At 44.9% G+C, this 62,521-nt stretch overlaps 1 protein-coding gene and 1 long non-coding RNA gene across 2 annotated transcripts; both read left to right on the top strand.

Moving 5' to 3' along the window:
- Positions 1–4,827: 4,827 nt before the first annotated feature.
- On the top strand, positions 4,828–12,781 carry RRAD (RRAD, Ras related glycolysis inhibitor and calcium channel regulator). Its single transcript, XM_044419799.1, has 5 exons — positions 4,828–4,960; positions 5,603–5,993; positions 9,525–9,598; positions 10,634–10,838; positions 11,887–12,781. The coding sequence occupies exons 1-5, from the start codon at positions 4,829–4,831 to the stop codon at positions 12,162–12,164; spliced, it is 1,080 nt and encodes a 359-aa protein (XP_044275734.1). The 5' UTR covers position 4,828; the 3' UTR covers positions 12,165–12,781.
- Positions 12,782–42,639: 29,858 nt separating this feature from the next.
- Positions 42,640–62,232, top strand: LOC123018086. The gene is made up of 3 exons (XR_006413713.1): positions 42,640–42,724; positions 61,757–61,909; positions 62,002–62,232. It is a non-coding gene; the product is annotated as an uncharacterized LOC123018086 (long non-coding RNA).
- Positions 62,233–62,521: the final 289 nt, after the last annotated feature.

Below are 62,521 nucleotides of genomic sequence, written 5' to 3'. Positions count from 1 at the left end.
GCTTTCTGGAATAAAGCGCACCAGGAATGAGTCAACAGCTCCGGCAACTGCAGGCAATTATCAGTTTGTCAGAAGATGGTGACATGGCAGGTTAACTCTCCAGGGAAGCAGGAAGCTGTTCCAAGAAAATCTTTCAAGGTAAATGATTTCATCATACAGGGTGACAGTCAAGGCTCAGTGTTATCTACTCCAAAGGAAGCATGTTTGGGTGTATGTTTTTTCAAGTATGGCTCATTACAAAATCTAAACCCTAGAAAAGCCCCTGCAGTGAAACTGTGTTAAGAAATATAAGCACAGCCTCCCCCAGTCTTCACTGCACTTAACTGCAGCACACAGCACCTTCTCTCCTAAAACGATTGGATTAGTTTAATATGGAAGTCTCACCACATTTGGAACAACCAGTCCCTTCCTCTATTGTTGTGATGAGCAGAGGAGCCCTGCTTTACCAAATGGCTTGCCCACTGCAACTTCTTCCTTACTGTCAAATATTAGCCACATGTGATGGTGCTTGGGAGCCTGGCTGGCATGGTGACTAACATGCTTTTATTTTTTTTCTTCTTAACCGTAAGAGCTAGAGACTTGCTTCGTTTTTAAAATGAACATTGCAAATTGAATTGCACTGGGACAAACCCATTTACCTTACGGGTTGTATTCCATAGTGCGCAAATGACACAGCTGTGGCCATATTGTTTTTGAGACAAAGGGTAGTTCCACAGAAAGACTTTTACTATAGAGTCACCATGACTTGTTGTCTGTGCTTTCACGCAAGGGTCACATAGCAGTGTCAGGCACTTGTAAACAACCCACATTTTCCTAGTACTCATGCCTTCTTTTTTCTTAACAGGGGAAATCTATTTTAAGGACAGCTTGCAACAGTTCTGTGTTCCACAGGTGCACGGAGTTGATCCTTTTCATGTGTCTACATTTTGGGAAGGGAACCTTGAACACAAGGCCTTCCTCTTGCCTTTGTTCTATCGCCAGCACAGTTTTGTCCTCAAGTTTCACTCCCATGGTGGCAACATCGGATGAAGGAGTCTCCCAAATTAGCACAATGGCAGAATAGTTTTCTGGGGAAACACTGGATTGCCTTGCTATTGTCAATAAGAGGTCAGAAGCTAAAACACAGGGCCATCAAGGCAGCAGTCACTGTAGTATTGACTCCTTTGAAAGTAACAGGAATAGATGCCTTGGAGCGCATGGGCTAGCAGGGGAAGGACAGATACCTGTCAATACCTGTCAATACCTGTCAATGGGGCAGGTATTTCTTTGTCAATTGGGAGGGAGAGTGGACTTTTGCCCTTGCACAAGACTGCCTCCCCCCCGCATTCAAGGTATATTTAAATGGGAAAATTGGCTTGGAATCTTTGGATACATGCCTGCAGCCATTATATGTGTGGATACAAGGATTGTGGCACCCCACGCCTGACCCAGTAAAATGGTGCAGGCTTGGCTTTGCCTTTTGGGAGAGAGAGTGGACTTTTGCACTTGACCCCAGGTGCTCCCCCTACACCAAGACTCCATTTATCTCGGTGTGCATGTGGTCTTATGACGGCTCCCGCAGCCACAGGCATCCTGGCGGCAGGCATCCTGGAACTGACCGGGAAGGACTCGGGAAGGAGCGCCAGGCGGCAAACTCCGCCCAAGTGTTGTTCAATGGGCCCCGCAGGCATGCCCAGAGAGGTCTGGGCAGAGGCGATGGACAACGGCGACTTGAATGGGGAGCTGAAAACTGGCAAGGGCCATCATGCTCCAGACACCAGCAAAATCAGCACAGGAATACTAGTGTGAATAGCCCACCACACCCTTCTTGTTCCTTTCCTGCCAGAGATCGCATACCGTCCTGGCTACACTGTCTTGAGAATGATGATCCTGAGGCCATTCGCCTGGCCTGGCTGGAGTCCACCAGGAGAAGAACCTCCTGTTTGGTGGCCTCATTTGGTGCCATTCCCTGTCTCTGGAAGCCAGGCAGGCACCCTTATTGTGCTGTTTTCGGTGCCTGCTGAAGACATCCTAATTCCAGGAAGGCCTTCTTGCTGACCAGGCATGTCAGTTAGTTAGAATTTTTGTATGCCATCCCATTCTCATGAGCCTCGGGACAGAATACATACTTGGTTATTAATGTTACTTTGTTTCTAATGTACTTTGTTTTCATTATTTTATCTCTTTTAGCTTTGTATAGTTCACTGCTCCAGAATCTGCTTTGATACAGAGCAGTATTTTTAAATACTGTAAGTAAATAAATAAACATGGCATCTCCAAATTATAATCTTGTTTTGGCCCCAGCCAAGAATTTCTTCCTTTTCCTATGTTCTTTTCCCATTTGTTTTCCTCTATATAATCAGCTGTGACAGTTTCTATTTTTCATTTCATCATAAACCTGCATGCAGATTGCTCTAGTAGGGTATGATAAAAGCCTTGTTTGGAATCGTCCTTCCTGCATACAGTGTAAACTGAGTTAGAAGATAAAAAAAACATTTTATATATAGATACACAGATATAGGAAAACTGGAAAAAGAACAAGGATATATATAAAGGGCCAAGCACACCCAGCTATTACAGTTAAGCAAACTATTATGGATTGCACAGAAACTATGGGAGAAAAGATAATTAATATACTTCAGCACATATATTCAGTTTCTTGTATTAGCAAAGGCATTGGCATTAAAACTGCAATTCTATGCAAACAGAAAAAAGACTACAATTCCCTAGCCAGCATGGATGGTTGGGGCATGAAAGAAGCTGCAATCTCTCTTTTTTCCCGTCGTGGTTTAGGTTTGTGCTAAAAGACAAACCCCGGGATGATCCGTTACCCTAACTTAAGACCCATTTATTTTAATGGGTCTGCTCTTGGTAAGAGTAACATGTTTTTCTTTTATGTTCAGAACAATTTTCCTCATCACCGACATTCTCCATGTAGGAGGAGAAATACAAATTCATTGAGGATTTTATTATTGCATTGGATCTGGAAAATTCAGGAAACAAGTATCTGTCCAGATTACTAATGGTTAAACATCGAAAAGGTATAGATTTAATCAACATTGTTTATTGGTATAATAAAATGTGGAACTTAGCCATTAATGACAAATTAACATGTGATTTGAAAATTAAGAGAGGGGAAAGGAAAATAAATGTGGAATGTTTTTTACTATATGTATTAGAGAAACATAAAGGGAAATATCCAATGAAAGATGCTCTGCATTTTTGGAGAGACATGGGGTATATCGGAGATCTTTTGTAAGCTTTACTCCCAAGGGTGATGGGAGCACTATGTTGTTATGTATAGCTTTTAGTCTATGTATTATGTAATTTATGTTATTTGTATAATTTTGTTATGAAGTTTTTGTAAATAAAAGAAAAAACAGAGGGGAAAAAGGAGACAATATCATATACATTCAAGAGGAGTGAGACTTGGATTTTACCCTTCAAAGTAGCCTAAATCTCATTTTGAATAAATTAAATAATAATATTGTTCAAAAACAAGTGTGCACGTTCTGAGATTCATGGAACTTAAGTCAGAAGATTGATGTACTATTCATTTTACACAAGGCTAAGCTGGTTATGGCTATGTTTCCAAAAGTGTCATTTTCAAGTCCATAAGTGGCAGTAGAGGAGAGTGGACAGATCATATATCTCAAACTGGAAGAGCTGCATCCAGCACTGCCAAAGCCTTCTTATATCTTCTTGGTTGATGACCTCTGACCCTCCATTAGCACAGAAATAATAGTTCCAGTCAATTCAAAGGCACTGGATGATGCTTAATAAATAAGTGTGAGGCTCAAATCATGCCCTGTATTGACTCTCATTTGGGAAAAAGCACTCTGTATGTGCTCAGAAGCAGTTCCTCCCCATTTTGGTGTTAAACTGCAGTAGTCCTTGTTCAAATTAAGGCCAAATTAAAACAAATTAATTTGTCACCCTGGGTGATGCATTTTATACTCTATAAAGATGTTGTAATTGATCAATCTATAGCAACTAAAAACACAGAGTCACTTTATAAATAAAAGCTACCCTTAAAATTAAGTATTTTCTAAACTCTTTCTCAGCAATTTGTTGTGATTCCAATGAATTTAAATCAGTATCTGAATATTTTTTCTGACCAGATCATAATGTTTGGGATGTGGTGGTTTGGTCATTTACAGCAGAATAATCGTAAAACTTAGGACATTTTAACCCAATCTTAGATTCCGTACTTTGGATGGTGTGTTTTAAATCCATTTAAAAATAAACGAGATGGTTTTTAAAATCGGTTTACCTCTTAACCTGAGAGCAACTGTGAAGCAGTGGTTAAGAGTGGGATCCAGGCGATCTGGTTTCAAGTCCCCACTCAGCCATGGAGCGCACAGGATGCCTCTGGACCAGCCACAGACTCTCAGCCCAACCTACTTCACAGAATTGCTCTTGTGAGAATAAGATTGAGAGAAGAATTATGTAAAACCCCTTCGCTTCCTTGAAAGGGAAAAAGGCGAGATATAAACAAACAAACAAACACTTCCCATCAACGATCTTTTCTGTTCTGCGTAATCCCAGAAGCGTGCATATTACTTCTTTCACACGAGCCAGGTGTCCTTGTGATTTACCTGGCTACGCTTAATAGCTGGGAATCGGGTTTCCTCCGATCCATTTTTAAACGAGCCCCGCTCGGGTCTTCCGCTGGGCGCAGGGGCGGCGGTGACTAAACGCGCTCCCGCCGGGCGCCTTTCCCGCTCCTTCCCAGGAAGTGGGCGCGCGGGGAGGGGGCGCCGAGGCGGGTGAGCGCAGAGCCTGGTTGGGCGGCTGCTCCTCGGGACGTCACTCGGGAGGCAGGGCCGGCCTGCCGGGGGCTGTATAAATGCAAGCGAAAAGCGCCGCTCGGAGAAGTTGGAGCGGGTTCTTCGCAGGGGCCTTTAGGCGGAGCTTACGGGAAAAGAGGATCGCGGGTCTTCTGCAAAGTCTCCCCTCTCCTGGAAGCGGACTTTCCGAGGTGAGCTTGCTTTTGCACGCGTCGTTCTTCACATCGGTGGGTTGGGGACGTTGGGAATCGGGAGAGAGGATGCGCTTGTTCCGACGGTTTGCCCCGCTGCATTTGGGAAGAGGGACGGAGCATCGGATGTCTTTCGTACGCTGTTCTCTCCCAGATTTTTGGAGGGGGCCGAGAGAGGGCTTCGGGGTAGGATCCGTGCCTTTGTGTTTTAAAGCGCGTGCAGTTGGGGAAGTTCAAAGGGGCGTATTTCTTCCCCTTTCTCTCATTGTGTGGATCGGAAACCCTGATCCGGATTAGTGATTTAATGTGGACACCATTCCGCGGGGAGGGCCCGCTGTGCATCAGCGGAGCAGTGCGATTTTGTGTCCGCAGCTCCTTCGCCCTCTAGTTCTCCAGAGGAGAGTGAAGGGCGCTCGCTCCTCTTCTTTCCATGCAAGGATGGCTTGGCGCATTTCTTAGTTGCGGGGGCTGAGCCACTTAAGTGGGGTGGGGCGGCTACTTTGGAGTAAGTTAGCAGCCGAGGAGCCTTGCAGTTATGCACGCCGCCTCCTCCTTCCTTTGCATTAGTAGCCAAGTCAGAAGTGCGTGCCTGAATGTGTCGTGGGAGCGCTCTGAGAGCTCTCTGTCGCTTGGCTCCTCCAGGTCGGCCCCATGACCCTGAACCGCGGCGACAAGCTGAGGTACCTGGACCGGCGGCGCGGCAGCATGCCCTTTGCGGCGCACCAGCAGCAGCAGCACCTGCACCGGCGCAGCATGCCCGTGGACGAGCGGGACCTGCAGGCGTCGCTGCCGCCGTCGCCGCGCGGCGAGCTCTCCGGCCTGGTGCGCTGCACCTCGTACAGCCCGGGCGAGGACGAGGCGCACCGCCAGGGCTGGGCGTCGGACGGCTCCACCGACTCGGTCATCTCCTCCGGCAGCGACTCGGACAGCAACCTCTACAAAGTCATCCTGCTGGGCGAGCACGGCGTGGGCAAGACCAGCCTGGCCAGGATCTTCGGCGGCGTCGAGGACTGCCCCGAGGCCGACGAGGCCGGTGAGCGAGCGAGCGCGCGAGAGAGCGCGCGGGGCCGGGGCGACGCAGCCCCCGCGCGCCCCCCGCAGCGCGAGGGCAAAAGGGCCGCGCCCGCGGGGCCGGGGACAGGGTGGGGGGGACTGTCGCCGTCCTTCTGGGGCTGATGGGGACTGTAGTCCAAGAGCAGTGGCTGCTACTTTTGGTCATTTAGAGCCAGCGAGAAATAAGCGTTTCCCTTGGTGGGGCTCCTCTTGTGACAGGAAGTGCAGTGAATCCGGTAGGGGTGCCCTCGGTTTATTCATTATCAGATTTTTATCCTGCCCTTTCCTCGTTTGGAAGGAACCCAAGGCAGCCTCCTAGTTGACCTGCTCTCCCAGTGCAAGTCCTTGGGTTAGGCTAGGTCGAGAACCAGTGATAGGCATACAGGCAGTGAGCTTGGCAGCCATGTGGGAGGCTAGATCCCGGATCTCCCATCCAATTCCAGTTCCTATCATCCCTTTCCATCAGACTTGGTGGCTCTGGCAAACAGGAGTGGTGTTGCAAGAATATCAGCTGCTTTGAATGCCATTTTTGATCAAAAGTAAGGTGCAAATAGTGCGAATGCACTACTGGGGGGTGCTAACACCCCATTCTTGCCTGAAGAAGGAGACTTTGCAGATTGGCCCAAAGGCCCGTGTCCTCCAGCATCCTCCTTCCCACAGTGACCAACGAAATCGTGGCTCTGGACGGCTCACTAGCTGAGCCTGAAGGCTCCATGCTCTCCTGCAGTTGTTTTTCAGCTATTGTAATTGGTAGCCCTTGCCAGCCTTATTCTCCAGGAATTGCTTGCTTCTCTTTCAAGGCAGCTTTCTTAGTGGTAGTTGCCAACATTGGTGGCAAATATAGAAGTCATTATGGACCACTTCCTTTCAGCCTCTCCAGAATACCTTACTCTGCATAACCTGTTTCATGAGATAAAGAATGTTTGTTTCAAGAAAAGAAGTTGGATTTTGTCCCTTATGTATCTATTAAATTTAGAGACAATTGAGATTTGGCACTTTCTTCCAAAAACTGGCTCTTAAGGTGGTTAACAGAAACAAATCCCATTTTTCCATATTCTGCATGTGGCCATTCTCTGTAATGTTGTCAGGGTGCCTGGTGACCTTTCCTCTTTGCAGGGACCTTAGATTAATGGTCGAGAGCACATGCGGAAGGTCTGAGGTTCAGCCTCTGGCCGTGCACAGCAGGGTAGGCAAAACATTGATCCACTAGCTTGCAGGCAATGCAATGCGTATAATACAGTGCCCCAGACAAGCAAGCAATATGACCCTGAGTAGTGCATGCAGTTTATAGATTCTTATATAATTAAACTTTTAAAAATTATATTTAAAAGATCCATAGACTGATACAATTTTAATTTCAATCCCTGATTTTACTTTTTTAAATTGAAATTTAAATTAAAAATATAAACTCAGTGATGCTAAAAAAGTAGATCTTTCAATGTTTTGGATTTGCATTCCCATCATTCCTGACAATTGACTGTGCTGACAACGGCATCTGGAATTTGAAGTCAAGAACTGCAGATTTGCTTTTTGCCCATGCTTGCTATAAACACTCCTGAGTTAGAGGGATCCACAGTCTGAACACTTATGAAGCAGTTCGTGTTCCCCTTGGATGTGCTGTGGTAGAATGTCTTGGATCTGGTCCTGTTGCTGGACCAGAATCTTTGACCTGCCTCTGAGGGCTTAGAGTTCTTGCAGAAAATAAGACCCTCTGAATGAGCATTAAGACCAGGCTTAATTTGAGACTGGGCACAATAGGACCATCTGCTCAGCAGTGGAGCATTATGAGCGTCGCTGCTCGTTGCTGAAAACACTGCTAACCCCCTGTCCTGACTTCCAAGGTAGCTCAAAATAGAATTACTACCTGCAATATAGAAAACATTCAGCTATGCACAGATATATGCTTTACACATAGGAAATTCTCACGCTGTTCTTAGATTGCTGCTGCCATTCAGAATAGATGGACCAACAGCATGATATGACAGGGACAAGAACTTGCACCTTAAGCAAATGAGGACTTTGAGCACAGGTAGTAGAAAACATCTGGGGTCCCCAGGCTGCTTACCCCCATTGTTCCCACACGAGAAGGACACTGTGTGTATTGCTGATGTATTATTTTCCTTGCCTGGTTGCAAAACGCTGTTTTGAGGAAACCAATGATGAAATGTAAAACTCCTATAACTAAGAATCCCACTGTGCAACTGGTCTAATGTCACACTAAAATTTCTCAGCCTAGCTTATTTTGCCGATAAGATGGAGAGCTTCTGGAAAAGGGAGGAAGGATGTAGAAATGTGACACAGGCTGAAATTTCTCACCTCCCAGAGTAAAATAACCAATAGAAAATGTGCACTTCTAGTGCAAAACATCTTTTCTCCTGCAGACAAATATCCATGGAAAAGCTGCAGTGACAAGTTCATGTATTTCAGTTTAGTGGCACAATATGTAGTTTTTACCTAGAACTCTTAAAATATCTTCAGGGGTGTTTGTGGCATTTTTTAAAAACAATGCTGAAAAACTTCTGGACATTTATAATTACCCAGAAAGTTGGAACATTTTGTGCTAAAGTGATCATTTATCTAATCTCATCTACTGAAGATGCAAAATTGTACTCTTTTTGCCTTAATGAGGAGGAGGAAATAGACTGAAGGAACTGCACATTTTATTTGCTTAATCAAAGTATAAAAAAACAAGGCAATACATATTTTAGCAACATCCATGCTATTTTGGAGCACACAGTTGAAAATATGCACTCTAATTCAAACTTAAGTAGATTTAAAAATGCAGCTTTTACATTCCTTCTATGTCTGCATGGGAACTATTTATGCAGCAGGAAATTTGGGAAGGGAAAATGCTTAGAAGCAGGACGGGTGACAGCTGCTTCTTTGTTCATAAACCAGATTAGACGTTCCATCCCCATCGTTTGCTTGCTCAGATGGGGTTCACTTACATTGTTATATTTCAATTGACTTGGCACCTCACCCTGAGACTCATTTGCTTTGACACGAGTCCCAGGATTTTGAAACAGAACTAGCTTCTCTAAGGCTGCAGTCCTGTGTCCGATTACATGCTGAGTAGTCTTGCTTCTGAGTCAGCATGGTTAAGATTGCACTGCCTGTACCTGTATTTAAGACGATGGTGTGACTGAGTCATCTCAGGCTGGGGGGTTGCTGGGGAAGTTCGAGTCCGACATAGGATCTCACTGTTCAATAACTTAAAGGGCTGTCACACAGAGGAATGCCTGGGTCTCTCCTTGATCAGGACAGGGAATCACGGGCTCAAGGCAGAGGAAGCCAGGTTCCAGCTGAACATCAGGAAAAACTTCCTGATTTGTTGGAGCGATGCAGCCCGTGGCCTAGGGAGTCTGTGGGCTCTCCCACCCTGGAGGCATTCAAGATGTGACTGGACACAGCCTACTCTTCTATGGTTCGATGTTTCTTTGCATAGCTTATGATAAAGATCATAGAGTTAGGAAAAAGTGTTCTAATATACCTTTAAACGTTTCTCCTACAGGTAACACTTATGACAGATCTATTGTTGTAGATGGCGAAGAAGCCTCTCTTGTGGTGTTTGACATATGGGAGCAGGTAAGGGCTAGTTTCTTCAATATCTTATGTACACTTGTATTCATTTTATGGCCAAAACATTTTCCTTTGTTGGTGGTTACTTTACTGGTATCCAGGGGTAATATAGTCACTGTTTCCTGGCACTTGCTGCAGTTGATTCACTGACATCCTGTGTAAATTGCATGGTGATAAATGTGCTATGCAGCCTGATCTCAGGTGTGTTTACCCAGAAATAAGCCCCTCTGTGTTCATGGGGCTTACTTATTAATGTTCTTAGGAGTACAGCCTACAGCCACTCATTCTGGCGTTTGCAGGAAATTGTACCATAGAAATAAACCAATCTAAATCCATTACAGCCAAAATGCTAAACATATTGGTATATTTGGAATATAGTGTTTAGATGGATTGTTCCAGAGCTTAGTAGTATGGTCCTTTGTGTAACCTCTTGGAAATAAGCCCTACTGTGTTAAATGGGCTTATTATATTTATATCCCACCTTTTTTCTGGCAAGAAATCCAAGAGAGCTTAGAAAATCATCCTTATTTTATCTTCACAGCAACAACCCTTTGAATTAGTGGAGTTAAGGTGTAGAAACTTTGAACCTACTACGATGTGGGCAAATACTGCTGGTCTTTGGGACCAGTGGCTTGCTCATTAAGCAAGAATAAAATGTTGACATCGTTTAGTTCATGTCATAGTTTGAAGGGCAAAAACTCGACTCACGATGCATCTCCGAGCACTGGTACTGCGCTCCCTGCTTTTTCTGGGCCTCTTTCATAATTTGCATTTGTTTGCTTATGCCTAGATCACACCCACATCCACGTGCACCTAGAGTTTTCACATTACATCTTTCTCTAGAAAACTGCCCAGCAACACCCAGTGGCTCCAAGCATTCTGACCGGCTGGGGCATGCTAGAAGCTGTGTCTGTTTTTTCTGCCCAGATATCCATAGGATTGTGCCCTTGTGTACTTTTTAAAAAGTTGGCCTAAAAGTCAAGATCTAATCGGGTGTTGTTTGCTCCTGCATAAAATGCTATTTCTTATTTTTAACTTTAGGATGATAGTCAATGGCTTCAGAATCACTGCATGAAAATGGGAGATGCTTACATTATTGTGTACTCTGTGACGGACAAAGTGAGCTTTGAGAAAGCTTCTGAGTTGAGAATTCAACTACGAAGGGCGAGGCAAACAGAAGACATTCCTATTATTCTTGTAGGAAACAAAAGTGACCTGGTCCGATCACGCGAAGTCTCGGTAGATGGTAAGAGACATTAGTTATCCTACCATAAATTAAGTATTGACCAAAATTGTATTGGAATTGAGGGTGTTTTGTGGTTCCTAAATTGGTGTGCTAAATTGTGAAGTGAGCGAAGCAGAGCAAAGGTTCCATCAGCTGCTCTGACAGGGCGTGTTTTGGTGGCCTGGTTCCCAAATGCATGGTTTGCTGTAGGGCTGGGCAGTTTAGATGGCTTGTATGCTCACTGGCCAGCTCCATGCGGAGAGCAGGGATGATGTTCATGCATCAAGGTTTTGGCAACCCCCTAGATGAGATAAAGGGCTGGCTCCCAGTGTAGGCACGTGTGCCCGGACTGGCGGAAGTGGCCAGATGGGGCGCTTTGGTTCCATTCCAGTTTGTTCATGCCATCTCTGGCAGCATCTCAGCACCATGAACCACCATCCAGTATCCGCTTGGCCTGGTGGACCTGCCTCTTTCCCAGTCAGTTTCACCACGAAGTGGGACCAGCCTTGTTAGCCATTACAGCAGTGCTTGCAGGGAAGCCATGCTTGGGTTCACTCCCTTGTGGCTGTTGCTGCCAATTCTTCATCTTCTCTGCCAATAAGGAAATGCCAGACTTGGAAGAAAAGGCTTTAGGAGGCTGTCCTCCCCCGAGTCATTCGTCTAGCTTTGATTTGCTGGCATTGGGGTTGCCTAACCACTGGCATCATGGCTTTTTGAAAGTCGTATGAGGGAAGCATCATGTTCTAGCAGAATTAGTGCTTTGGGAGCCTGCTTGGCCAGGTGTTCTTTCTTTTGCATTGTTTCGTGTGTGTGTTCAGGCCCTGGCATCTCCAGGTAGGGCTAGAGCAGGGCTAGCAGCTGCTGCTGCAGTCCGTGTCAGTCATTCTGAGCTATCTGGAGCAGGGTAGGGGTCTGATCTATTAGAAAGCAGCTTCTTGTGTTCTTGTGGTCTCCTGTCCTGTGGCTTTTGACTCATGCAACCTGCTTCCATCTGCCTTGAGAGCAGAGGCAGGGTTGCACTTTGCCTCCGTAGTTCTGGCTAACATGGTGTCTTCCTTCTGCTATCCAGAGGGGCGAGCCTGTGCCGTTGTCTTTGACTGTAAGTTCATCGAGACCTCAGCAGCTCTGCATCACAACGTCAAGGACCTATTTGAGGGGATCGTGCGGCAAATCCGGCTCCGCAAAGACAGCAAAGAAGACAATGCCAGGCGAATGGCCAACACCAAGAGAAGAGAGAGTATAAGCAAAAAGGCAAAGAGATTCCTTGGCCGGATTGTGGCAAAGAACAATAAGAAAATGGCATTTAAGGCAAAGTCCAAGTCCTGCCACGACTTGTCAGTGCTTTAAAAATGGGTTTCTGCGAGACCAGATGCTTTGTGTGCGTGTGTGGGATGTGAATGTTTCTTTGACTGTTAAGAGTGAGGGGAAAAAAGACTGAACACGACACCACACAGTGGGAAAAGCGTTCTCCTTCATGCCTTATGGTTCCTGAGAGAGACTTGGAAGTAAGATGACTGTGTGTCTTCATTTTTTAAAAAGATTTATAGGTTTCAGTCTGTGCAAGCAACTGAATGATTTCAGATTCAGTGGCTTTGTATACCTGCATCTCATTGTGTATATTTGCTGGCTGTTCTATGAATTTCCAGGATATGAAGGTAAGAATGGATGATACAGGAGAGGGGAAATGAGAGAGTATATTGCCATAAACTCATCCCCATCACAGAGCAAAACTTGAATACATGTACGCAGGCTCGTACACTCTCTTCTCTTTGGGATATATATAAATAGAGATATATATTAAAAAGCAATGATCTTTTGAAAAATGTGGGCTGGAGAGGTGCCATTCAAAGTGCATTTGAAAGAAAAATAGATTTAAATATAATTTTGAAGTTAATTTGCACTTTCATTAACTGTTGTTTTGTTTACATGCAGATTTTATAATAAAGTATTTCTGGTTATTACAAGAGGCCATTAGGTTTTCTCTCCCTTTCCCTGTATCTCCTACTATGTGCCCAGAGTGATGGATTAATTTTTAAAATACTTGCTGAGGATGACAGACCAAGCTAATAGAAATCTATCTGTTTGTTTATGCTTTTTATACCATTTGGTAGCAGCAAGTTCTCTTGCTATGTAAGCATTAGCAGTTCTGCAACAAACTTTAATATATATATATATATATGTATATATATTAATTTATATTTAACAGAAAGCAGCCTCAAGAAGCTTCAGGTTTGAGGAACCGTATGTGTGCAGGGAGTGTACTTCCTGGGCTGGTTCGCTTCCTACCCAATTATTTCTCTGCTGGAGCTCTTTTTCCACAGACAGGGTTCAGATTTGCACAGGTCAGGCTCCTGCACAGCTGCAGGTCCAGGTCCAGCTCAAGGGCATGGAGATCCTGTCCCTGCTGGCCACTTGCCTTCTTGAGGCCTGACAGCAGCCCATAGGCGCTTCTCCTGCTTCTGGGTATGCGTCTGGGACCCTGCATGCTTTGCCCAGTTGTGTGCGCGCATGTGTATGTGTTGGGGAAGCAGGTGAACAACGTTTCTGGATGGAGAAACGAGCTGGCAGAGCACATTACATCTCTTTCCTCCTCCAACTTCTAGTAGTTCTTGCCGGCTGAGCCAAGAGGGTTTGTGGGACTAGCTGTAGTCCAGCGACCTTTGGAGAGCCATAATCTCCCTATTCCCGCTCTGTAAACTAGAATAGATCTCTACCCCCTGTGTTCAAGAAGACTCTTGTTGGTTTGCTCCTTGGATAAATGCAGTGGGCCTTGCGCAGTGTATGTTTATCACAACAGTGAGAGTGTGTTTAATTGTTGAACCACTGTAATACTATGTGTTTTTGTGTGCACACAAGCAGACATGCACATGCCTGTGCATCCTGTGCTTTAAGTCACTGCTGATTGTGTCGTAATATGGAAGGTCTAGAACCTGTCGTCACATGATGTCATAAGCTGATGTTTCACGGTTTTGAACCTGCGTGTATGAATCAGCCTGTAAAGTAAAGAAGGGAAAGGCCTTAGTGTGTTCCCAGAGAGTTGATGTGTTTATTTCGAGGGCAGCAAGGCCAGGATCAGGGTACCAATGCCCTGACCACGATTTTCATGATATGACACCAGGGTGGCCACATATGCTCCTTAAGGAGAACTGTTCCCTCTGTGAAGGGCTGCTCAGTTCAAGGCCGGTTTTTAGCCAAAAAGTAATAAGGCGACAGAGCAGCAGGACCTTGGTGTTGCCTCTCCGCAGTTGGCCATCTGGGCAGCAGATGGAGCAAGAATGCATGTCCGTCTTCCCCATGCTCATGAGGTGTATTATCTTTCTATTTAAAGTGCAGCCATTATTTCTGCAAACGTTATGCAAACCTGCTTCTTTTGTCTTACTTTTTGGTGATGCCGCATTGCCTTTTCTTTGGTGATGCATTGGTTGATGCTGGTGTTGGTGACGATGCTGGTGCTGAAGCAAGATGTATCTGCTGCTATGATCTGTAGAACAAAACAAGAATCAAGTGTTCCTTTTGTTCGCAATTTTCAAATTGTCCACCCCCAAATATTTTGAAAGCACCAGTCAGAACATGCATTTGGGAAGTTGCTTTAATATATTTTCAAAATTATTAATACTGCATCTCATACCTGCCTACTCTGAGATAAGTCTCAGGGTCTCAGCGGAGTTTTTCTCCCAGGTAAGCTGCAGTCTTACTCATACAAAACATGGAATAAAGGCCAAATGCTTCTCGCTTCTCATGGGCGTCTTTTGCGCTCATTGGCTGGAACACCAGCCGGTGGAAGCAAGCTTATTCCTCCCTGCAAGCTTTTCTGTGTATCTCCAGAGGGTAGCGGATGGGAGGCAGCCTCCGCACCCTAGGGCTGCGGCCCTGGTCCGACTCCCTTGCTTCAGGGTGTTACATCATAAGACTGGCCCTGCCCATGGCAGGAATGAGCATCACCACCACTATAATGTCCTCGGACTGAAAAGGTGAATGGAAGCAAAGCCTTCTGAACGGACCTGATGTGGTCCTTGATGCTGCTTGCTCGGGTTAAGGGCCCCCAGCCTTTTGGTTGAGTTTTGAGAGTGTCCACTCGCTGGGCGTTCTCACCAAAAGGTTGCCCAGTGAGGGGGGCAGGGGGGCTTGCCCAGTCATAAAATGGTTGCTACAGTGGGGTACAGCCAGGCTCTGAACACTCATTTCGCAGCATACGAACCGGTAAGGCTGAAAGAAAAGTAACTTGGCCCGAAACCCTGACACAAGGCAGAGGTGGGGCTGAGCTCGATAGCATCGCACCCACTCCTTGGAAGCCAAACAGGTGGGGCTCCAGAGCACCACTTTGCTTTGCAGCAGGATTTCCCTGCAGCGCCAGAAACAAGTTTGTTCGGGTGCTGTTCAGGGGGTATTCCCTGACCCTCTGAACTCAGACCATGATGGAAATCCAAGCATGGGGGAGCACAGAAAGAAGGGTGGCCTCTGTGATTCTCCTGCCCGGTCAAAGCCATCGATGGCCAGTGCTGGCTGCCCGTGTCTTTTGTCCCTGCTCACAAGTGGGAAGCACTGAGCCGCTACCGGGGTGCCTTGTACCCCAGCAGAGCCTCACTGCTTCTCACTGGTCCCTGGACACCACCAGCCAGCCAGCCAGCCAGGTCAGGGGTCACACATTGACTTTGGGGCTGCGGCCAGCATCGAAGGAGCCGCCCTGAGGGTGAGGAAGGGTCCTCTGAAGTCCGAGGCCAGCCCTGACCTTGGGATGCATTTTCAGGGTCAGAGCTGAGCCATCGACCTCCCCCGTGGCCGTCTCAATAGCATCTCCTGGCCATACAATTCTGTCTTCTTCCAACCCTAAGAAATAAAAATTGTGGGGTGGGGGTGGGGGTGGGCAGGAAGGAACCAGGTGGTTGCCAAGACAATTACGTGCGGGCATCGTGGGAGGGATCCACATCTCAGGTTTGTCTGAATACAGGCTGACTAACCAGGTAGGCCTGTCTTGCAGAATGCCGCAATTCCGGGCTTCGGTTGAATTCTGCCTGCCACTGGTGGGAACGCCTGCGCAGCCCTAGCTAAAGAAAACCGGAGGCAGTGAAGGGCAAGTCCGTGTCCAGGCAGGTCGTGTTCAGTCAGAGGAAAGATGCATTGCAAGGCTCTTGCTAGATTTCCGACCCAGGGATGAGGATGATAGGACTGCCATGTCTGTGCCTCCTCCTAGCTGACCTTCTCTGAGCAATGCACAATTCAGCATGAGTACCATAATAAAAATACAGATGCGTAAAAATACAGGCACAGTAAAATTCCAATATACAAAATTTAAAATGGATTAAACTTCAAAGCAGGTGCACTTCTGATGTTTACTGGACATTCACTCTTCTTGGAGAGGCATGATTTCAGCCCACTCTCACTGTTCAGCTACTGGCAGATGAAAAGATAACTTCTTGGCTGTCATTAAACCGAACTCTGCTTTTGCACTCTAGTTCAGCTTTTGGGGGAGCTTTGCAAAGCTGAGAGATTTTCTGTATTTTGCTTGGAGACAGCCAGTTCCAGCCGTTCCCCCCTCCCCACCCCCTGCCCCTGAGTGCTGAGCTGAAACTGCCTTTTAAAAATAAGTATATGGATGCATATGCTGTACAGTCACTATTTAAAGCTATGCTGTTCTCAGAGCACAATATATTATGATGTGTCAGTCGTAATAAGGTGGCAGAGTGAATGTGAGCGAGCGACCGCCCGGGAGCTGCTCAAGGACACAGCGAACAGTTACGCTCATGAATACACTGCATTGTAAATTGGGCCTGGCTTTCGTGCGTCGGACTCTGGAGCAGCCCTCCTGATCGACAAGAGATTTCTCAGGAACAGAGACGGTCTGCAACGCGCTCCAAAGGATAAGAAACATTGCCACTTGATATTCAGGTGGTGTATTTCTGGCCTTTCAAGTGCTTTTGCAACTCTCTCTGTCAATCATCCTCACAGCAGCCCTGAAAGGTAGGCCAGTATCCTCATCTTGCAGGCAGAGGTCAAGAGGCTTGCCCAAGGTCACCAAAGAGTTTGTGGCTACACTCAGGTACAGATCGAGCAGATTCATATCTTCCCAGCTGGATCAGGATTACCCATGTTGCTATTCCAGTGCAGCCTCCTCCCACCCGAGTTCAGATGCCAGTGCTTTCTGGATCAGCTTGTTAATTAAACTTTCTGTTATTCATTCAGGGCCATCAGGACACCTGACACTTTGCAGAAAGGGTCACCCTCTCAGCCCACAAAAGGGCCTTCTGCCCTAAGACACATAATAGCAACAGCACCGTGTGGCATTTTTTACATGCGTTTGTTTACTGACTCACACTTTTTGCTATTGCTATCACACTCAGCAGTGCACAGCATTTTAAAATGTAAACAAATCAGTAATTTAAGTCCTGGAACCTGAGTGAGGATTTTAGCCTGACAGATGACTGGGCCCCCTGCACCCTGTTCCACCACTCCTCCTCCCTTGATCCCCCTGTGGTGCCCCAGCGGATGCGATGGAAGAGCTCATCTAGTCTGCCCTCCCCGCAGTTGTGAGCCATTTGCACTTGCAGCCTCCCACCCCCTTTTCACACAGTCCCCCCACCCCAGGCTCAGGTATCACGATTTCCAAGCTGACAGCCAGTGACAGCCACTTCCACGTCCCCCAGTGGCATATTGGAAGGGCTGTGACTGGTTTGTGGCAGGACAGGTTTTGTGCATGAATTTTGCAGATTTTTCATACTTAAAATACTTTTAATTGGACTCACACAGCTGAATACGTGAGAGGTGAAGAAATGATAGGCCTGTGTCTTGGGGGGGGGGGGTGTCTGTTGCCATTTTCACTGGGCTGCCTACCACAACCACGGGGTCTCTTCCTTGGTCACTTTATACTTGCTTATCCTGGACCACATTTGCCATTGTGATACACATTGTCCCAGTTTTGAAAGATCGTTTTGTCGCTCCTTGGAATCTCCTCTTGTTTTAACTGCCCCAAATAATCAGGTGTCATCAGCAAATTTGGCACCTTCACTGTTCATTCCTGATTCCAGGTCCTTAGTGCATGAGTTGCAAAGCATGGGTCCCAGTTCAGATCTCTGTGGGACCCCCACTGTTTGCATCTTTCTACTGGGACAATTTGTTATTCACTCCTGCTTTCTGTTATTTAACCAGTTAGTGATCCATATGAGGACCTAACTTTTTAAAGTGCTTTCCCAGGTCCACAAGCTCCTCTAGCTGCTACTTAGCAACACTGCAGCCTAGGAGACCTATGGCTCGGACTTCCCTCCAGCCCTTTAGTGCTGCATGCGCAAGCGACATGTGCAATCAGGATGAAGGGAGCCAAGCGGCAGCTTGTCCAGCATATCTGTACACTCAGAATAAACCGTCACATGGGCGAGTGCTCGAGACTAACCAATGGTCCTGAGATGCAGCTTGTCTTCCCAGGTCCCGAGAATAAATAAAACTGGAGTTTAGCAATGAAGAATAGAAGAACAAGCCGTCAAAGGACTTCATGAGGTTCTGCCGTGGTTGGAAAAGGAAAGCAAGAAAGCAAGTGGGTAACATGGTAGGAAACTGCAAGCTTATGAAAGGTCATGGGAAGATGTACCTTACACATATACCCACGTGCAAACACTTGAACACTCTCACGAAAAGACAACCCACATGCACTGACACATGCAGGGCTGTGAGGTGTTCACACTCAGTGGAGAAATACGCATTAAATTGCTATTGTATTCCTTGCACTTGGAGGCGGGCTCCCCGTCCCCTCACTTTCTGCCTACCACTACCTGTTAAACCCTCTCCTTCAAGAACCAGCACTGACCATGAGAGCGACCGGAAAGCGCTCTGCCTTCGCCTGTCCTTGATACATCGGGTGCAGTTTTCCTGTAAAGTGCCTCCAATGGCGCACTCTTTGATCAGGCACACTGATTATCCTCACACTGTAAGAATCCATTTTACGATCACCTGCTGGCCCATCTTCTCAAAGAATCCCACTTTTAGATCATTAATGGATTGGGGAACAATGTTTTTTCTCAAAAATGGTGTGAGATGTCTTGGACACCAGCTTCTCTTCATGGGTCAACTCAGCTTCTGATTACTATCAGGGCCAGCCCAATATATTTTGCTGCCTCAGGCATGGGGAAAGAGACACATTTTCCACATTCGACTTACAAAGATTTGTAAGATTTTCTTGCTACAGGCAGAGTGGCAAATGTCTCTCCTACTTGTGCACCCAAGGCAGGGTGCATAGCACCTGCGGCCAGCCAAGCTATCTTGGCATAACAGATAGGAAATCCTGCAGAAAAAACTCTCTCCCCCACATTCCTGGCAGTTCCATGATCAATTAAATAACGGAGAATTTACTGCCATGTTGTGACACTTCACTCTGCCTAGTGGAAAGACCAGCACTGGTAGCGGAATCTTGCTTCAGTGCCAGGAAGGGGGCAAGCATCCTCAAACACACCTGGGGCCCAGGTGGTTTGTAGCCATCCTCAAGAAAATGGCCCATCAGGAGCCTCTCTGCTGAGAGAAACCCCCCAGAAATGGTGAGCCAGCCTCTCCATCCTTCTGCCAGGACAGCAAATGGGTGGCAAGAGACCCTGCAGCAGAAGAGGCATCATGGAAAGGCGAATGCAAAATGGAGGAAGTCTTAATGGAGACCATGATGCTCTCACCAGAACCGCCAAGAGAGCATATTTCCCTAGATGCCGTTTTTCAAAATATGTGTTCAGATTCTAATACCCACATGGACTTCATTTTTTTCCATTAAAGTAACAAATATAACCCTCACTCCCCACTGGCAATTGAAGCTACCATCTGTCATTTAATATGTAGTTTCTGTGACTCATTAGTCATTTCTATCATGGGCTTAGAACATTGCCATTTTATTGTGTCCCCTCCCCTTTTCGCTCCACAATCTAGGCCTTTTTTAATGTCAATACAAACAGTTGGTAAAGATAAAACCAGACAGATTGTGCTGTAGTGACTATATTTCCATTGCTAATTTACTAATGTTTTAATTAGCTTCTGCTTGGTCTGCAAAGGTACCCTTTCCGAGTGAGATTCTGCTTGTTCTACTCGCCCATTGAGAAAGTCACTGTTAGGACAAGCATCTTTGACATTTTTAGAACCCCCTTTAAATTCAAAGTTGCAGGATGAAGCCCATTTTGAATGGTTTTTCTATATATGTCTCTTGTGACCAAAATACAACGGAGTGGTTCAGAAAATGCAACAGGGTTCAGACAGGGTGGTAACCAACATGCAAGAATTGAGTAAGAGCTGAGTTTGGATTGACATTGAATGGTGGTTTATTATTGAACCATGGGTTGTCATGTCTGAACCCAAGCATACTAGCAAGCCATGATAGATGTGCCAGAAACAACCCACAAAGAAAACCTATGGTTTGTTGCTGAGTTCTGCTGTATGGGTTGTTCACCATGGCTTGTTATTTCAGCTAGGTTCAGACAACATGGTAACACACATTTCAGCAAGAATGTACCATTAAATGACAATTCAAACTGAACCCAACCCATGGTCAACTCTTGAATTTGGGTTAATGTGTTGTCTGAACCCAACTTATAGCTCAGAGCAAGCCATAACAACATGAGCACTAGGGTGTTTGTTTTTGCTCTGCAATCTGTCCTAAATTTGCATTTATCTCTGTAAAAGCACATGCATATATTATGCAAATTTGTGTCCTATAGACTTGTTCCTAGCAATGGCTCTGCCTAATGTTTTGAAAGATTGAGTCCTTAAATTATATTCATATTTTTCATCCCTCTGCCCTATCCCCTCCCCCTGCCCTGTTTCCCCCACTAGTCTTTTAAGGATATCACTTTTCATACAAATGGCACAGTGTTTGCATTCTAATCAGCAACCTAGAGATTATCTCTAGTCCTGGGTAAAAATGACAGCAGACAGAGAGGAGCTGGAAAGCTAGTGCAAATACGATCGAGCGCACAGTGGTGCCCGCCATTCATGGCCTCCCCACCTTCCCACGCTGAGATAACCAGAACAGTATGTGTGGATGTGAGAAGTTGAGTGCCTTGTTCTTGGGGATTAGCACCTTGCCTTTTATTTGCTGGTGGATGGGACCTATGCAGTAAACAAGAGAGAAAATATAGAAACCATGTGATGGATTGTTCCATAACCTTGTGTCACTTTAGCTGGAGGCTCAGCAGTTCTGGCTCACTGATGTTCAGTGGGGAAATGTCAGAGAGGAGATAAGCAAGCTAAAAGAAGCCTCTCTGTGTGTGTCTCTCTCGAGCTGCTCGGTTCTATCATTAGTTGGACAGATAAACTTCACAGTATATTTTTAAACATCAAAGTTTTATTAAAAGAAGCTGGAGTATTTTCAGGGCATTCTTATAGTGAAATTAAAAGTTAGGCTTGTTCAACTGTCACATAAGTCTGGTTTATCATACTGATTTCTTTGCTGGGTTGATTGTGTTAATTTGGATCAGGAAACCTCTCTGCAGTAAACATTAGACACTGGAATACCATCTACTGAAAAATGTATACATTTAATTTGCATTTTAAATTACATGTTAGCTAATATATTACTATTAAATATAGACACAGAGAGAAAGGGAGAAAAAAAAGAAAAGCAAATGCCAGCCACAAATCAGAAAACTCAGGTCACATAACAGAGAATATACTGGTGTTAACGAATTCTTTCCAAGCTTTCTGAAGTTTTTATTTAAGTATATTAAGGTATCAAGGAATTCAACAGACAACACAAGGGTGTATGTTCTAATTAAGCGATTGCTGTAGAATGAGAGCTGCTTCCAGACAACTTTGATAACAGCCATCTAGTTGGTCAGGAAAATAATATGGTACAGCCCTACTAGGAAAGTAGCATTTTAGATTTCAAGTGGGATATCATCTTGAATGGTACCTCATTTTAAAATGGCCCTGCATAGTAAGAGCCTGCTATAAGCTTTCTCCCTGACACACTAGCTTTCCATGTTTTGGATGTGGAAAAATAGTCAAACCCTAACCCATGACTGATATTCTCCATTATTACAGTTCAGGAGAGCTATACCATTTCCTTGAACTCTCTAAATTGTCTAAGGGCACCTAAATAAGAACAATTCTGTCATTCTTGCTTACGTTTCCTCACAGTGGCAAAGTATATTGTAATTATGTTTATTTATGTTTATTTATTTATTTTTTGATTTATATCCTGCCTCTTTCCAACAAAGGGCTCAAGACAGCTTACATCTCCTCCTCCATCATATCCCCACAACAACAACCCTGTGAGGTAGGTTGGGCTGAGAGTCTGTGACTGGCCCAGAGTCACCCCGTTGGCTCCATGGCTGAGCGGGGACTAGAACCCAGATCATCTGAGTCCCAGTCCCATGCTCTTAACCACTACACCACACTGGCTCTCTACACGTTGTGGCTAACTACAACAGGTAATGCATACTAATCACTGGTAGAATCCTGTAAGTAAGGAACTGTAAACTTTGCCAAAACTGAGGACCACCCAGGGTTCACTTTTCTTTCTCTCTCCCCCTCCCACTTGCTTTTCCATGTTCCTCATGGTCCAAATATCTCTGTTGTGCATGAATGTCACTCGAAAACATCTACCAATTACTAACATGCACAGTAAAGAATTACATTTAAGAAATGGTTGTCACAACGATCTTATCAATATATTTTACCCTAAGCTACTCTAATAAATCACACATTGTTTCCAAAAACAAACATAATAGCTTGGTCCAGACATTCCAGGAAACAATTTCCTGTTGTGTGAATGACCCTCCACATTTTTAAAATAACTTCAAGACTTTCCAGTTGCAATTCTGTTTTTAAGCAGCATTTTAGGTACAGTATTTTAGAGCAGGGAAAATGCCCTATTCTTTCTGAAAGTGGAAGGAAATGCCATTTCCACCTGTGTAACTGTGCTATTCCACTACACCGCACTGCCATATAGTGGAAACTCTGTCACCCAGACTGCATAAGTCCAAGGGCTGAGAAGGAAGAAGTCGGTGCAGAGGTTGCTGTGGAGAACTAGGTGCAGGAGTTGCAGTTCAAGTTGCTTTGCTAGAGTGAAGTCCCACCTTCTCTAAAGCACTTTGCCTTTGGAAAGAGTTTCTTGCTGGCTAGGGCAAGCATGAGGTTTGTGTGTTTTCCGTGGCACATAATTTAACTTTTTCTGGAAAAATACTTTTAATTAAAGAAGAAAGAAAATGCAGAATAGTAGGGATGTGTGGGAATTGTAAAATCCTTTGCACTTATATTTTTCCAATTTCCAGGTGCATTTTGTTGTATCATCCACTCACTGATGGAAACAGATCTTGTGCAAATACGTTTGTACACATACCTGCACATTTGCAGAAAGCAAATTTGCTTTCCTGCAAATTTACAAATGCTCTCAAAATACGCCAGTTCTCCCAAAATGCACATTTTCAAACTTTAGCCTAGTGGGAAAATGCACATTATTGGCCAGTTAGTGTTTTTTGTTTGTTTGTTTTTTACTACATCTAATTTTTCATAAAAACACATGCATGTCTGCAAATGCACTGAATTCATGCTCCTTGAGAAAAGTCAGTCTGTCATAGATCTAGAGTTCGGATTCTTAGCAATCCAAATTCAGTCTGGATTCCTCTGACATCCCTGGTCATCCCATGCCAAAAGGGGAAGCTATCTTTCCTTGCGTTTGACTGCTAAAACATCTCTTTAAAAAACACGCATGTATTGTGATGTTTAGTGGCCACTAGTAACTAGACACATTCCGCTTGGTTGGCTTGATACCAGGAAAGTGTTTGCCAGCTTGGAAGGTGGCCGAAAAGTTGTGCCTTGCTGGCAAGGAGGGAGCCTTCGCTGTCCAGCAGCCGGGCAGGAAGAAGAGGCCACGTGGCTGGTGCTGCTTCTGAGCCACGGCGGCAATCCACAGCCCCATGCTCTTTGCGCATATGTTTTAACAAGCAGCTATCACAAAGCCTCACAGGCCTCCAGGATTCCCTCATCACATGTAAACCGACCCTGTCAAAGGCTCTTCTGGAATTTACCACCTCCCGAGTGAGAAGCACCAGAGCCTTCACCTAGTATGCTTGGGCAGCCGCCAGGCCCTGACACCCTGCTGGGGCTCACTGCTGGGGCTTAACCTGGGCCCTTTCTAAGCACATTGTTAACCCTGTCCTGGGTGCTCAAGCACTGAATCGAGCTGCCGCTTTATTTTCCCACAATGTTAGTGCATAACATCTGTTGGAGAAATGGTAAAATTCTCATCATACTTCAATACAAGAAGGCAAGAGATTTTGCAAGTAATTCCCTGGTTTGTTGTCTTGGAGGTCAATAAACCAATTAACTGTTTGTGATATGCAGGGAAATTTATTATCATTCTGTGAAGTTGCCCACCAAGAGTTGCACAGCAGACCAAGCAGATGTATTTCTATTTACATTATGGGGTTTAGCTATAGATTTGCATCTCCAACTATGTATTAGCATAAATGAATCTATTCGAATTGATTTCCTCTTTTGGGGTGATGCAAATGCTATACAGATTGTTTTCCTCTATTTTTGGTGAGGCAGTTTCTCTTTTCTTCTGGCACTATCACACCATGAAGGTCCACCAATGAAGGAGGGGCCACAGCATTTTGCTCAGCCCCCACACCTTCCCCAGTGTGGAACTACTGCTGGGAAGCCCCAAAGGGGATGGCACTGCAAAGGGGGTCCATCTCAGAGCATATGCAATAGGTGATATTGGCTGGAGCAGATAGAGAAGACTCTCCACGTAGGCTGAAGCAATCCCTCCCTTTGGGAAATCCCAGAACTGTGACAATTTTACAGGATGGAGATGGCTCTAGGTCTGAACGGGCCCGTTAGCAGTCTGCCTCAGTCACTCCAGCATTTCCGTTGCTTTAAAGAGGACTGTTTGCAAAGGTATTCATCCATCATGGGACAGTTTTCATAGGAGGACCAGATGATTGTTTCTGTTTACTGGCACTCCAAAGGGATTCCCTTTGGAATGAGAAGACTTAGGCATGAGAAGAGAGAGGGTGGAAGGGAGTGTGATTACTTAAAATAAAACCCTTATTTTAAGAGCCCCCACAAGGCCACTCTCAGGGACCCTTCCGCTCCAAAGGGATAAGAAGAGAACATGAGTCCATCCTCAGACTTTGGGTCTACAGTCACCTAGCAGAAGGCACGGCATTTAAACAACGGCACCAATGAAATACACCACCGGCAACATAAACAAATGGCTGTTTGAATTAGCTGGAGGCCCCTGGGACTGGTTTCTGCTCTGTTATTTTGGGCACTCATGCATGAGTCGTGTTCGGCATCGTTCCCATTTGCTCGTCTGTCTCCCCGTAAGGAGCTCTTTTGTAAGCCCCAAGATGAAATTCTCTTTGTCAAGTCAGGTGACGGAGTCCGTTTCACCAAGTTTAAAACAAGAGCGACTTGTAGCAACATTTCCATGGCAATGGCAAATAAATAAAGACTTATTCTTGGCCCAATCCACCACTCCTCATGTTATCTAATTACAAGTGGTCTGTCCCTTTTCACACTGCTGGTATTTTTAGCTCACCATGATTCCATTTGAGATTTAAATCCATCTGCAAAAACAATTTGGCTTTTCGCCTGCTAAATGGATGCCAAGCAAACGCTCTCCCCAATTTGATTTTACTTTGCCCACATGCAACCCAAAAAGGAAAACCAGTCTCAGTGTTTTGAATGACTCCTAATTATTCTTAATGCTGGAACGAAACTTTGTGGGGAACTTGTTGGACACAGTCCTGCCAACCATTTGGTACTTTTAGGTCTCACTAGCTTCAAGGGAAGGAATAATGACATTTTCAACATTTCTCACTGAAAGCAACAGTAATTAAAAGTAAACTAGCTTTAATCCTGGTTAGATTTAACCATGGTTTACACATTGTCCAAAATTTAGCTAAGAAGGGATGCACTGAATCTGAAGAGGATTGTAGCAACAGGCAGAAGGCCAAATGAATGAAACACTTCCAGAGATCAAAGAATAACAAAGGATAATTGAAATGAAAATGATAACAATAACGATAACGATAGCTTTCTCTAGAAACCAAAGAGCACGTTTTCATATTTAGTCATCCCCACTTTTGACCTTTGTATGTCATTTTATGATCCCCAAGTACAAAACCATTAAAAATGTCATGGATCACAGTGTACTACCTCAGAGCCAGCCGTACCATGGGGGCATTTCCACAGGGGGCTGAGAGAAGGGGACACCAGCTGCTGAGGACAGAACTATGCCTGCCTGTCCCCTAAATTAGCAAGCTGCTAATCATCATCTTTGTCAGAGTGGATTTGCCAGTCCGCTGGTCCCTGTATGTGGCATTAGGGAGGAAGGGGAATCCCTTCCTTCCCCCAGACAGCGAAATATCCCGGGCTGATCATCTGCTAACAAAGCTACAAGGATACTGCACCTGTGTGAACTGAACTGCATAATGCAGTGATCATTAGAAGGAGGCTTGGAGGATGACCAGAAGAGAGGGGGGGCCTTCTGGGTGGTAATCCCTGATTATGGAATTCTCTCCCCCGTGAGGCTTGCCTGGCACCATCACTGAAATCTTTTCAGTATCAGATTAAGACTTTACTCACAGGCATTTGACAGCACAAAAGAAATCTGGGGGTGGCTTTCCTGGCAAGCACCCTGCAGCCGAGCACTCACCAGGAAAACAGCCTCTCCCACTGATGTGCAAGCAGCATCCTCTTCCACACCAGCTACAGCCAGCTTTTCTGCTTGCACAACAAGTGCTCCGTGAGAGTTTGCAGAATTTCTCTCAGCTCAGTTCTCTTTGACATACCAGGCTGAGCACAACAGGAAGTCCATGAATTGTATTGCATTGTAAGCCATCTGGAAATGTTCTGTAGGGGACGGGATAGAAAAGCGTTGAATGAATGAATGAATGAATGAATGAATGAATGAATGAATGAATGCTTGAAGGGATAATTTCCAACAGGTTTTGTCACATCCCTAGGTCTGTACTGCAGAACTAGGACTAGACAAGTTCTCTGTTGCTCCTGTTGTTGTTGTTAGTTGTGAAGTCGTGTCCGACCCATTGCGACCCCATGGACAACATTCCTCCAGGCCTTCCTGTCCTCCACCATCTCCTGGAGTCCACCTAAGCTCACACCAACTGCCTCAGTGACTCCATCCAGCTACCTCATTCTCTGCCATCCCCTTCTTCTTTTGCCATCTATTGTTCCCAGCATTAGACTCTTCTCCAGGGAGTCCTTCCTTCTCATTAGGTGGCCAAAGTATTTGAGTTTCATCTTCAGGATCTTGCCTTCTAAAGAGCAGTCAGGGATGATCTCCTCTAGGACTGACCGGTTTGATCGCCTTGCGGTCCAAGGGACTCGCAGGAGTCTCCGCCAGCACCACAATTCAAAGGCCTCAATTCTTTGGCGCTCAGCCTTCCTTATGGTCCAGGATTCACAGCCATACATTGCAACTGGGAAAACCATAGCCTTGACTATATGCACTTTTGTTGGCAGAGTGATGTCTCTGCTTTTTAGGATGCTGTCTAGATTTGCCATAGCTTTCCTGCCCAGGAGCAAGCATCTTTTAATTTCTTGGCTGCAGTCCCCGTCTGCGGTGATCTTGGAGCCCCGGAAAATAAAATCTGTCACTACCTCCATTTCTTCCCCATCTATTTGCCAGGAAGTGAGAGGACCAGATGCCATGAGCTTCGTTTTCTTAATGTTGAGTTTCAAGCCAACTTTTGTGCTCTCCTCGTTCATCCACATCAAGAGGCTCTTTAGTTCCTCTTAACTTTCTGCCATGAGAGTGGTACCATCTGCATATCTGAGGTTGTTGTTATTTCTCCCAGCAATCTTAATTCCAACTGGTGATTCACCTAGCCCCACCTTTCTCATGATGTGCTCTGCATATAACTTAAATAGACTAAAACCAAGGGATGGAAGTTGTCATGGACACTGAGAGAAACTTTCTACTGCTAAGGGTGTTCACTTATCTTGGGTGATCTCTTCTCCATTAGAGATATCTAAGTAGAGACTAGATATGCATCATTCAGGGATACTGTAGTTATATTCTGCATTGTAGAGCCTGAATTTAGTAGGGGTTGGACTAGAAGACCTCTAAGGTCACTTCTAACTCTTTGAGCCAATGAATTTGCTGAATCCTTAAAAATGGCACTGGTTCTCATCAATATATCTTGTGTCAATGCATTCCATAATCTAATTGCACATCGTCATGTGAAGAATTCCTTGGGCCTTCATGCAACAATGTGTAATTAGGTAATGGGATGCATTACACAGGATGTATTGATGAGCACTAGCCTGGGTTTTACTATGCTAATCAAGAATGTCATTGACTGACCTTGAGTTCTATGCTTAGCTGCCCCTGAGGAGGAGAACAGAGGCCAGGGCTGCACTGTTCCAGCTTGCAGATTGGGGTTGACATGACTGGTTGTTTTTCCAGATAAAACAAGAACTGGTACACAGAAAATCGGCACCTCAAGGACAGGGCACAGGCAAAAACTCTTTTCCTGCCTCACATGTTGTTTCCATGGTGGAGTGGTATGGGTATGCCTATATAAAATATTCAGTAATGCTAAGTACTGATCTACTATTTGGATCACTGCACTGCGTATGAGATTTCTTTCAAAAGAGTCAAGAAAATGCTATTGGCGCAGATTATGGCTGCTAGACATTGTCATTGTTACCTTCACTGGCTCCGGGTCTGTTTTTGGGCCAGTTCAAAGTTCTTTTTTCAGGTCCCTTCCAATTTGGGGTCCTCAGTACCTGAGTGGGATGCTTAAGATCATCAGAGGCCAGAGCATCATGAGCTCTGGCTCCAAAACTCGAGACAACCTTTTGGAAATGCAGCTCTGTTATTCAGACAACAGAACAGTCTGCACTCTAACTAGCCTTCTGCCAAAGCTGAAAAGAGAAGCCTTTGCTCATGCCAAGAGCTGACTCCAAACAGAGAATTTCTCTCAGTCCCTCCCTTCCAGGAAAACCTTTGGCCCCACCCTCAGGGTGGCTTTCCCTGCATGAGGACAGGATGGCATAAATGGCAATGCCCCTCCGACTGAGCAGCTCATTTCTCCTGACACCTCCCTCCTGGGTCAAGGGCTGGGGCTTGCACATGCTCCCCTCCCCACCCTCCAAAACAGGCCCCTTCTCAGACTTGACCTTAGAAACCTCAGAGGGCACACCTGGAGGGGCTTCGGGGGCTCCACCCCACTCTTGATTCTGAGGATTCTCAGGATTCTCTGAGAAGTCCTGCTGCTCAGCCTGCAGTGTGCAAGAGACTGGCCCACTCCCAACAGCGAGGCCTTTGCCAAGGGAAGGATGGTGGGTGCCGCAAGAGAAAAGGACCACCCCACCTCCCACCTCCCGCATTGCGGAATGCCCTCCGCCAAGAGACCTGCTGCTCATTCATGCATTTTTCAAGACTGGGCTGGTACCTTTTTATTTCCTCAGGCTTTGGAGCCACACTGTTTTTTATTTTGGTTTGCTCTTTGAATGATGACTATTTTCTCAGTCTTTTGCTTTAATTGATTCAGTACTGCAAAGTTTCCCTTTCCTTGCCACTCTGTTATAAACGGAATGTTTTGGTTTCACCTGGAGTCTTGGCCACTTCAAGGGTCATTACAAATTCCAGATCATGTCTGAATGAGTAACCAGGCACTAGTTCCCGTTCAGAAACTTGGGGGATCCTTGACTCCTACCCAGTGGGGGAGGCTGGCGAGTCAGTCTATCTGCTCTGCCATTTAGTCTGAATTTTAAAGGAACTGTGTGCAGTTCTGCACCCCACCCAAACAGCAACTAGTTGGTTCAGCACCATGGACAGCTCCTTGAATGGCCAAGCGTGGCCTGCATTGGAGCCACCAGCTTCTGCTGCTCTTATGACTCCATTCTGATAACAGTCTATTCCTACTTTTTTCTTCCTTTTATTTAACCAGTTATTGACTAGCCCATACGAGGGTCCTATCCAATATCCCAGGAGCCTTTCATGAAGGACTTAGACAGAAATGGCGATGCAGCTAAATTTTATAATTAGTCAACTCATTGGTCGAAGCACAGCTGCTCATAGCGCATCCCTTTGAAGCAAGCCTGCATCAATATATTTTGAATTTAAGTTCAGAGTTAATTGCAAACTTCAATGCTTGCAGATCTGCATCTAAACAGCATCTAATCCTAGTGAATGTTGATGAATCCAAAGTCAGTGGAGTCATGCATGTGTTCTGGAGTTTACTCTAAACTTTTAAGGAGCTGGCCATGGTGGTTATCCTATTTAGGGACTGATTGAGCAACATGGAGAGCTTTTTAAAAGTTTTTTAAAACATTAAAATCTGGAGTGGGTACACAGCTGTGCTGACATTGGAACCTCACAACTCAACAACAAACTATAGGTTCTCTTCATGGGTTATTTGTGGTTAATGAACCATGGCTTGTTATGTTATGTTATTTGTGAAGTCATGACCCCATGGACAACATTCCTCCAGGCCTTCCTGTCCCCCACCATCCCCCGGAGTCCACCCAAGCTCACACCGACCGCTTCAGTGACTCCATCTGGCCACCTCGTCCTCTGCCGTCCCCGTCTTCTTTTGCAGTCAATTGTTCCCAGCATTAGACTCTTCTCCAGTGAGTCCTTCCTTCTCATTAGGTGGCCAAAGTATTTGAGTTTCATCTTCAGTATCTGGCCTTCTAAGGAGTAGAGTTCCTTTAGGATTGACTGATTTGATCTATTTCTGGGCTGTTTACCAAGTTTTAAACCTTAAAACCGTATGCATTATAAAGACCATTTACTTACAAAAACCCAGTTGCTTCATTCTTTCTGGCACTTGGACACCTTCCAACCTGAGGGGCTCATCTTCCAGTGTCATACCTCTTTATTTATTTATTTATTTATTTATTTATTTATTTAGAGTTTTTGTATGCGGTCCCATCGCTTATAGCCTCGGGACGGCTCACATTAGCCTTGGGATGGCTCTTTGCCTGTTGATACTGTCCATGAGGTTTTCATGGCAAGGATACTGGATTGCCATTTCCTTCTCCAGTGGATCACCTTTTGTCAGAGGTCTCTGCTATTACCTGTCCATTCTTGGGTGCCCCTGCATGGCATAGCTCATAGCTTCATTGAGCTACACAAGCCCCTTCGCCACGGCAAGGCAGTGATCCATGAAGGGGAGGCTTGATAGCACAGATGGGTTCAGGCAACAGGATAAACCATGTTTCAACGACAATTCATATGTGAGTATGGGTTATTGTGTTGTCTGAATCCAGTCTGTGTCTACTGAAGGATTGGGAATTTCCTTTCTGTGGGCTGATGTGGCCACAGTGTAGATGCTTACAGCATTCTTCTGTGCACCTGGCTTACAGCACTGGGAGATGATGTTTTTCTCCAAATGGCCCAAATCATTTGTGGGCTTTCCTACTATTCTACCACCTCCATTCTTGTCCACATCAAAATTTCCTTGCTTCTGCTTTAAAGGAAAAACAAACCCTCAGGATTTCCAATCACAGTTTTTCCATGCCCTGGGCAATTTTGGCCTTCCGAGCTGGAATAGGATCCTGTACTGTCAGTTCTCTGCTATGATGCATTGCTTCCCTCTCCTCATTCCAATCAATTAAACCCAGGACTGGGTACAAATATGGTACATTCTGATTGATCCATAGAATGACTCACGATACCACCCATCAAGCTTCCCACCTGCACCCAGCACAATAATCTCTGAAGACACGTGACTGTCCTCTTAAAGATTTACCATTCCGTGGCAGCCCGTTCTTTCCTCTGCCAACCCAAATGACTGCAGCTTGATCAGACACAGACAATTATGGAAAATTGCCCTTATTTTGCTATTGACAGTGACAATAGTAAATTCTGTGTCAGGCACAGGTGTGAATCAGACAGTAGCTGAAAGGAAAATGTTCTAGTCTGAATTAGCTGGAGAGTATTCGAGCTTGACGTCACAGCAGGATGAATCACTGGAGCGTTTATAGGAATAAATTGTTGTGATCTAGTCTGTAAATGTGCTTGATGCGGAGCAGCTCCACTCCTCGGAAATAGCCAATCTATACCACATGATGTCATTTCCCATCCATACAACAAAGGTTAGGTCAGGGCAAGTGTGTGAGGCTGCCAAGGCAGCGGTGGACGTGGGACTGGAATGATAGATGTCGAAGAAGGCTAGAGGATAAAGCCATCGGAAGAGCCCTGCTTGTTGTGCCTCCAGGTTCTGGAGGGATCTTGGGCTGGACACCGCCCACGTGCTCCCTGCCCCTGCTGAGTCCACCGTCTCAGTGCCATGTTCATGTCCGTCCTCTTTCTCTTCGTCCCTCCATCTGGCTGGCTTGACACACAATAAGACAGTACCCAAGAAGGCAGTTTCATCTCCTCCTCTTGCCAGTCCAAGCCACAGCAAGAGGCAGAGGAACAAGCAAGTTGCCAGTCCAGGCACTCCTTCTCAGTGGGCCCCTGCTCAGTGTGGGCCTTGGGCAAGTGCCCAGTCATGCTGCCCTTGATGCTAATCTTGGCTCTGCTAGATCAAAACCATGGCTGGTATGGTTCAGCATCATGCTGCCCACGGTGGCCAGCTAGGCGCTTCTTAGGAAACCATGATGCAGTGTGTGCAGCTAACAGCCCTCATCCACTAGGATCTTCCAGCATCCATTGGCATGCTGTGGCAAGCTGCTCCTTTGAACAGGGAGGTATCATCGAGTCATCAGGCTGAAGGACACAAGCAGCCCAGTCTTGGTCTGCACAGCCTGATCATGCATGGCAGGGAAAGAATCCGAATTTTATTCTTGGGAGTAGGTTCGATCACAGGCTAAAGGGCGATCAACCTGGAATGGATGGTGCAGACCCTTTTTATACCTTCAATGACCTCACTGCCCACCCCACCCTCACTGCTGGATGCCACAGTCCCCACCACAGTCCCCAGTTTTGTGCACCCCCCTGAAGTTTGCCAGAACGTGCCCACATGGCAGCCAAAGAAAGAGAAAGCAGGGGCATGGCCTGCCGACACCTGTGGACTGGGGCTAGTTCCAAAACTCCCATTTCCCTGTGCCACCGTGTATTTTACTGTAATATGTTTTAAACTTGTTCTCTACATGCTCACTGCCCAGAGAGCCCTGCAGGGCTATAGGGAGGTAATAAAATGTAACAAACAAACAAACAATATTTTAAAATGTAAATAGGAGCTGTGAGGAGGGGTCTGAACAGGATCAGGACTTTAGAAGGTGGAGAAGAATAGATTAATCCCTCTCTCCTGGCATTGGCTGGATTAAACACACACATGTATCTATTTGAATTGGGAAGGAAGACTTGTGTCAAAGGGTCCATAGGAGGGCAACAAAAATGATCCAGGATTTGGAAACGCTGCCCTGTGAGGAGAGACTGAGAGAACTGGGCATGTTCAGCCTTGAGAAGAGAAGACTGAAGGGGGGACATGGTATTCTTCTATCAGTACCTCAAAGGCTGTCACAAAGAGGAAGGTCAAGATGTCTTCTTGCTGATGCCAGAGTTTAGGACACGGAATAATCAATTCAAGTTGTGACAACCCAGGTTCCGGCTAGATTATCAGGAAAAGCTTCCTCACTGTCAGAGCAATACAACAGTGGGACCAGCTGCCTAGAGAGGTGATGGGCTCTCCCACACTGGAGACATTCAGGAAGAAACTGGGCAGTCATCTGAGTGGGATGGTGTGTCTTGGTGTCCTGCAACAGCAGGGGCTTGGACCCGATGGCCTTCATGGCCCCTTCCAACTCTTCTATTCTATGATTCTATGGCTTCCTTCTTGATGCAATTAGCAGATTTGGGTGGAGGGTGGTGTTAATTTTTGTTGGGGCCACAGCAGGAGAGAAAAGATTATATTATTATTATTATTATTATTATTATTATTATTATTATATTTCTATGCCGCCCCTTGCCGAAACCTCGGGGCGGCTTACAACATGATAAAATACATTGAAATACAATAGTACATAATAAATTACCATTAAATATAAAAATACAAAAAAATACATTGATTTACAAATACAAAATTAAAATTATCAGTATAAAATAAAAATATAGGAGGAGAAAGAGAAGGAAGAAGAAGTTGCCCCGGCCAGATCATATGTTTTACAATTGAAATGATGTTTAAATAAAAAGGTCTTTACCTGGCGCCGAAAAACCAGTAACGACGGTGCCAGGCGGACCTCTTTGGGGAGTGAATTCCATAGGTTGGGCGCCACTGCAGAGAAAGCCCTCCTCCGGGTACTTACTCTCCTAATTTCTTTCATGGAGGGTTCCTGGAGAAGGGACTCTCCCGCAGATCTCAAAGGGCGGTCGGGCATATACGGACGTAAGTGCTCGTTCAGGTAGCCAGGACCCAAGCCGTTTAGGGCTTTGTAGGTCATAATCAACACCTTGAATTGGGCCCGGGCTTCAATGGGAAGCCAGTGAAGCTGATGGAGGACTGGAGTCATGTGAGCATAATGCCCCATCCCCGTCAGCAACCTGGCAGCTCTATTTTGCACCAATTGAAGTGTTCGGACTGTCTTCAGGGGAAGCCCCACGTAAAGCGCATTACAGAAGTCTAGGCGGGAAGTCACCAGCACGTGTGTCACCGTCGCCAGGCAGTCGTACTCCAGGTAGGGGCGCAGCTGATTAATCAGCCGAAGCAGAAGGAAGGCGTTCCTCGCTACCGCTGTCACCTGAGCTTCCAAAGAAAGCTCCGGGTCGAGGAGTACTCCTAAGATGCGGACCTTATCCCTAAGAGGGAGTGTTGCACCATTCAGGACCAGGTCAAATCCACCCTCTCCGAAACCCGATCCGCCAACCAACAGGACCTCCGTCTTGTCTGGGTTGAGTTTCAGTTTATTGGCCCTCATCCATTCCCTTACCTCGGCCAAGCACCGGTTCAGCACAGCCACTGCCTCACCTGGATTAGTGGAGAATGAGAGGTAAAGCTGGGTATCATCAGCGTATTGATGATTCCGCAGCCCACACCTCCTGATGACCTCTCCCAGTGGTTTCATATAGATGTTAAATAGCAGAGGGGATAGAATGGAGCCCTGTGGTACCCCATGGCATAGCTGCCATGACGTAGAGACATGGTCCCCCAGCACTACCTTCTGGAATCGACCGTCGAGATAGGAGCGGAACCACTGCAAAGCAGTGCCTCCAACCCCCAATCCCGCAAGTCTATCCAGAAGGATACCATGGTCGATGGTATCGAAAGCCGCCGAGAGGTCCAGAAGAACCAACAGGGATGTACTCCCCCTGTCCTTCTCCCTGCACAGGTCGTCGTACAGGGCGACCAAGGCAGATTCAGTACTGTACCCGGGTCTGAAGCCGGACTGAAAAGGATCCAGATAATCAGTTTCATCCAAGAGTGCTTGGAGTTGTCCCACCACCACTCGCTCCAACACCTTGCCCAGAAACGGGATGTTGGCCACAGGTCTATAGTTAGTGGCCATCTTTGGATCCAGTGACGCTTTCTTCAGGACTGGTCGTATTACCGTCTCCTTTAAAGGGGCAGGCACTCGACCCTCCCTCAGAGAAGCGTTAACCACTTCCAAGATCCAGGTCCCAGTCCTGTGCTTGGAGTTATTTATTAACCAAGACGGGCAAGGATCCAATAGGCAAGTGGTGGGGCGTACTCTTCCAAGCACCTTGTCCACATCATTGGGCCGCAATAATTGAAATTCCTCCAGTAATTTTGGACCAGACGGTGGCATTGGCGACTCCTCAGAGACCTCTGATTCATTAGTGGAGTCCAGCTCGTGACGAATCTGAGTGATTTTCTCCCTGAAATGCCTGGCAAAGTCGTCACAGCGGGCCTTTGAGGGTGGCATCGGATCTTCCTTAGGACCCAGGCGAACCAGGCCTTGCACCACTCCTCTTTGCACCTAACATTTGACTTTTCTTCTGGACAGTTTGTCCTGTCTTGTTTCATCATCAGTTTGCGTTTTTGTTTGTTTTTAAAGTGCATAAGAATTTACTTACATTTTTATGTGACTAAAAATTCATATACATCTTGTGTTACATAGCTGGTCTAAGTGACAAAATATGTGAAACATAGAAACACAGAAACAGAGCAAGTCAGAAGGGGCCTCCCAGGCAATCTAGTCTGACCTCCGGCACCAGCCGGCTCCGCTCATGACATGCCCACCATGTGGATGTCCAGCCTATCCTTGAACACCAGCACCGATGGGGCCTCAACGACCTCCTGGGGAAGCCCATTCCACACCCTTGGGGTCCTGACTGTCAGGAAGTGCTTGCCGTATAAGCAATTTTGCAAGTACTTGTCCCTTTGCGCTCACTTCTCTCCGCATTTTTGTATGAACGTTTCCCTATCTCATGCATTTTTTTTTTATTTGAAAAATGAATTACAACTTTTGAGTAATGTGAAAACAGAAAGACTATTGCATTCCGGTCCACATTTTAGCTTGGGAAGTATTTGAGAAGGTCAGTTTTTGCTAAAATGTGATCCTTTGGGTTACAATGTGACTCCATTCCTAATAACAGGGAAAGGGTATCCCTGATCATATGCAGAGAACCTGTCACCAAATCTGAGTAATCGCAAAGAGGCTTCATGCTTGCAGTTCTAGGACAAAGCATGCAATTTAGAGGCAAACTCCGTTAGATATGGTATTGTGTTAGAAATTAAGCACTAGAATGGCAATAGACATAGAAACAGAACTAAATGATTCCTCTTACTCAGGAAAGATCTATTTCTGTTCATGGTAGCCATCGGTTTAAAAGCCTGCATTGAAAATATTGGCTTGCTCTTGTTGTTGTTATGGGTATCAGAAGCATAATTGATGTTTGTTTTCCACGTTGTTTCCAACCTCACTTATAAAAAGTACAGTATGTAAAATGTAATGAGGTCTGGCTTGTAATTGTTCAGATGCAATATTGTGAGCAGCTAAAAATAACCCTGCAGTTCTCTTTCTTCCTCTTCCTTTCTTCCTCCTCCTCCTCCTCCTTGATTTCTCCCAGAGGTTGTTTTCTTCCCAAGGTCTTGCAGCTCTGGCTCTCCTGGAAGGCAAGTTGAAAGCAAAAAGCAAGCCCTCTGATGCAAGGGGCATGTTGAAGGCTGCGGCACGACAGACTGAATTGAAATGATGCCACCTGCCAGGAAAATGAAAGGGCTGGGAAGCGACTTTGCCAAGCATTCAAAATACCGGTTTAAGCTTTTCAGAGCAGCCTTTGGAAAAGTGGAAGTTGAACTCTGGGGCTGAAGGGAGAGGCCGCCCTTTAACACAGGCAGGCCTAACTTGTCATCAGCCAAGCAATCTGCAAGCCACAATATGGTGGGTGCATTTCTACAACAGCTCTATTGCTCACTTAATGTCTACACTGCTGATTCCTAGATAATGTAGCAATGTCTTTCCAACTGATACCAGTTTTAAAATATGCACATATAAATTGACTTATTTGCAAAATGCATCAATAAAAAGATCTATTGATTAGCAGTCCTAAATACTAGCTGGCCTCAGAATATTTAATTAGTAAACATTCCTTTGTACATGTGTCAAAAGCTGAAACTATGCTTGAGCCAAAGGAAATTGCTCAAGTACCTCTGTTGGGATCCGAGCTCGTTCATTCTCCCATTTTCTATTGGATAGCTGTGAATGCCTCATTATTAGCTGCCTCTGTAGTTGGACTTTGTATCATACATTGCTTACACAGAATTAGTGGCAAAGAATAGCACCAATCAGCTCTAGCTATCAAGTTCAAAACCATTTTCCTCAGCTATGTTTCCTTTACAGCATCCAGACTCTATATTTTTTTTAGAAAATAAAACCAAAAGAATGAAGTCAGCCTTTTGGGTTGAGACCAACCCAGATGCATGGTTTATGGCATTCATTCATTTATTAGCAACCCAGAAGATCTGAGGCCGAGATATTATTTTGTGTAAAGCACCACAGGAACAGAAAACGGAAAGCTGCTATGGTTGAATGGCTGTTGATTTAAGCAGCTAGGTTTTGACAAACGGTTTGGCCGACCATCTCAATCCTGCTGGTCCCTATTTTTAGCAGTTTCTTGTTATAATGAGCAAAGGGAGGTGAAATCATTCCAGAATGTTGCTCTCAGCATTTTGAAAGGGGAAAAAGTGTGCAGGGGGGAAAGACCTTGAAGGTGGAAGCACCACTGCTCTGTGTTCTGATTCCAGACTAGGTCCTACATCCAAGCCTCTAAGAAATCGCGTAGCTTTACAGGCATGAGTTTTACAGCCTGATGTCATATGTGTTTTCACACTTTTTTTTTTAAGTGTGTTTAAACTGGCCACTCTATTTTATTCAAAAAAACCTAGCTGGATGGGACCCTGATTTCGACTAGGATCATAGCACAGGGAAAGGTGGCTGAATGCTTCCACTCTTCCCTCAGCTTTGGCGAGAGCGGTTTCAAGGGCAGGCAGAGGTGGGCCCCCTCTTGTGGAGGTCCACACCCCACAGGACCCTGCTGGCCAAGTTTGGGAACCACTGATCTGCACCATGACACACGTTTAGTTCACTGCTCTCACTCTGGCCTGCAGAACAGTGGCGGTATCAGTGGAAATGAGAGTGCTGGGTGCACTTGTTCTCTTGCTGGCTCACTGGCTTTCTGCCTCTCAGGCAAGCATGCGAGAGAAAAGGCTGAGGAGCAATGGCTGCTGGGGACAAAGTTGGTGAGAAGGCAGACTAGGAGAGAAGCCAGCTGAATAAAACCCGCTGCTGGTCCAGGAGACCCGGGTGCTGATGGAAAAGCTTAGTGTGCCTCTGCAATAGAGTGTGTCTGCAGAAAGAGACACATACACAGATGCAGGACACTGCTTAGAAAGGGCCAGGATTATGTTTTCCATCTACTTGGAATTCTGTTTTGCTTGGTAATAGCGATTAACAGTTAAGACAAACGAACCTAACAGAAAAATAGAATGGCCACTAATGGAGAAGGAATGTAAGCATGGTGTGTATTTTTAACATTTTTCCATCTTAGCGCTTAATGGAGCACCTTTGATAAGGCAAATATTTTTCTTTTGGACTCTGCCCCTTTTCAGCATGTGGACGTTTACAAGTTTTACCTGAAATCTTTACATTTATGAACAAAGGTTTTCTGCTTTGGCCCACAAAAGTGAAACATGCTCCTTAACCTATCGCTCCCAGATGTGGTAAGGACATTCTTTACAAAAATGTTCAGTAGAAATAGGGCATGTGTAAACAAACTAGGTAATAAATCTCTTGTGCAGATGATAATATGCATGCCCTAATAAATTATGCCTGCATGTTCATGGCATCCAGCAGTACGGATTAGGGGACAAGTGGCTGAGAGCAGCACTTGTGAAAAGGATCTCGGGATGCTGAAGGGGAGGAAGACCATGTAAGTCACCTTCAGTTCTTTGCAAGAAAAAATGCAGGATATAAATATAAATATAGAAAATAAACAGGAGGCCAGCTTGGTCCAGCAGCGGCCTTCGACTAGTTCGAACAACACCCCAGCATGCAACAATTGAGTCGCAGCTGAGGGAAAACATCTGCGTGGAGAGAAGCAAACAAGAAAGAAATGTGGGCAGATTTGCAGTGCAGACGGCTTTTCCGAAGCACTGGAGGATATGTTGAGCCACAGCATGCCCGCTAAGCAGTCCCCACTGCAGCTCCCTGGCTCATCCGGCAGCCACCTCCACTTCCCTTCTTTCCCGCTGGGAGAGCCTTGCGGAGTCCCTGGAGCAGGCTGCTCTGGCACTGTGGTGCTGGGTGAGTTCTCCCACCTGCCGTGCTCGTCAAAGGGAGAAATCCCTGCCTGGCACTGCTCCTGCTGCAGGTGCCGGCATCACCCCTGTGGATCATCTGCTGCAGCAGTTGCACAGGGGGAATATTTAGCAGAGACGACATCTGCTCTAAATTGTGTGCATGTGGACATGCCCATGTGTGTGTCTTGAAAGAACCCTGCCTCCTAAGCACATCACCTCTGTCTGCAAAAATGGAGGTATGGATGCAGGGGGCACATTGGATACCAGAGAGAAAAATTCAGATGAAACAAAACAGAGGTGGAAGGAGCACCTGTGGGCAAACCCCCAGCTCATCCAGGGGGATCACCAGGGCCCTGTGCCTGTATTTCTGTCCACGGACAGCAGCGTTGTGGGGCAGAAGGCCTCCCAGGGAACTGGGGATCCAAATGAAAGATGTGGTGTTCCAGCCCCGCTGGGCAACCCATGAGCACCATCCTCGGCAATGCTATAATTTGGAAAGGTTGCAATGAAGGCTCACAGGAAAAAACAGCTGGAGCGTGGCATCTCCTTCAGTCCCTGCCTAAGTTTTAAATGCTAAATACAATTGAATTTTATCTGGCCAGGGCGGCTTATTTTATAATGTGTGTTTTAATTAAGATTATTTTATATGGATATTTTAACTTATTGTTTTATCTATGTTGTAAGCCGCCCCGAGGCTTCGGCGAATGGGGCGGCATAAAAATGTTTTAATGAATAAATAAATAAATAAATAAATAAAGAATGTTCTTTTTCAGTTTAAAAGTTAAAGTTAAATGGGAACCTTGTGTAACTCTAGAATATTTCACAGCTGAAATTATGACCCTCCTCTGATTCACAAAAGGGTGTTCTCTTCGAAGACACAATGGTAGGAAGAGGCTGTGGCCTATCTTCGCAGAGAACAGGAGTGTCCATGGGTTGATGGGCAGGGCAGAGCAGGGGGAGAGTGAGAGGAAGCATCTCTCAGGCGAGACACTTGCCACCTCCTGCTCCCTCGCACCCTCCGCTGGACCCTGTGGCCCCACCAATGAGCCGCAGCTGGGACAGGCCATAACCAGACATGGAGCCCCCGGTCTGCCTGCAGAAGCTTCCAGGTTCTGTCTCTGGCATTGCAAGCAGAGCTAGGAAGGAATCTGGCCTGCATCCCTGGCAAGCCACTTGGCAACACTCGGCTGGATGGACCAGGCAGCCTGTTCAGTGGAAGATGATATTCTATATTCCTGTATTAATTGACAGAAAGGATTACTATTATTATTGGTATGATTATTTGCAGATAGGATTCCTTCTGTCTGTTGGTGACAAAACCAGGAGGGGGAAAGAACTCCAATAAAATCAGTAGCACTTGTTTGAGTCAGAAAATAGGTTTTTGATGGGAGCGTTAATGTGAAATATAACATTATTACTCTTTCAGTACTCTGTCATGTGGGTCAAAGCTTCCCTCTTACACATCACAAAGGAATGAACTTTGCCACTGTGGGATCCCCATAACTGATCTCCGCCTTCCCCAACACATCGCCTTCTGAATGTGCTGAAGTGAACTCCCAACCTGTGTGAGACTCAATGCAGGGGTAATCATCTAAGTGGCCTTTTATGCAAATAAGATACTTACATGCTACCTGATCTCTGCAAACTGGCTCCAATTATAAATCAGCATCTTTCTATAGTTGTAGCGTGCCATGAGTACACACTTTACTTCCATGCCTATTCCATTTTGGCTTCACTGAATTTGATTGAGTTGGTTCCCTTTGAGAGATTCTCTTTACACTAAGTCAGTTTTCTCTTGAATACCATGTTATTTTCTTTAACAGAAAAGTGCTTTCAGAAATCCATTGGAAGGCTTCAGTCAGTATTCATGGCTGGTAATTTGGAAACACATGCAATTAATGAGCAGCTCACTAAGGGCACTTGACAAGTGAATGGGACATGTCTGGAAAGAAAGCGAAGGATTTGGCATGGTAGTGGAAAGCATCTCTTGTACAATGACTCAAAACATCTGAAATTTCGCAGTGCAATTGAAAACAAAAGCCAGATTGCCAAGTACTTGGCATTTCACCAGTCTAACTAGTGACACCAGTCTGATAGAAGCACATCATAGAGTTGGAAGGGATCTTAGACAGCATCTAGTTCCCTCCCCTTCCCCACTCAGGGCACACTCCACACTGCAAGTTGCAACTACAGCAGCCCTGGCAGGTGAGCATCCAGTGGAGAATGCAGCATCTCCTATGGCAACCTGTTCCACTGTCAAAAAGTCATCTGTTAGGAACCTTTTCCCAACATTTAGCCAGAATTTTTTACTGGTTGGTTTAGGTCTGTCTTCAGGAGCCATGGAGACACAGGAATACAGAAACAGCGCGAGCCAGAAGGGGCCTCTCAGTCATGTAGTTGGACTCCTGGCTCCGCTCATGGCATGCCTACCAGAGACATGTCTGCTCTGCCTTCTGCAGCTCAGCCTTGCAGATATTTGAAGACTGATATTCAGTCTTCCCCTAATCTTCATTTCTCCAGACTAAGCATACCTAGACTTGATTTCTAGACCCTTCATCAGCCTGATTGCTCTTGTCTGGACCACTCCAACTTATCCATGTCCTTCTTAGCCCACAGCTGTACTCTAAGTGCAGCCTATTAGGTCCCATGATCCAGATCAGTGGTTCCCAAACTGCATTCCGTGGGACCCTAGGGTTCCACAAAAGCCTCATAAGGGTTTCATGAAAAATCTCAAAAATCAAATTTCAAACTGATTTTAAAATGAAACCACATGAGGCCAACTATTCTAATGTCAGTTGGTGTCCAAGCTGCAAACAATGAAATGCATCATTTTCAGCTTCCATGTAGCCTGAAGTGCCTGATCCTGCCTAATCTTGGAAGCTAAGCAGGGTCTGGCCTGGGCAGAAGTGGGATGGGTGACTTGAGTGTATGATTCTATGATTATTGCTGTCAACTGCCTAGAGAGCTTTGGCTATGGGCAGTATAAAAATGTAATCATCATCATCATCATCATCATCATCATCATCATCATCATCATGTCATTTGGTTCCTAGGACTCTATTTTGTAATGTTGGGAATAATGAAAATAATTTATTTGGGATATTGCCATATAATCGCTCTATTCATTCATTATATTTAAAATGCTTTCTCTTTATTTCCAAGCCTATTACATTATGTAAAGTACTCAGACAACAGGAGCAGATGAAAGAAGGAAGAATGTTGTAGGTCTACAATGTTTAGTAAAAACTGGGGAAAGAGGTAAGTTTCCATGGAAAAAATGTCTTCAGAAAGGTTCCATGGCCGAAAAAGTTTGGGAACCACTGGTCTGATAAGGGAATCCAACAATCTAGTCAATTTCAAAGTTTGCCACAGGGCTACTCTGTCTCAGGCAGATTAAGGTGGCCATGTAGCTTACCATATGGGAGACAATCCTCCGTTTGCCAGACTCTCAGAGGACATTTCTCTCTTTGAAAGTGTTCCTCTTTCTAAAGGGCTTTCCAGACCAAAACTGGTTTAAAGATAAACACCACTGCAATTGTCCTTCAGTGTGGACAGCAGATGGAGCTGGCAGGCCTGCAGTTCACCAGTTCATGGTCTACCTACTATATTGTGAAATGTATTGCTCTTCTAGTCTAATGATAGTAATAATGTCTAAATTCACACCTGTAAATGAGCATATAAAATTTTATGTGACACACTATTCTGTTTTGGGAGGAGTGCATATGTGATGCATTGCCTTTTTCCTTTAAAATTGTTGGTAACCTGCAAGTGGCCCCCCTATGGCAGACGCAAGGAGGCAGGGGGAGGGGGTCTGTGCTGCTCCCCTCTGACTGAGCCCATTGCCCTCATGTGCGGGGGAAGATGCTGCCCCATCCTCAAGAGATTTGGCTGGCATTGTGGTCAATTTTTGCAGTTGGAATGGGGGCCCCTAAACGGTCTTTTATAACGGTCTTGTGTAGGACATCAGGCAGCAAGATGTCCTACACAAGACCTGTTCTCCAGGATTTGCACAAAGCAATATTCCACAGATAAAAATAGGGAAATGTTTGTTGTGGCAGTCCTGCTTTCATACTAAAGATCAGTTCCAAAGATCATTGTTGAATGACATCGTTTTTTTAGCATCTTGTCTTCCCCAAGAATTGAATTGGGAGCAGTGGGAAGAGAGTCAGGAAATGAGAGGAACTCTTGTCAAATGGGGCCCAGTGTTGTTAAGCAATATACCCCAACAGAGTAAGGGCACAGGGAGTAGGTTTCTTAGTCAGAATAATTCCATTAACTTCAGTTTCAATTAAGCTTGGTTTTGTTGTGCCATCAAGTCATCCCTGATTTATGAATGAAAGCTCTCCAAAATGTCCTGTCCATTAAATTCAACCCAACTCGTATTTGGTCTTTCTTCCTTTTCTTCCTCTGCCTTTGATTTTCCCTAGCATTACTGTCTTCTCCAGTCAATCTTGCTTTCTCAGGATGTGCTCAAAGTACTACGTCCTCAGTTTCGTCATGTGTGCTTCTAGAGAAAACTCTGGCTTGATTGTTTGTCTTCCTGCTGGTGCAGGCTATTAGAAAGCCTCCTTCATCACCATGATTTGAATGCATCAGTTTTCTTCCTGTGAATTAACCTTACGTCACCCCTCTTGTTTTCTGCTTGGGGTTTTCCGCATGAACTTTTCAGCTGCAGTGCATGGCTTCTATTCAATTCTACCCCTTCAGTTTATCGACCTATGTATGAATGACCTATGAGCTCATTTATACATGTCAGGGAGAAAACTGTGTCATGATGAAAAAGAACATTGAACTAATCAGCGTTGCATTTAGAAATCAGCAGGGTTTAATTTTGGCTTTGTCTGCTCCAGGAAACCTAGCATCAAGATCAGGTTAAAAGTATCCTTTTTTAAATGTAGTAAATGGCAATGCTGCATGTCATAAATTGATCCTGGTGAAGTGCTCAGAGAATTCAGAGTATGTTCCTCAGGACGTTCCTGGTGTGCTTATTTGCTGTATTTAAGAGTACAAAGGGTCATCTGCTATGATATTCTAGGGAAAACATGTTTTGTTTTGTTTGTCGCATGTGTTTTCATGCTAAAGCCCTTTATAACAGCTGAGGTATTGTTCGGCAGCAGTTTGCTGGAAGCAAAATCAAAATGGAGGTTCTACATAGTGTGCTATAATAACCCACAATGCCTTTCCCCACAGTCACAAACCTTTTGTAACAGCCACTTACAAGTCCCCTTTGCAAAGCCCTCTGATAACCTCAAGCACAAGTTTGTTGCTTGCTTCCTATTGAGCCTGTCTGGGCAATTAATTGAATTGCCTCGTGTCAGTTCCTCTCCCCACAGGGGGAGCAGTCTTTCATTATCAATTTCCTTTATTTTTCTTTTTTATAAATAGTGAAGGAATGCTGCTCAAGGTATAGCTCCGCAGGGCATGAGATGGTATGGACCCTTGTTGTTCATTATTTATACATTCCAAAATCTACCCTTCATCTTAAGATAGACTTTGGAGGCCTGTTCTAGCGGTCAAGTTACAGTGCTTTGATATATTGAGAGTGTTAGCGGACTCTAACCAGTTAACAGCTGGGGCAAACCCTGGGTGGACCCCAGACCCAAAAACCAAACAGAGCCTGAGGCGAGACTTAGAGCTAATTGCAGTTTTATTCTGGTGCACTATAGAATAAACGGAGACAGAGGGGAGATGCTTCCCAAATCAGAGTCTTGAAAGAGGTAGAGAGCATACATTATATACCCTACATCATAACAGGTTGTCCAGATACAAAGTAAATTCATTTCCCTATTATTCTTTGTTCTATTTGTTAGTTTACAGAAAACTCTTTATTTATCCAGAGACTCCCCTTTCTAATGTGTCTGTTGATTATCTCTGAATTATTCACATCCGCTCTATATTTCTCAACTATTAGTAATTTATAATACCATTTGCTACTTTTATGGAGGCTTCACCCGGATTCCAACCGGACCCAGGCTCCAAAGATTCTTCTCGTTTACCCTCTTTGACATCCAGTCATCCTGTCCCAGGAGTTCACACAGGGTTCTCCTTACCTCTCCCCTCCCTCCTGGACAGGAAGTACAACATGGCTGCAGATTTCAGGCTAAGTGGTTAGGCTAAGTGTTGTGAGAGAGTATGTTTCAGGTAACAAGAGGAAGCTACAGGCCTGGATCCATGGTGTGTGTGTGAGTGGGGGGTGTGGGGGGGTGAGGACTCCCCCAGGAGTATATTTATTTGTTTTTGCAGCTGCTCAGGTTGTAAATTGACTAAGAGCAGGGTTGTAAGAAATACAGACCAAAAAGAGCAGAAAACTGAAGAGGCGGGAGCTGCTGTTGCCCCTGAAGCTCTTCCTGACTTGGTCCAGGCCTAATTCCTACATGTTTGTGTTGTGGGGTGAATCCACATAACAAATTCATGAATATACAGGTGAGTTGGCATTTTATTCCAGCGTTTTGACGATTCTGTGCATGCAGCCGACTCTCCTGTGTTGTGGGTACTCAAACCAGTTGAAGAGGCCATTTTGGATTCTTTTGTCTGCGTTTGGATTCAAAAGGGCACTTGAACTTCATGGCTCTACAGCCAGACTTCATATTGGTGCTGTTGCCAGGGGCTTCCATGCAGGGGTTATAGTATTTTGTTCATGATGTTTTGTTAGAAAATTGTTGATAAAAAGAGGTTCATTTTGTATGTAAGGTTGTGTTGCAATGCTCATTAGTAAGCAAATAGCCCCATAGAACTTATCAGTGTTAATGCCACAACATGTAGCATAAACCACACTGGTGTTACTTGCACAGGTAGGCCCAAATATGAGTAGGTTTTCACAAGATCTATGACCCCTATTTATCAGCCGTTAGTCATTCAGGAGTGGGATCCTGTAACTGTAAGAAACTGAGTTTGTGCCACCTGAATAGGAAACTTTATTTGTTGAAGTTTACTTTCCCTCCAGAGTAAGGGTGGGGGAATCATGTACACAGTCAGACTGGCTTCTCCAATTTTCAGAGGACAAAAAGAGGGTCAAGTGGCTAAAAAGCTGTAGTGAGCTGAACACAAAGAGCAAAAGCTGCAGCAATACAACATCTCTATTGACAAATGTTGGCAATACAAGTTGGCCCTGCTGCAGTATCCAGGGAGAAGGGAGAGGGCAAACAGACCATGGTATTTGTGGGGTGTGCTGTGGCTTGGCCAGCAACCAACCCACTATGAGTTTTGACCAGGATAAAGCTGGTCTTACATGCAAATACCCAGAAGCCTTCCCACAATATCTTTCTCCACCTACACTATTCTGGAGCTGAATTTGTTCTAGATTGGCCATTTCTTCCATTCAAATTCCTTGAGACAGACTAAAAATGATTTCTGTGTGCCCTTTAAAAATGTAAACAAAAATCAGTTGTGTGTGATTTTATTGTCATTTTTGCTTGAGGATTTTGCAAAACACCATCAATTAAAATAAGTTAAAACCCAATTTTTGATATTATCAGCAATAATCTGCAGAAGTAACTTCAATCGAATGAGGGGGAGAGAAAGAAGCTTGATCACACTTTTAACAGGAGAAGCTTTTTTTTTTTTTTTTTTTTACAGAGTCAATCTGTTATAATTGATTAAATTGATGAAGCTTAGCCTTGATGTCATGGAATCTTGGACCTCAGAGCTGGAAGCAAGTTTTTTATATATATTGCTTGTCAGATCTTCAGTTTAGTGTTTCAGTAATGAAGGATTGGATCTGAATTACAGCAGCAATGAATACATAGCCCAAACTTGGCAAAACGCAACTCTCCTCTGCTTAAAAAGAAAAGGAGATGGAAAAATCCAATGTGCAGCAAGCCAACATCCATACAAATTAGATAAGGAAATGCTTATTCTGAATAGGAGCCTAGCTGCTAAGCTAATGCGCCAGCACTGTAATGAATGATACACACTCAGACACAGAGAGGTGAAACCTGGAACTCCACAATGAAGGGAGAGCGAGAATGCTGGTTCCATCCTCTGGCAGCCTTGTCTAGCAAGGCCAGCCAACAGTAAAATGGCACCAGGCCTTGGCAGCATGCCTTGTGAAGAGGCACATAAGCCCCCTTGGGGGAAAATAGAGCCCCCTCACTGCAGAACACCCTTTTACCCTCTCCTCTGAAGCACTGAAGTGTCTCAGAGGAGGAATGCTCCTGTGGTTCCACATCAACCTCTGGCCTGACTAGAGTCCTTCTGGAGAAGAACCTTCAGTGTGGTGGCTCCATTTCTCTGGAACGCCCAACATGGACAGATTGAGCAGCAGAAGCAGTGCTAGGGGGTAGCTTTAGGGCTGGAGCCCCAAAGCTTTCATTTGAAGCCCCATATCTCTGGGAGGACATCTGCTTCCCTGCTGTCCATGACACTGGCTGAAATAGAGGTACAGAATCCCTGATCATCTCTGTGGCATCTCATCACGCTGGATTAACTGGCTTCTTTCTAACATGTGCTTCACCTCCCCTCAAGCTTTGTGCCTGAGGCTGCCCCCCCATGCGCCCCTCTCCCCTGTCCAGATGTTTCTTCTAAGAGTTGTGCCATTATAAGATAGGACCCTTCAAATACACACACACAAAGCAAATTTAGAGCATATGAATACTGGCATATGCACATTTGTGCCTTTTTTTCTCTTGTACATCTCAGACCTGGATCTCAGTGCAACAAGTCACAGATGCATTTTCTCCCTTGCAAGGTTACTTCAGAGGTTAAACTGGAGTTAATGCATAGGTTCCATGAGTTAATTTGGATAGGGACCATGCAATATGAGTCAGGTGGGCATAGCTCATTCCTTTGCACACATGCCACTTTTTCTGATAGAAATCTCCTCAAGTTGCTTTTCTCCAGCAAGAGGAAAATGCACAGGTAACAGTGTGACACCTGTAGTTTCTGCCTGTGATTCCAGGCTGGGGGCAACACATTCCAGTCCTGAAATGGTATGGGAAGAGTGAAGCCTGCCCTGCCGTGCCCTGTTTAAGAGGCTGTTACTCACTCACTCTGTCTGGGTTTTGTCACAGAATTGAGATCCGAAGCAGCTTTTCCTTTTCTGCTACTCTAGGTGGCACTTCACTACTGCAGAACAGTGCATACACACAAAGAGAAAAATGGAGGTATTATTTCTTTCAGAAATAACAATCCATTTTCCTCATCCAGAAAAATCTGGGAAAGTACTCTTTAAAAGCAGTAGTTAAACTGGAGAATCAGGGTGTCATCTAAAGAAGCAACTATACGTAAGGGATCAGGAGTGTACAATAAATTCACCATCTAGAAAAGCTGCAGGTCCCTCCTTCACTATGGAGCTACCTGTGGGGCTTGGGGTGAGTCTTTCTCTGTCTGGCATAGAATCATGGAGTTGGAAGGGGTCATTCAGGCCACTGAAGCCAACTCCCTGCTCAGTGCAGGGATCCAGTTTCAAGTATCTTTGACAGATGGCTGCTCAGTCTCTGCTTGAAGACCTCCTCAACTGCTTTGTCCAGTAGGAACTTTTCCCTGATGTTCAGGCCTTCCTATAACCTAAGCCTAACTTTGTGTCTGATATTTCTGGACAATAGACAACAGGTTGTGGTCCTCTTCTGTGGAAGTAACAGCCCTTTCGTATTCCTGCCCATTCTTCTCAAAGTTAAACAGACTCACGTACCGCCATCTTTCCCTGCAGGACTTCATTTCTAGTGCCCTGATCATCTTCACTGACCTTTTCTGAATGTGTTCCAATGTATCTGAATCCTTCTTAATGTGCAGTGTCCAGAAATGGGCATAGTATTCAAGGCAAGCACAGACAGAATGGAACTATGGCTCCCCATGATTTTGACATGATACTTCAGTAGATGACAACCTGACCCACATTGCAGGAGTGTTTGAAAATAAAATGGACCAGTCTTGTGTATGAAGTAAGGAGGACGGGAATACAAATAGTATGATAAAGAATGAAACTTTTCATTGGAGGCCAAGTGCAGTCATTCTGTGTTTCCTCTGAATCATCAGTGGGGGTGCTTTGATGTGAGGAGAGGAAATAAATGCACAATTAAGTTCTCATTAGAGGGTCAGGGAAAGGGGGGGGGGCGTGTTTGCTTCAGTAGAGCCTGACACTTTTTGTGATCTTATATGAGTAAGGATTAAAATGTCTGTGTTGATCTTATGTTTAAAAATGGGCTTTCTTTGAGAAGATGAGCTGGGGACATCTCAAATGTGCTTTGATTGGCCGTCATGCAGCCATTAGAACAAATTGTGCTTCTGTAATATGATGTTGCCATTTCCTTACAACAGTTAGAGTGTGTTGCTAAGGAAACTAGTTGAAGTGGCCATCAAATATATTTGCAGGCAAGCCCAGAAATGGCTCATCAACCGAAGTATTGGATTTTTCAGTGCAGCTCAGCACCTTGGGAATGTTGGCTGTGATTCCTTAAACCTGTGGTACGTCTTCTTAGGCGGCATTGAACTCCTTAAAAGGATATGCTAAATTCCAGGGATGAATAGGAGGCTGAAGCAAAAAGAGTCCCTCTCCTTTTATCAGTCCAGGAACTATGGCTGGACGAGTAACCTAAAATTTGATCCAAAATAGATCGCACTTTGGGAAGCATCTGAGCTGGAAGCAGGGATTGCAGCCTATAGAAATGGACTCACATACTGTTTTTCCCCACTGAGAATGCTGGGACTCTCATTCCTGATGAGAATGGACATTCTACCAGGGACCTGGAGTGCCTACCACTTCCTTGCCTTTCCTATGGCCAGAGCTAAGTTACTGGACCCCTCGGAGACAGTGGAATGGGGTGGCAAGATGCTTAAGATGAGAACTGAGCCCACCCTGTTAACAGCGGGGTCCTGCTCAAACAATTTATTCATATTTTAATTAACAGCCTAAGCTGTTTGTCGCTGTTAGTTGCAAAGTTGTGCCCAACACATAGCGACCCCATGGACAACATTCCTCCAGGCTTTCCCGTCCTCCGCCGTCCCCTGGAGTCCACCCAAGCCCACACCCACTGCCCCAGTCACCCCACTCAAGCCACCTCATCCTCTGCCATCCCCTTCTTCTTTTGTCATCAGTTGTTCCCAGCATCAGGCTCTTCTCCAGTGAGTCCTTCCTTCTCATTAGGTGGCCAAAGTATTTGAGTTTCATCTTCAGTATCTGGCCTTCTAAGGAGTAGTCAGGCTTGAGTTTCTTTAGGATTGACTCATTTGATCTCTATCTGGGCTGTTTACAAAGTTTTAAACCTTAAAACCATATGCATTATAAAGACCATTTACTTACAAAAATTAAATACTCAGCACAGAGAGAGACATACATGTGTTTACAGAGCTGTTAAATAAGCAATAAGAAAACATTCTAGCACAGATTAAAAACACTGGAGAAAAGCAAGAAAAGCAGCCTGGTGCTGAAAGCATGACCTGCTGGTGCCAGGCTGGCCTCATGAAGGAGAACACTTCATAACTGGGGGGCCGGGGAGGGGGGAGCATCACTGAGAGGCTTCTTTCTCATATTGCTGCCTTTGGAAATTCCATTGAAGAGCATGTGGAGGAGGGCCTTAGATTATGAACTGCCCAGTTTCCTGATCAGTTTGGATTCTGCCAGTTGATATTATGCAGGACTAGTAAGTACATTGCAGATCTACTTTGTGGCAAGGATTTGGACCAGGAGTATTTATGATATCCCCCAAACCTTACTTACGAGTCAGAAAAAAATATTAGTCTTACTTTTCACCTGTTTTTCCAGCCTTATTTTTCAAACCAGTTTTCTGCATCATGCATCAGTTTGTTGTTGTTTAACATGCACTGGCCTAATTATCCAAGGTGTGACAAAATCCCATTTTTAGCTATCTGCTGTAAAGTCAGCATTGTTACTATTCTTGCTTGAGATCAGTTCCATGTGTCATATATTCCCACACTAAGCTAATATTTAGTAAGGTCACAGGGTTGGCTTGCTCTTATCAAACACGTTCCTTGGAAACTTGGCAGAGGCTCCACTTTGAAAAGACCTCTGATATGTAGTGTTGGTTACTGTTACTAGACTTCTTTGCTTCCCTGTCCTCTTCTTTTCATAGCTATCTGATAAACGCCATTTTAAAAAGAACAAATTCAACATCATGATGGTCAAGATCAATACACTAACATGTAGGACTGCCAAAACCTTTGGCTGTGCAACTGATATGTTAAAGTTAGCTAGGGAAGCATTTCCTTTCCTGCCTCTCTCTTCCAGACAAGACCTCACTGCTTAATTTCAGCAGCTCAGTCTGCTCTTAAAGGCAGAGGAGCAAGACCAGCATCAAAGATGGTAAACCTGGGAACACGCCCACAGGTGTGAACCCCTGCAGACATCCATTGCCCTTGTGAGACACTGTTGGTCTGAGGAGAGCTATTTCAGCTTTACACATTCTGAAGTTTAAAAAAACAAGGGGGGGGACACAATTTGTCTGGGCCCGAAATGACAAAACATTACCTTTGAGAAATGACAGGAACTGGGCATTTGCAGGGTCTATTCTGAGGGGAAATGTAAGCAAATGTGCTTTGGGAAGTCATTTTTAATGAGTGTCCATTCCAAGATGGAGGTGAATGTCTAATTTTCACCTCGAAAAGGAGTGTGGGTTAGGAAAGCTGAATCCTCCTGCTCTTAACTCACTAGCCTTTTCCTGGAATTAACCGTGCTTCCAGGACTTTTCTCCCTACCTTTGCCAATTCTCCATGTCTAGCAGTATCATGACCAGTTTTGAAGGACAGGTACTAATTATCAGTCCATATAACTTCACTCCCAAAGAGAGTCCAATAAGCCAGCTGTGTTGATCCAACCAGCTCTAGTCTTTTCCACCTCCACCCAGAGCAGGTCTTCTGCTGAGCTAGTAGGTCATAACCCCAATTTAAGACTAAAGCCACTGGACACCACTTGCATGCAATCTAGAACAACACGCCTATGTTTGCTGAGGGGAATGGTTATAGGGGCTATTACTCAGAGTTCCATTTCCTGAGAAGGACTCCCAACACTTGTGGAGTTTCCTTCATAAAGGTTTATTCACACTGAGTAAGGTTTGGTTAAATAACACTCTTGGTCCTGTTCTTGGACCATTCTTGGTTCTGTTCCTACTCAGTTGTCTATGAATTTACTGTAGAGAGCTAAAATCAGGCCTCTCCATCTTCGATCCACTCAGCACAGTCTGACTTCTTGCTAAAAGCAAAGGGCTTGAGATTCCGGGCATCCGTTCCAGCTTTGATGAAGTTGATCGACCCTTTGGCAATTTGTTGGGCTGTTCAATTCACTGGTCAAGGTTTGAACTGATGCCAGTTAGAGATACTTTATATCACAGTGTATTAGTGAACTGACAATTTCAATGGTGCCCAGATCTCATTGCTTATTTAGGAATACTCATTCCCAGAGATATCTCTCAAATGACCAAGCTAAAACTGCAAGTTGCTTAATAAGATCCTGATGAGCTATGGATAGGTGGACATCTTTAAAGTTGAGTTTATTAGGTAAGGTAAAAATGAATATTATACTTCAGGTTGTTTATGCTATATGTGGGGTTCAGATATCTATATTTGGCAAATATTTCATTAGTACCCTGAGGTACCCCATTTGCTACCTTTCCTCCATTTGAGAAGGTGGCTGTGAGTCTGATTCTGAATGTTTGAGTCTGATTCTGTAGCCAGCTATGCTACAGAATAAACCATTTTTCTGCCCCATTTTGTACAGCTTGCTTGATATAGTTCAGCACTTCATGGATGTCTGGCAACTGCAGCCAGGCAGCCATTTGGCCATTCATAAAGGGATATAACTGGGACAAGCAATACTAAACAATCAGTAAACATCTGCTTAGCCTACTTCCAAGCAACTTCTGCATCTCTTTCCCCCTCTCTTGGTGCTATTCAGGTAAGCAAAATCACACCAAGGTGTGCAGGATAAAAGGATGGCAAAGTATGCCATCTGAAAGACATTTTAGTCTACAAACAATCAAGGAAGCTACTGCAACTTACATGGAAGTCAAGGTGTCCTTTGAACTGTTTATCTTTGGTGTTTGCAGACCACTGATAGTCTTTCTATCTGCCCACATTTGAAGCAGTGGTGTCAACACTCCAACCAAAATAAACCACCCTGACTAACAACCTGGATGGAGAAACTCTTCTGGCTTGCAGAAAGAGCTTTTAATAGCATCCCTTTGATTTGAGATATACAAACTGCTAGCTATTTTTGGCAGAAAGAAACCAAGCAACTTTCATGATCCTTGGCCTACAACTGTTTTTTTTCACACACATCACTGGGGACCCTCTGTCACAGTTAACTTCTGTCAAGAATGCATTGATTCTGCCCTGCAGGCCTCCAGCCGTTCTAACCAACTGGGCACCATTCCAGATTGCAGAAGGGAAGGTTTTCATAGGAAGGACAGAATCCAAACAAGCACTCTTGGAAACATTCAAGGCTTGGACAAAGAATCAAATAATTTATTTTAATGTATAATAATTTAATGTTTAATAATTTTAATGTCATGTAAAAATTCACAATCATAGAGACAAAGCACACCTATTTGGGGAGAGGGGGGCAGGTGGTTTCTGCCATGTTTATTGTATTGTGAGATTGTAGTACTAGGCAGCATATAAATGGAAGGATAAAATGAATGAATGAATAAATACATAAATAAATGACTTTGGCATGCAGAGCTGACTCATGGGTCCATTTTATATTGCAATGCAATGCATGTTTTCTCAGATGTAAGTCACACTAAGTTTAATAGGACTCGCTGCCATTAGGATTGTAGCATTAACTGTGTAAATAACAATGGTCTTTGGCTCATTTTTCATGGAACAAGAAGCCACCATGAGTGAATTTTCCTGCTAAGTATGACATGCCTTCTCATGATACGTTATCCTGCTGAGGGTGGGTTGTTGGAGTGTTTAACAAGTCATCTGCAACTCTAAAAGAGCCCATGGTGGCTTGTCAACCTCCCCAGCAAGGTCCTGCTCATCAGCTTTGTATGTAACAACAAAGTACAGCATGTCTGTGCTATGGCTTGAATATTCAAAATGGCAGCCTCTAGAATGAGAAGGCCAGCAAGGAAATTAACACATTCTGACATCTTGTTACAAGCAGATCCGTTCTCTCAGTGTTCCCAAAATGAGAGAAAGTTATTCATTCTTAGCTCCTATTGGAATTAACAGTACAAACCTATTCAGCAGTGGTGGGGAACTTCTGGTCGTACAGACGCCATTGGAGTCCAACTCCCATCAGTCCCAGCTTCAACATCTAGATGGCTATATGTTCTCTACCTCTGCTGTACATGGTTGCTTGGAAATTTAGTGGAAATATGGCTATTGTAGGGCTTAATGTCTTCATAGTAAAGTTTTCATCTAACTTCCAGGCTGGTGTGTCCTCTGAGCCTTTTCTTTCCTTTACACTAAAGAGATGCAGGGATTCTGCAGAAACTGGCCAAATGTGTTGCTAATGTATGTTCATGGTTCCTCTGCAGGGCTTCCTATGCCTTTAACGGTGTTGTAGAAGAGGGGATTCCTAAGTCAACATGTTTGCATGATTCTCCTGGCAAAATTATGCACAAGTGTTACTAAAGTCTGCCTCTGCTCGTGGCCAGTACTTTAGCTCTCCATCTGAGACTGCATCCCTCACATTGCATTCAGTCATGCCAATAATACCCACCTGGCAAGCGAGAATCAGCTCTGCAAAGGACTCAGACATGCATTTGGGGTCAAACTGAATAGTCTTATCATCAGTATAGTATGTGCACCTGACATCCAGAAAGTCTCTCACTAGCAAGGTCATGTGGCTTCCCTTCTACTTATTGCACAAAGGAGAATGCCCAGCTCTCCGTTTAATTACCAGCATCGATAGAACTCTTTCCAAGATTCCATTACAGAGATGATTACCAGGAAAGTCTCTACAGAGGCATGTTCCTTTCATTCAGTACCTCTAATAGGCATATGCTTCGAGCAACAGCAGCCAGGTGCCTCATGGGATGAGGGCTGTTATTGGCAGTTCTGAACATTCCTCTGTTTACAATGTGTTTTCCAATAATTGTATGTTATGTCCCAACTGAGGGGTGGGCTGGCCCACAAGGAAACGGGAAAGGGATCCAGACCTCTGCTGCAGATGCCAAAAACAAGACAAGTATGTGCTATGTGTTACAAAAAACACTTGTTCCTGTAATGAACCATTATGCAACCAAATGTGGCAATGTGGGATAGGGCAGTATTTAGACTTTATATGATATCAGGCTTCTGTAGCAAATCATGGTGGCATCCAAGAAAATACTGCATTATCCTAGTTCTAAAAAAGCTGAAAAAATGCTGAAAAGCAGGCCCCAGAAGGAGGATGCCCTTGGTAAAAGTCCTGCGGACTTCTGTGAGTGACAGATCACTGGTGCGCCCTTCATCCAGAAGCAGGTGGGCAGTGATCATGATCTGGTATGGAAATCATGGATCTTTGGATTTGGACGGGAGTTGGGAGGTTGTTTAGTACAAGTAGCAAAGGCTGCTGCCTCCTTTCTCCAAAGCCCAGGTAGATGTCATTGTTCCACTGCCTGCCAACTCTAGTAGGTAAGATGGAAGAAGAAAACTGTAATGGCGCCGCCAGACTGCAGATTCTTAGCACTCCCAATCAAAAGTCATTGTCCAGCCATTTTATCTTTTCCTCCTTAACAGATTTTTGGTGGAAAGCAAAAAGTCAGAAGCGGCAATAGGAGAACAATAGAAGATATTTATCTTTACCCCCAACCCCAGTGAAATTCCGTGAACAAAAGAGTGAATTTTCACAAAAGCCTCATCTGGAACCATGACTGGGTGGAATTATTTTGGTTTTCTTCCAGTACAAAAAGAACTCGGCTGAAGACCAAAGATCAGACATTAATAAAACATTGAATATGTGCTCTCTCCTTCTTCAGGTGTGGAGAGAAAGTAAATCCCCAGATGTTTTAGGCTTCAGTTCCTAGCATTCCTGGCTTTTTACCATGTTGGCAGGAGCTTCTGGGAATGGAAATCCAAAATGTCTGGAGATCTACCATCTGCCCACTGCTGTTTTAGGCTAGTGAAACCTACAACAAAATGTTACAGTCTGATTTCTAGATGTCCTTCTTCTATTTCCAGTTTTGTGGCTAAGCAGACTATTTCTGGGCTTTCCATTTAAACAGTAATTGGATAAGTTATTGCTGTAAACAAAGCTTTCATTTCTGCTTGGATACAAAATCAAAGGAATGGCTATTTCCTCCGCCCTTTGATAAATGCTATTTCTATTTCAACTATTTGGTCATAAATCATAAATGAGCCAGAAATATTCGTTTCCCTCTTTCAGCATCACATTGTATCATATTTGCTGACAGGACTCATTATAATTTATTTTTTGAGCAAAGCCTTGTTTTCTGACCAGATGAATTCAGTCTTGTGGGGAAGAGCTCATAAATAGAACTTATGCACCTAAGGACAAAAATAAAATAAAATAATCCCAGTTCATTACTATTGGTTAAGAAAACAGTAATATTTGATCTGCGAAAGCTTGGCAGTCATAAATTCAGGGGACCTACATTTGAGAAGCAATGGAGTGCAATGGTCAGAGTGTTGGATTTGGTTCTAAGGCACCTTTGGCCATGATTTTAAGGGCTGTGAGTGACTTTAGACCAATCATTGATTCTCAGCCTAACAAACCTCATGATAAAATAATATAAATAAAATTAAAGGATTGGAAAGTAGATATTGGAAAGTAACAGCCCCTTCAAATAATTCCTACCAAGAGCAATAATGTTTGGAAGATTCATGACCTTAATTAATTGCATTTCTGTTCTGAATTTGGTTCAGCAAGCTGGCTCACAAAAAGCATTAAATAATACAAAAACAATATTTTTAAAAGCACAATAAAAGTTATAATAATAACTGAAAGCCATAATAGAAGCTAACTACATAGCACTTTTTAGGGGATAGCTCTCTATCAGCAACAAGACATTTTTATTCCAGACAAAAGAAAGCTTTTCAACAGTCTTTTAAAATCTGATAGATGAACCATGATGGGGAAGGAACTGATTCATGACAGGACAGTCTTTTCCCATTTAATAATCATTGTAATTTTTACTTTCATTTCTATATCACCCAACAGCCAAAGTTCACTGGAAGATTTGCAACTGTTCATAACACAGGGACACACACAATGTGTACATCATTTTTAAAGCATTCAGTCAAGCACTTTTCCTTCCTTCCTTCCTTCCTTCCTTCCTTCCTTCCTTCCTTCCTTCCTTCCTTCCCAGATGCAAATTTCACATCTTTTGCCCACATTTCAGATTAGGAAGGTCAGTGTCACACAGACCTGTGCGAGCAGATCTTTGGACAGCACTGAATAACACAGTTCGTAACCATAAACAAGGCTGCTCGGGAGTTACGAATAGCTAGGGGTACAGGGTGAGATGCGGACTGAGAATCAAAACCTAAATGCAGTTTCTGGAACACCTGTATTCTGCAATAGCCAGAGGTTACCTGTGTTGGAGTAATACAGGCTGTCAGCCAACATGCCACAAAGCCAGAAACAGGAGGCGCCCAGCAAGCAATTACTCTGGCCTTCCTTGGGAGTTCTGCTGATTTTGGGTGTACCATGGGAAAACATGCACATGTAGCATTTCTTCACTGTATATTAATTCATCTCCCCCTCCCCAGCCCATTCTGCTATTTGTTCAATGCTAAATGGTACAAGCCTTTTATGACCTTTGCCTCTGGTTTTGCACAAGTTGTGCAAGCTTCTATGCTCGGCATATTCCCCAGACTTAGCTAACTGTTTGCATCTTTTGTTCATGTTTTTTGGTGAGCTTTGTGTTTATGCACACTTTGTTTTGGGTTTTCCCCCCAAGTGCCTTGGCTGTGCACTTCTTCCAGTAACTTTCCTTCATTCAAACTTCAGGAACATTCTCACTCAAAGAATGGGGTTATTACAAAATTTGATTACTTTTGTAACCCCTCCATCCTCATTTATCCCTACCCGCAGAAATAGCTTAAATGGTCTTCACTTCTAGGGCAAAATGAGGGGTGGGTATTTCATACCTGGACCAAAAGCAATAATATGTACATATACTGAATCTCAAAGTTCTGAATTTCCACTGTTCAGCAGCAAAGACCCCATCTCCTCCCCACTCTGTTTCCTTTGGCATTTACAACTCCTGGATCCTTTCCATATTGAATCCTTTACAGATAAATTTCTTGAAATAGTGCTTCAGAACCTTAGAAAATCTTACCCCTCCAACCATCACTTTTTGTTTTCAATTTAAATAACAGGAAATTGCTAAACAGCCTGGAAATGAAAGCTGTTGATTTTGAATGAACACATTTTTTTAACCTCTCTTGCAAACACGATTTTGCTTCTGTTTTCTCATTGGCGGGATGAATGAAAGATAAATTGGCAGGTGAAGTCATCTGAAGTATTTATTGCTAGCAGGCAATTAAAATAGTGAGAGAATCTTTGCAACAACAACCAAGAGGCCCCTGTGGAGAAGATGCTTATATTAAACATCCAGTCTAAAAAAGGCAAATGAAAGTAACGTTGGTTGTGCTTCTGCAGTGGTACAAGGCAGGACTTTGGCGGTGGAAGCCCCGTCCCCCGCTCAGCAGAATGCTGGACACTGCCAAATATAGCAGGCCGCCTCATCACGCTGGAAAGTCCCAGCGCAAGGGAGAGAGGGCGGACCATGCTGCACCTCTGCCAGCCCAAGAGCCAGGAATACGCCACTTGGCGTTGCTTGGGAGATACCGAGATTTTGTTTAGACATGCCCATCCTCTGTTGCAGGAGGAAGAAAAGGAGCTCCTGTTTAGAACAGGGGTCCTCAAACTTTTTCAATGGGGGGCCAGTTGAAAGGTGCCGGTGCCAGGCGCGGGCCAGTGAGGGGGCAGGGGCGGGGCGCAAGGTGTGCGCCGAGGCGAGGGCGGGGTGCTTGGGCGGGGCAGGGGGGGGGGGCAAGGCGGGGCAGGGGCGGGGCGCACAGGTGAGGGGAGGGGGGGTGCGAGGCAGCGGCTTGTTTGCTTGACAATCGTTTTCTCCAAGCAAGTTCAAAACGATCTCCACACGAACAAACTGCCACCTCCCCGTGCAGGGGGCGAGGCGGGCAGCGGCAGTGGGCGCAGCGCGCAACACGTCCAAAACCTCTGAGGCAGGCCAGATAAGCGGGCATGGCGGGCTGGATCCGGCTGCGGGCCGTAGTTTGAGGACCCATGGTTCAGAAGTTACCAAGAAGGGTCACCAGCAGCTTGACACACTCTTGATCCTTGCGCTCGCTCTCTCTCTGGGCTTCTCTACATGACACATTGAACTCTGTGCTTTTCTGATGCTGCTGCTTCTGTTTTCTTTGTGGGAGGAAGAATATCCATTTATATAAGGTTTATAGATAAAACCTTACTAACATGCCCACTAACCCCTGAGGAACACTGCATGTGGCCTGCAGCATTGAAAGGGCTGTGCCTCCGCATTGCAGGGGCCTGGGATGGGGTACAGTCCCACAGACGCGTGTGCTTCCACGGTGCCCCCACCACACACACACATTTTTCATGAGCTGGCATACAAGCCGATGAGCAAGAGAGGCACTCTTTTCAAGGCCTCCTGTGAGCCAGAAGGAAGTGGCAGATGCCTGCAGTAAGACCTGGGCTACAGCAGTGGCTGGGGTCTTTCTTTATGGTGGTCGGTCTTCTACTGAAAGGGCTGTCCAGCCCCAGCATAGCTTAGAGCTAAAAGCTAGGCGAACGGAGGGCAGGGCCCCTGACGTTGCGCACCCCAGCTAGCACCTGGATAGCAGACTGAGCAGGGACAAATTTCAGCTGATCCATCGTCCTTGTCTGTGCCAACATTATTGTCATTTTTTATTTTGCTTGCACATATATGAATACACATGTGCACATTCTATGCCACTTGGTGCCTTCTTCCCAGGCAGCGTGTTGCCTCTTTTTTGGCAATGCCTTTCCTCTTCTTCAGTGATATGCAGATGGCCACCCTAATTGGCAGCCTCATCCCAAACGACCAGCTCCTGAGTTAGCCCAGGATAGCTGCAGTTCAGAAAAAACAGTCAAGTGATTATGTTTTCTGGAGAGGGTTAAAGTACATGCACCCAGAATGTGAAACCAAATCTGTAGTGAAGGCTGTGCACTAAAATTAAACAAAATATTTTTAAATGCACAGTGCAGAGAACATTTTGCTTCCCATGCTGGCCTTATGCTGCCTAACCCCACCCCATCTGTTGTAGGATATCAAACATATCAGCTACTCCCATCCTAGGAAAGGGATAGGAGAAATGTATGGGACTCAACAGAGCTACTCCCGAGGCTTAATTTTCTAAGGGTTTGACCTGCCATCCACTAGGTGAAACTTCCCAATTTGGCTTCCATTGATATTTATTTTCTTTCCTTCTCCTTTCTTTACTCTTTTACCTTTTTTTAGTGCAGTGGCTAAAATTATCTCCAGTTTGGTTATTTATAAAGGATGCCTAGCTTCTCTCATTGATTCATTGGTAAAAGTGGTCAGTTTATTTGATCCAAGCTGGAAACAAATCCAAGTAACAGATGGGGTATATATTTCCAGAATGGGGCATCCCACATTTCTCTCATTCTTGTTCCCAGCAACTCTAGGGGCAACTTCAGGTCCAATCTGTAACCACCACATAACTTCCAGAGCTCCATTTAAGTCTCTGCAACTCCCTCTGCCTCCCCCAATTCATCTTGAGAGTCTTGTGTCTCACCATCAAGTCACTGGGGGCTTTTTTCCCATCCATATTACCCCCAAACCTGCTTCTTGTAATGTCTTCTCTCATGAAGGGATCTGGAAATTTCAAACGCTTGCATATCCTTTGTGACTTTACACTAACAGGGATTTTGGAGGGGCTTATGGTCAATGTTGCTGGCATTGTTTTTGTTTCTTCCCAGTCACTGTCCTTCCCTTGTTTTCTACATATGTACAAGATTGCCTCTACCACAAGGAGGACTGGCACCATATTTTTTTCAATTAGACCCAATCATTCAGTTCTGAAACTGCAGCAGGTGCTAACCAGGTCCTGTTGTTACATGCTGAACCAGAGGGTGAACAGAGAAACATAAGAACCCTGCTGGATCAGATCAAAAGGTCCAGTTCAGGGTGGTCATGTGTCCTGCTTTGTTCAGGACAGTCTTCTGAACAACCTTTTGTTTCGAGAGCAGTTGATTACGATAACTTGTGAGCACAGTTCTTCTGATGCCTCTTCTGGTTTGGCTCTTATGAGTAACATTGTAAGTTTGTAGTACATCTGTTGGATTTGGATCTTCACCTTGGAGAAGACAGTTCTCTGAAGGGCTGTCAGAAGACATAAGTCATCCTTTATTTGAAGGGCTCTGCAGTCCAAGTCCGATCCGAAGTTCGGGAATCATTGGAAGGGAGAACTGCAGAAGCCTTCGAGTTGCCCAGCCACAGTCAGCACCAGGACAACAGGTTGAGCAGCAACATGGAATACCTGACCAGAGCCTTCCCACTAAGGTGAAAGGTACTGGATTTCTATTTAAATCTTCAAATGTGTCTCTATAGGTGCAAATTAAACAATGCCTATTGTATGCAAACTTCTGTCTTCTTTTTTAGCATTCCTTGGTCAAAGTGTAAGTGCTTGCCTAGCTGAGTCTAAACGAGATGGCTCTGCACTGCAACAGCGATGCTCTCTAAGACGATGCCCAGCTAGAGAGTTGTGCCAGCTGTGATGGATGCCCCACCTGGCTCAGCAGGAGCATGTCATGGAGCCTTCTGCAGACCACGTGATGTTTGCTCCAGAAGGAGGACTTGCCAAGGACACGTTGCAGTTCCCACTGACACAGTTATGAGGTAAAATGATACCTACTGTCTGGACTCCCTTCTTTATTTTAGTTTTGCCAGAGAAGGAATTCCTGTCATAATTGAGCTGCCATCTTGCCAAAGAGAAGGAAGAGCCTCTCTTTAACTGGTTTATGTTTGTACCCACAATTAACTTGAACTGTCCTCGAATCTGAGAGTAAAATAAGCAAATGCCAAAGCAGTCTTCTGGAAGGTCAAACAAAACAGTTGCAACTGACTGTTGGTCCTAATACTATATTATGCAGTACATATTTTAAAATGAGCATCTGATGAG

This window comes from Varanus komodoensis, unplaced genomic scaffold, assembly GCF_004798865.1.
Source record: "Varanus komodoensis strain SLA01 unplaced genomic scaffold, ASM479886v1 scaffold109, whole genome shotgun sequence".
In the NCBI taxonomy this organism is placed as follows: domain Eukaryota; kingdom Metazoa; phylum Chordata; class Lepidosauria; order Squamata; family Varanidae; genus Varanus; species Varanus komodoensis.
Note: the sequence above shows the minus strand (reverse complement) of the source record. Positions and strands in the feature narration are given on the sequence as shown.

Bases quoted from the DNA above. Each gene is read 5' to 3' on its own strand.
- RRAD (XM_044419799.1), top strand. From the start codon at position 4,829: ATGCAAGCGAAAAGCGCCGCTCGGAGAAGTTGGAGCGGGTTCTTCGCA. The intron at 9,599-10,633 runs GTAAGGGCTAGT...TTTTAACTTTAG, and splicing joins TGTTTGACATATGGGAGCAG to GATGATAGTCAATGGCTTCA. The intron at 10,839-11,886 runs GTAAGAGACATT...TCTGCTATCCAG, and splicing joins ACGCGAAGTCTCGGTAGATG to AGGGGCGAGCCTGTGCCGTT.